This window comes from Zalophus californianus, chromosome X (genome assembly GCF_009762305.2).
Source record: "Zalophus californianus isolate mZalCal1 chromosome X, mZalCal1.pri.v2, whole genome shotgun sequence".
In the NCBI taxonomy this organism is placed as follows: Eukaryota; Metazoa; Chordata; class Mammalia; order Carnivora; family Otariidae; genus Zalophus; species Zalophus californianus.
The window spans coordinates 119,566,214-119,638,302 of NC_045612.1; the positions used below are offsets into that span (position 1 = coordinate 119,566,214).

The 72,089-nt window shown below is 41.0% G+C and overlaps 1 long non-coding RNA gene and 1 pseudogene across 1 annotated transcript; both read right to left on the reverse strand.

The window, feature by feature from the left end:
- Positions 1-7,334: 7,334 nt before the first annotated feature.
- LOC113931228 lies at positions 7,335-7,893 on the reverse strand (annotated as a pseudogene).
- An 11,626-nt stretch (positions 7,894-19,519) lies between these two features.
- On the reverse strand, positions 19,520-21,647 carry LOC113930185. The gene is made up of 3 exons (XR_003522482.1): positions 20,200-21,647; positions 19,972-20,095; positions 19,520-19,703 (listed from the first exon to the last, which is right to left on the reverse strand). It is a non-coding gene; the product is annotated as an uncharacterized LOC113930185 (long non-coding RNA).
- Between the last annotated feature and the right edge of the window lie 50,442 nt (positions 21,648-72,089).

The following is a 72,089-nucleotide window of genomic DNA, read 5'->3' on the forward strand; positions in this document are numbered from 1 at the left end:
ATAATCAATATTCTTCAGGGGCACCTGAGTGGCTCAGTTAAGCATCAGACTCTTGATTTTGGCTCGGGTCATGATCTCAGGGTCGTGAGATCGAGCCCTGCATCGGGCTCATGCTCAGTGTAGAGTCTGTTTGCCCCTCTCCCTCTGCTCCTCCCCATGCTCACATTCTCTCTCTCTCTCTCTAAAATAAATAAATAAAATCTTTAAAAAAAAATCTCCAGATGGACTCTTTCCATCATTCTTTTTTGTTTTAGCTTTATTATTTAAAAATAATCAGGGTTTTTTTATTCCAATACTTTTATAAAATATAAAATCACATGCTTCGATATCATGGAAATATCAAATTATGATAAATATTTCTAAATACTTACTCTCAAGTTCTGTTTTTATCTCACCATGGACCAGTAAGTAACAGTTCGTGAACCACACTATGAATTCATAGACAAAGGAGTGGTTGAAAGTATCTCTTAAAATTAAGCTAAATTTTAAAAATATATGCTACTTTATACTTCAACAACCTATTTCTAGAAATCTATCCTAAATATATGTTGGTTCAAGATAACAAGGAAAGGAAACAAGCTGGAAATCTATATTAATAGGGGAAAAGATGTTAATATAATGGCCATATGGTGGAGTATTATACAGCTGTTGAAAAGAACAAGCAATATGTTTATGTAGTGAGTTAGAAAGAAGTTACAAAAATGGGCTGACATTATTCAAAGATGTGCATATATCTGAAAGGGATAGCACATGATTATAAAAATATGTGTATTTATATGTATGTGCATACATAAACACATACCCACCCCCCACCCCCGCCCCAAATGGTTAATGGTGTTTACCTCTTGTGACAGGATTGGTGGGAAACTCTGATCTCAAATATTTTATTTTATAACAAGTAAATTGTTCTGTTTAGAATATTTCTCAGTCTGTCAAGTGGAACCCAACCCACAAAGCCTGCAATTCCCATTTATTCCTGAGTATGTCACCAAGGACAGACAGTAGCATGTGAGGAAAACCCAACTGTCTTCTCAGGGCTGAAGTAGAAACCCCAGGCTTCTGGGAGACCAGAATTGTGTAGACACGCGGCCAGATCCAGGGACAAGAAGCCCCAGTCTGTTTGGGCCTCCCCAGAATCCAGTACAAGACAGATTGTCTCTGGCCCTGACCAAGTTCCCTGCTCTGTGGAGACCAGACCCAGAATATCAGACATGTTTGCACAGAATGCTGTCTTCAGAAGTCGCTTACCAGCAGCCTAGAAAATCCAGACAAAACACAAATGAAGTCATTTCATCAGCACCATGCATTACTTGACAAAGAACCAAAATAAGCAGGGTGCCATTAAAATCAGAAAGAAAACAAGGATCTCTACACCATCATATTAGTGAATACAATTCTAGAACAGCTATAGGAACATTGTTTTTGAAAATGAGAAAACAAGAGGTACCTGACTGGCTCTGTCGGTGGAGTATGCAACTCTTGATCTGGGGGTTGTGAGTTCGAGCCCCACATTGGGTGTGGAGATTACTTAAAAAAAAAATGGAAAGAAAAGAAAATGAGGAAACAAAATGTATTATTTGGAGTTAATTGCCTATTGAGAAACCCGAAGATAATTAAAAAGTGGTTATCTTTATGGAAGTTCACTTAAAATGCCTGGTTAAGGATAAATGTAAAAATGTAACCCGTTTTCCTGTTCTCCCCAAAGTAACTAGTCAAAAAAATACGCTATGCTGGGGAAACAACACTCTACCCCAAAATATCCAGATAGAACCTTAATTTAAAAAGTGAATCTATGTGAGGAGAGTTACAAAATTTACCGAGAGAGTTCAAAGAAAATATGAATAAATGAATATATAGCCCATGTACCAGGATGAGAAGACTGAATAGTATAGAAGTATGTGTTTTCTAAATTAGCATACTGGTTTATTTTTTTAAGATTTTATTTATTCATGGGGGGGAGAGAGAGAGAGCAAGAAAGAGTATAAGCAGGGGGAGGGGCAGAAGGAGAGGGAGAAGCAAGGCTTACCCCTGAGCAGAGATTTTTTTTTTCCCCATGTGGTGCTTGATTCCAGGACCCTGGGATCATGACCTGAGCCAAAGGCAGACGCTTAACCCACTGAGCCACCCAGGTGCCCCAAATTAGCATACTGATTTAACACAACTCCAAGAGTAATTAAATGAGCTTCTTTGCTAGATATAAACGCATACTGTAAATTTTTTAAAAATATGTCAGTGGACCCTGGTTCAATACTTCCTTTAGAAAGAGGTGCATTATTGCATTGTTCTACTTTTGTGTGTGTACACACACATACACACACACACACAAAGACACATTTAAAAAATGACAGAAGTGGGCGCCTGGGTGGCTCAGTTGGTTAAGCGACTGCCTTCGGCTCAGGTCATGATCCTGGAGTCCCGGGATCGAGTCCCGCATCGGGCTCCCTGCTCAGCAGTGACTCTGCTTCTCCCTCGTACCCTCCCCCCCTCATGCTCTCTCTCTCTCTCTATCTCATTCACTCTCTCAAACAAATAAAATCTTTAAAAAAAATAAAAAATAAAAAATGACAGAAGTGGGAACATGGTGACACTAGCATGAAAATGCATATATTCATCAGTGGAAACAAAGTGATTATAGAGAAACAATCCTAATCTATTTGGGAAGATAATATATAATAAAGAAAGCATCACAAACTAATGGTCAAGAGACTATTCACCAAAGAGTTAACAAGAATTGACTCTCTGTGGGGCAAGTGTAAAATTTAGATTTCACACCATACAAAGAACAAAACGCAAATACTTTTAAGAATTGCAAAAAATAGTGGAGAAATGTTGACAGTTGAATATTGGAGTGGGGAAGGACCTTGTAAACATAAATCAGAGAGGGAAGCTAAAAGGGATAAGATTATTATAGAATAAGGAATGATGCTAGAATTAAAATTAAAAATGAAATAAAAAATAAGAAAAGGACTAAAATTATTACATTTACATAAAAATATAAAATTTACTTATGTCAAAAAGATCATATACACAACCATATTACTATTTCAAGTGGGGTTTCTCTTCACACTGAATAAATATTTTAACTTTTAGAATTGTATTAATGTTATATATTATATTTAAAGATTAGAGCATAAGAAGCATTTTTCCAATTAATAAAAGAATTCAACAGAAGTAATTGGGATGAAAGCTTCTAGCAGATCAGTAATGGAAGGGAATTTCTTTCCCTGACAAGGAATATCAGTTACCAACCTTTGTAGCAGATATCAGACTTCACTGGAAACTTTGGAATCATTCCCGTTTCCATCAGGATCGAAAGAATTAGCTCATGGGCCAATTTTGTATTGGAGGTTCTAGATAAGTCAAAACAATAAGAGGTTTAATAATTTTTTTAAAAAAAGATAAAACAGTCTTTATTTGTAAACAATATGATCATCTCCATAGAAAATTCAAGAGAATCTGTAAAAACTTTTATACTGATAAGAAGGTCTGGCCAATGTGTGTCAGTTCATAACTCTCTCAGGAGCTTCCCGGGCATGAACTGAAACCAGTCTCCCCGCCCCCGTAGGGCAGGGAGAAACAGACGAGGCAGGCCACTCCCTTGGTAGGTGGCCGTTTTAATAAACAGAGGGAACTTACATAGGAGGCTTGTCCTAGGCGGCAGTGAGACAAATGGATTGCCGCACCCATCCACCAACTCCTCAAAGTATATAAAGAGGCCTTAACTGGGTTTAGTCACGTGCACTGTGCAGGTGTTCTCACTATCACATCAGTCTCAAGCCCATGTCCTCAGAGCAAAGGCAAATGGAGGGGCCAAGGGAGGGGACAAGGAGCCTACGGATGCCTGGGTCCAGCTCCTGGATCAATCCATGGTCACGTCTGTTCGATGATGTTCCTCAACGCTGTGTTGAATACAGTATCAACACACTAACATTTTTAGCGTTTCTACTCACAGTAGTGACCAATGAGAAATGTCTTAGAATAAAGCTGTCGTTTATCATAGCAACCAAAAGTACAAAATACCTAAGAATAAATTAGCACAAGATGTGAAAAATCTTTTATGGAGAAAATTATAAAACAGCACTGTAGGATGTGAAAGATGATCCAGATATACGCAGAGATCGCAGGTTCCCAGAAGTAAAAATCAAGAACATGGCACTTGTGGGCGCCTGCGTGGCTCAGTCGTTAAGCGTCTGCCTTTGGCTCAGGTCATGATCCCAGGGTCCTGGGATCGAGTGCCGCGTGGGGCTCCCTGCTCAGCGAGGAGACCGCTTCTCCCTCTCCCTCTGGCCCTACCCCCTCTTGTGCTCTCTCTCTCTAATAAATAAATAAAATATTTTTTTAAAAAAAAGAACATGGCACTTGTCTCCAAATTAATCTATAAATGCAATGGAGTTAAAAGAAAAGTCTCAACACAGGTTTCCATGGAATTTGACAAGCTGACCCTAACCCTTGTATAGGAGAGAAAAGAGACCATACTAGTCAGAATTCTCCAGAGAAGCGGGATCAATGAGATACAAAAGCAGATTTATTATGAGGAATTGGGAATTGGCTCCCATGACTGTGGAGGCTGAGAAGTCCTACAATCTGCTGTCTACAAGCTGGAAACCTGGGAGAGCTGGTGGTGTCATTCCAGGGCTGAGAGCCAAGGAGCCGATGGCATCAATCCCAGAGCAAAACCTGGAGAAGGCGGATGGCTGTTCCAGCTCAAATACGCAGGCAGGAAGGGAACAAATCCTCCCTTCTCCTGCCTTTTGTCCCATTTAGGCCCTCAGTGGATTAGATGATGCCCACCCAGAAATAATGTTTAATCTGGGCACCCCCATGGCTCAGTCAAGTTGACCCACAAAACTAACCATCACCATAGCTAGAACACAGCCAGAGAGCTTGCTCTGCCATATATCAAGATTTATTAAAGAGACATAGTAATGTAGACAGTATGCTATTTAAGTCAAACAAAATAGACCCAGGCATCTATAGAGACTCGATGCAGGACAGAGAAGACCCTACAAACTAGTGTGGGAAGTATGAACTAGTTATCGAAAAAGTCTGGAAAAATTAGTTATCCTTCTGGAAAGAACATTAAGTCACTATCTTACACCTCACAAAAATAAACCCCAGACAGACCATCTAAATGTCAAAAGAAACCATGAAAACTTCTGTGAAAAAATTAAGGAAAATCTCTTTATAAGCTTAAAACTTTGGGAGATTCCATAGACAAGTCCAAGAAAACAAAACCCTTAATTAAGGAAAAGGTAGACAAATATAACTACACTAAAGTTATAAACCTAAATACAACAAAAAACACCTTAAACAAAATTTAAAAGACAAGTCTTAGAAGATATCCGCAATACATATAATCAACAAATGTTAGTACCTAAAATATGTGGAGAAATTTTTACAATGCAGCAGGAAAAAGACAAAGACCCCCAAATGGGCAAAATATATCAAGAAGCAAATTCACAAAAGAGGCAACCTGAATGTCAAATAAGTAAAAAGTGGCTCTATTTCTCTAGTTATCAGGAAAAGGCCATCTCAGGGCCAACAGATTGGGAAAATGAAGAAAAAGGAACTTTCCTACATTGCTGGGAGAGGTATGACTTGATAAATCATGATGGAATGAAATTTCTCACTCTACCCTTGTGGCTCTGTAACCTAGACAACTCTGACCTGTGCCCAGGGAATCACACACCACATTGGCCTTTACAGCATCGTTTGTGATGGTGACAAATGGGAAGAGTAAACCCTCATCGACAGAAGAACAGGTAAGTAGATTGTACTGTATTCGGAATATTACAGAGCAGTTCAAAAGAGGGAGCTAGAGCAACAAGGGTAAGACTCATCAAACAATGAATGAAAAGGCAAGCTGCTGGGTGACATGCATATGACGCCATTTTCACACTATAGTCTTAACATGGATACACGCACATATGGTGGTAGCATACAATGTGTAGAAGATGGATATGGGATAAGACATGGAGTAAAAATAAAAACATCTTTAGAAAACTTCACTATTCTTATTTACCATAATATAAATTCTGAGCTAAAAACTGTGTATTTGCTATGCAAACACCATTTCAAATATGTGTGCCTTCCCCTTTCCGGTGCCCAGCTCCAAACAAATTGTAGCTTCTAAGTCTGTCCTGGATTGATATTCTGGGGCCACCAGCGCACGCGCCTTTCCAAACACCAAGGGAACATAAGTGATTAGGAAGCTCTGAGGTTGTCCTCCATCAATGGCCAGAATTCTAACTGGAGAGCTACAAGCTCAGCAGTGCATGGAACAAAGCTACTTCTTCTATTCTGTGTATGTTATGCGCATAAAACATCTTGGACATGGTTAATGCATCGCTTCCATCTGGCCTTTTTCATATTATGTAAAATTGTTATGTCAGCAACAGATGGTGGAGCTAAGTGTTAGGAGATTTTACTTATGCCCAATTATCAGGTTTGCAAATCTGAACATGAAACAGTTCACAGGTCTGTGGAACTGCATGAACTGCTAGATTTTCTCCTGTTGAGCTGCCTTACAAAGTATTAGCTCGTCTGTTTCTCCTTTCCTTCTTTCTAACAGACCTTGATTTTGTTCTGACATCCTCATTTGAGCTCCTGAGCTGAGTCCTCCACCATGAGTCCAGCGAGTGCTTGGCACTTGTTTTCAGTAAATTGAAGAAGGACTTACAATGGTTGTGTGAGTGAAGTGTTTGTATCTCTTCTCTCTCCCTTGCGTGATCTGACCAAAAAAGATGCTAGATGTGGTTTATTCCAGCAGGCATCTAGTGACCACGAGGAAACGTCAGCTTGAGGATGAAGCTAGTGCTGAGGACAATGGAAAGGGGAAGTGGAGAGAGCCGAAGCCTAACATTATTGAGCGGTCGAGTACCTGTCCAATGCCCAATTTCAGGACATGGTGTTTTGTCCAGTGAAATATTCCCGTATGGTTCAAGTTTGTGTGAGCTTGGCTTTCTTTTACTCAGAGCCCAAAGCATCCTAATAGGAGATGGAGAAACTCTCATATTCATTAATTTAGAAGTCTCTTGCTATAAAATGCATGAAATACAATGAAAAGGAACCATAGACATGGGTCAAGAGCATTTGAGCTCCTGCTCAAATGAGGGACCACTTAGAGGTCCCTCCACTGTCATTCACTGAGGAGGCAGGAGCTCTGAAACCCAGCCTAGGACAGCACACTGATGTGTAGGTCTTACATTTGTTTAGTACTTTGCAGTTTTTAAAATACTTCCATATATGATTGTCTCATCAACTGTGTGAGGTAAGCTGTTCAGGCATTTTTAAAATCTTTTTGTTTTGTTTTGTTTTGTTTCATACTAGTTTATTTAGGGGTTCCATTTTCCCTCCTCAATAGATTTTATGTATTTCTCATACGCTTCTTCACTCATTCATTCATCCAGTTCTGAAGGATCACTGAGTGCTATCTTGATCAGCCAACCATCTTCCTAACAAGATTTGTTGACAAGTCCCGGATTTTCTGCAAGAGCTTCATTAATTTCAGTTACTTCTCCTGATAGAGGAGAATAGAGTTCACTAGCAGCTCTCACACTTTCCAAAGCACCAAACTCATCTTGTTTGTTCAGTTTTGTCCCAACTTCAGGCAGACTACAGTAAACAACATCTCCCAGAGCTTCCTGTGCAAGATTGCTGACTCGCACTGTTCCAATACCATTTTCTGTTGTTATCCCTTCACGTTTGTCTGTGAATTCACGCACGGAGAGCGGAGCGGAGCCCGTGCGCAGGGTCCGGACGGCGCCCGCCCTCAGCCCCCAGGGCCGCGGCAGGCAGGGCGCGGAGGGCGCGGAGGCGACGCGCAGACTGCAGGCCGCAGCCCGCACGCTCCGCACCGCCCGCAGCGCCATGTTCACAGACGTGCGGGGGTCGCGGGGCAAGGGACTCGGGATTTTTAAAATCTTTTAAAAAGATTTTATTTATTTATTTGAGAGAGAGAGAGAGCGAGCGAGCGAGCACGAATGGGCAGAGGGGCACAGGGAGTGGGAGAAGCAGACTCCCCACTGAGCGGGGAGCCCAGCAACACCGGGCTGGATCCCAGGACCCCGAGATCATGACCTGAGCCAGTCAAGACACTTAACTGACTGAGCCGCCCAGGTGTCCCTGTGTAGGCATTTTTTTTAAAAGTAGAATTTCAGGGGAGTTCAGTAATATTATTGAGGGCAAACTAAGAAACAGATCTCCTCAATTTAGGGCCATTGAATTTTCTGCTGACTCCTAACAACTGTTCAGATATTATGTATGAATAAGTGCAGAACTACCATACCAGCGCTCAATCATGTGATGATAAATGTTTTGGAAATTGTAATGGTCAGGATGGGATAGGTTGTGCTACAGTAATAAATTCCTCCAAATCTGAGTAGCTTATAACAGCAAAGGATTATTTCTCCTCATTGGGAACAGCTGGGTGAGCAACCCCTCTGGTTGTCCTCACTCCAGGCCCTAGACTGATGGAGCTATCTCTATCTGAATCGCGGCCGGTCATCATGGCAGAGGGAAATGTGCATAGAAAACCACATGCTGACTCTAAAACCTCTGCCTGGAAGTCACCCGAGTTGGGTATACTCGTGTTCCACTGGCCAAAGCAAATTCTATGGCCAAGCCTGCCATTAATGGGGTGGGGAAGGATGACCCCTCCCTAGAGAGTGCTAGTGACTATGAACACAGGAGACTTCCCATATTTCAAATGATCTTCTGTTCTAATTCTGCATCCGTAGACCCCGTAACACTCGGCCTTGAGAATGAACAATTCACGGGGCTGTGATGGTCACTCAGGATTTGATATGATCCATGACTGATGTAGGAAAACGTTTCTCCAAGCATGTCCACAAGAACACTAGTTGTGCAAAAGACCCCTAAAGAATGGTTTGTGTGGTCTGATGATTTGGGAAAATGTTACATACCAGGTTCTCCCTTGTAACTTGGCAGTAGGTATGTTCAAGTCTCTGAGAAGTCCTGCAAAATGCTTTCCAAATCTGTTTCATCATGGAGCTTTTCATTTTTTTCCCCATAACTTTGTTCTGCATAACACCTATTGGCATCCCACAGCACTACTGTTCCCTGACTACACCTCGGGCCAGGTTGCTGCAATGAACCTGGGCTTGGGGTCAGGTCTCCAGGGTTTTAGGTCCACTTCTTTTCCCAAAAAGCAGTGAAAACTTGGTACATCATTCATCATTCTCTTTTAATTTCCACATTTGTTACACGGAAATAATACTAGCCTGTAAGCCTCTAGTGAGATCATTAACGTGAAAACATCCTGAATGGTTATAGTGTGTTATGTATGCAAGGACCCAGTCTTGGACAAACACATCAAGATCCGTCTTTATCGGAGTCCTGAGACTCTTCTTTTTGCACTGCTCACGAGCCCATGACTTCGGGCCCATGTCAGAATAGGGATAAACCAACACAGGTGCTTGATCGGAGCTGCCATTCATCTTTACAGCTGGGCTGTGAGCATTGAGCTCTCCTCCCCCGAGTGGTTAACAGATATGAGCCAGCCATGAAATAATATATAGGAAAGTACTTTATATAAACTGTGAAGTGCCATACAGACTCATCAGTTTATGAGTGATACATTCCCCCTTATTATATATTAGTTCTTTTCAAGATTTTGTTTAAACAGTAAGATGCCTTTCAAATGTTACATTTATTTTCAGGTTGAATAAGGAGTTCTCTTTGGACATTTTGAAACTATACATGCATGTGAGTGCAGGCACATCCTCATCCATTCATTTATTCTCACAGCAAATGCATATTGAGGGACCATTTATATGTATCTATTTTATATACCTGGTTTTATCTCCCTCTAAATTTGAAATGGATTATAAATATCCACAAGGTGCCATAAAAGATAAATAATTGGATGAAAAGGGGAGAAAAACTTAATTAGGGATGGAAGAGATGAAACAGTCCAGAAGCCATTCAGCTCCATCAATAGATTCCATAATGTCCTGCCCTGCTTTTTTTTAGCCTTTGGATACAAGCTTGATTTTGAGCTCTCCAGGCCAACACAAAGACTAAAACACACTCCATTACAGCTTTCCTTCAAGAAAAGCTAGAAAGTGAGTGATGATTTGCTATATTCCAAGTTTTAAATGTTGACAACGAATTTAAATTTGTTCCAAAACTGCGGGCTAAACAAAATATTTGTGAAAGCTGGATCTAGCCTACAGATCTCAAGTTTGCAATCTCAAGTGCATTCACTGCAGGAGGGTAGCTTTCATTCAGGGAGAGGCGAGGATGCTGGGGTCACTCTGTAAAATGGATGCAGCACAGAATCTGGGGGATGGGCATGCTATATGACTGACTGTGTCCTCCTCAAATTCACACGTTGAAGCCCTGATCCCCAGTGTGCCTGGCTTTTGGATACAGGGCTTTCAGAAGGTAATTAAAGTTAAATGAGGTCATAAGGGTAGAGTCCTAATGGCATGGGATTGGTGGCTTTTTAAGGAAAGGAAGGTTGCCGTCCACCCACACGAAGGCACCAAAGAAAGGCCACGTGAGGACACAAAGGGGAGGAGGCCATTAACAAACCAGGAAGAGCGCAATTACCAGAACCTGACCATGCTGGCACCCTGATCTAGGACTTCCAGCTTCCAGAACCGTGAGAACATCTATTTTGCTTGTTCAAGCCAGCCAATCTATAGCACTTTGTTATGGCAGCCAGAGCCGACTACCGCAGGGGAGTTCAAATTTCCTGGCCCCTGTGAGGGATGGGCTGCTGAGCTCAGGACAGCCACACTAATGACATGTTCACCTCTTCAGTATTCTCCAGATAGGTTTTGGCAGGAAACGAAGAGAAGAAAAGACTTAGGAGGAGTCTTCAATTTGAGGCTGGGATCCCGGATGAAGTGACACAGGGCTGGTCAACATGAGTAGCGATGAGCTCCCGGATTCCAGAAGACACAAGGCATTGAGGCTCATGTCTCTAACATATCTGCAGCTAAAGGTGTATTTTGTGGTTGGCGTAAACTCGAAGAACCTCAGCGACCTGTGTTTTTGGGTAATAGCCTTTAAATAGCCCAATTTCCAGGCATGTCCTTCTCGTCGTTTTAGGCAAGCAGATTCTGTAAGTGGTCTGTGAGAGAAATGTTGTGATCTGAGAGAGATCTGCCAGAGAGAAAAGTGATAGTAGTTCTGTAATTGCTAATGGGGAGGCTTAGGGCTCCTGCCTCTCTCCTTCTATTTGCATCTCCCCAAGTGGATATAAAGAAAAGCCCTCGAGCCCTCTGACAGGGAACATGTCTCTTTTTGTGAGTAATGTCACCTGATTCTTAAGCTACTTGGAGAGCATAATACACTATCTGATCAGTTTGCGCATTTGGGACTAAATCCTTTCCGCGAACGGTGGAAGAGTTGCTTTCAGATGAGTTCCATTGAGGATACAATTAGAATTTGATAAAGAATGAAAATTAGTCCATGTAAGATAAAGATATCATTCGGGAGGCTTCTATCACACTTTCACATTGTATGACTGGACTTTTCATACTTAAGTGAACTTACCGCAGCCTACACTCCTAGGTCTTCTCCTTCCTCTCTCTCCCCCTCACTTTTTTGGCTACTCATGGGACTTTTCAGATATACCTGCAAGTATTACCAAATATGTTCCCAGATATGGGGAGACAGCATGTTGTCGTATTTAAAAGCATGAACTCTAGAGCTAGGCTTTTGGGTTCAAAGCCCAGCTATGAGAGTTCCTGTTACTTTGGGCAAATTACTTAATATCTTTGTGGTTTAATTTCTTGACCTGCAAAGTGGAGATGGCATTAATAGGACTTACCTCGCAAGGATGCTGTGAAGACAAAATGAGTTAAAACTTGCAAAACTTTTGGAACATTACCCAGTGGATAAGTCCTATGTACTTATTAAATAAAATGCCTCTACGTCTTTGTATGCACTTTTCTCTCTGCTTAGATGCTTATTCTCCACTTCGTCAGCCCCCACCCTACTCCTTTGGCTCTTTTTTTAAACAGATTTATTGAGACATAATTGGCATGCACATATTGAAAGTTTTGACATCTGTGTGCATTCATGAACACATCACCATAATCAAGGTAATGAACATATCCATCATCCCCTAAAGGTTTCTCATGCCCCTTATAATTCCTTTCTTCCCTCCCTGCACCTCCTTCCCCTGCAACTGCTAGCCTGCTTCCTGTCACTAAAGATTTGTTTGAATTACCTAGAGTTTTATAAAAATGCAAAAGTAACATATAGCCTTGGGTGCCTGGCTTCTTTCACTTAGGGTAACTGAGCTTCATCCATGTTGTACTATGTATCAGTAGTTAGTTCTTCTTCATTGCTAAGCAGTATTCCATTGTATGGATATACCGCAACTTATCAATTACCTGTTGTCTACTTTGTAACAATTGCCTTTCTAGTGCCTTGAACGGGGCCTGGCACAGAGTAAATACTCAATAAATAATTGAAAACAAATGACCACAAGAACGTCCTTCTGGTGTGCTTCAACCTGTCCTTGAAGCTCAAGTTATTGCCAAAATGAGTATTATGCAACCATGATACGCTATGTTTTCAAAGAATATTCGATCAAATGTAAGGACGCAGATTGCTGATAAGGTAGGAGGCAAAAAAGGGCAAAGCCTCAGAGTGCATAAAGGCAGAGTACGCATGGAGAAGGATTCTAATAGGAAGCGATGGATATGTTTTTGACTTTACATTTAATGCTTTCCTTATTTTCCAAATTTTTGACAAGAGATAAAATGTTTTTATATTCAAAAGTGTAATCATAAAGAATAACCTGCTTACATGTTCCTTCCTCCATGAAGCCTCCGTCATCTCTCCAAGGCAGGATCAATTATTTCTTCTGTAAAGGCAACAAATCTCAACGGCTTATAAGATCTTCTCACTCTTGGGTCTGCAGGTCGGCTAGGTGGGGCGCTTTGCTTCAGGTAGGGGTTCACTGGGCTGCTCTCATTCTTGGCCTATGACCTTCTCATGACAGGGCCTTCTCCTGGAAGAAGTAAGTGCAAACACACGATGCCTCTCGGAACTGAGGTTCAGAACTGGCCCAGAGGCCTTCACATTGACATTCCGTGGCCAAAATGAGACACACAGCCAAGTTCACATCAGTGGGGCTGAGAGTAATCCTTCTCATGAAGATGAGAAGGATGGGAGACTAAGAACTTGCTGAACAGCAGTTTCACCTGCCACGTAATAGGAGACAAAACACTGCTTTCAGGGTCTTTTGAACCCGGCTTTGGAAGCTCACTTGACCACTTAAGAGCCATGTGTTTTGGGGGAATTTATTTAGTTCCTCTTTTGTTAACTGGAGCTAATAAAAAAATGCCTGGAAGAGAGGGGTGGTAAGCTTTCAGTGTGCTGAGTGGGAGGTGACCACAGAGGTGCACCAGCCAGAGCTCCTTCTAGACAACCTGCTGCCAGGAACCGAAGTGTTTCATAGCACCGGCTGCTGCCCTCTGGGTCCTCCACCCGTGTGCACTGAGGCCACACTCCCCCAAGGCTGCAGGCTGCCAGCAACGAAGCACGGCCAAGAAACTCTTTCAGGCCCGTGGCTGGAGGATTAGGGACACCTGTGAGAGGACACTTGGACTCGAAGATGGCCCATCAATCCGGAAACATTCCTTTCTGTGCGCCAGACCCGCACTGCAGTGGGGAGACCCCCCTGCCTGCTTCTGATTCCTCCCCCGAGCGGGGAGGCCTCCCCCCAGGACGGCTCTGGCATGTTCACTCCTCATTTCATCTTGCCCTTTGTTTCTTGGTGGATCCAGACCAAGATGCTCTCCGGTGCCTAAGGACAAGTAGGAAGTCAGTATGTTTTGTTTCTCAATGACTGTTTCTTCTGCTTACTGTCAAGACCTTCAGCATGGATCTCATCTACAGCCACCGTCACCTACTTCAGATAGTTGTGTTTTAATTGTGGGAAAACACGTAGGATGGAAAATCTGCGATTTTAACAATTTTTAAGTGTAAAATTCAGTAACGTTAATTGCATTCACTAAGGTGAACATCTGTCACTGTCAGTGGTTTCTAAAACTTTTCCATCGCCCCAGAGACTCTATAACCATGAAGCGCTAACTCCCCATTTCCGCTCCCCTAGTCCCTGGAAACCTCTCCTCTACTTCGAGTCTCAGAGAGCTGTTTTTATTACCTATCTCCCTGCTTAACTGAACTCAGAGGAATGTTATTCTGCAACAAGTATTTGTATTGTATGTGGCATACTAAATCTTGACTGCAGTGGAATGAGAAATATAAACAGGCATGGTTCCCACAGCTTTCTTCACTTGAATGTAATTTTGGTTGAAGTTACCAGCTCTCAACATTTTCGCTTCATAGTAAAACTTGGAAATAAAAAAGGGAGGATGTGATGCTCATTACAGTCGAAGTTCTAGGTCTCATCCTTCCCTCCTTGTGCCCTCTCTCTCTCCTCAGCTGCATTTTCTAGAAACTCTGGCACCCAACTAAGCAGAATGGTCAAACGTAGTTCAACAGATAAATTCTATGACAAAGTTGTACAAGAATACAAAGCCGCCTCCTCCTCCCCATCAGCATGGAAAAGTTAACACGATGTGCCGTAGCGGTTTTGTCAGGAAGGGTCTTTCCTCGATCTGGCATTTGATTTTGTTTGTGCTCAAATGAAATAAACTGGCTGATACATTTGAGTAGAAATGTGCTTAGGTCTTCCTAGTTAAAAGGACCCTGGATCACTTCTGTTACCTTTTCTGAGAATAGCACAGTTACCTTCTGAGAAAATCAACAGTGCAGCAGCTAGGAACACGTTAAGAGTTTAGACTCGGCACAGACAGGTTCCCAGGCCCAGTGAAGGTATCCGAGAGCAAGCAGTGGGGAAGGACCACCATGGAGAGCCAGCCTGGGGTTGGGGGCGTTGAAATCAATCACTACCTCCAACTGAGTGGAGGGATTTGGAGTTACCTTTCTGACAAGGTAACGATTTAGAGCAGAGTTCCTCAACCCGAGCACTATTGGTATTTGGGGCTGGGCCTTTGCTGGTGATGGGAGCTGTCATGTGCCCTGTAGGAAGTTTCTGGTAGCAGCCCTGACCGCCATACTCTAGATGCCAGTGTCCCTCCGTTGGCCCTTCAACTGAGGACAACCACAAATGTCCCCTAGACATTGTCAAAGGTCCCAGGGGGATGGGAGATGGGACAAAACCACACCCAGCTGAGCATCATTTAGATAAAAATGGCCGCGAATGAATCTTACCATTGCATTCTGCCTGTGTTTCTGCATTATGAATGTGGAGCTACTGTTTATCCAGGTGTTTCTTTTAAAGCTTTTCTGTTTGGATTTCTGTGCCAGAATGAGGAAATGGAAGGAATGCTTTGGAGGATCTCTTACTCTCTCATATCCTTCCTTCCTTCTTACTCACACCTGCTGGGGCTTTTTTTTTTTTTTTCTTTCTTTCCTCTTCCTACCGAGAAGTAACTCTTGTCTTACTGAATTGATTCAGGTTTGCAGCTTACTCTATTTTCCTACTACACTAACTCAACAGATGTACACTTTTCCATAACAATTAACAAAAAATACTTTTTGACAGGTGGTTTATACTAGCTGGACATCATTTTTAAAAGCATTTCAAGGGGTTTCGTTTGAAGAAGCATCACAGAACACTTCATTTTCGGAGCTTCACAAAAGTTCTAAAGGTGTGTTAAGTCCTCTTTCAGGCAAAGGACTGTTAGGCGGAAGCCCCCAGGCCTTCTGTTTCCTTGAGGACTCTGGCTTGAGGGAAAAGCAGCAACTCTATCCACAAGCAGTCTCTCGGCCCCAAGCCCACCAGGGAGCTAAAGCGTAATTAATGTTTGTAAAACATTTTTTGAGATGGAAAACACCATTAACTCAAACCACTGCTATGAAAAGTGTTATTTTCAAAACCTTACCGACACACTAGCATCTGTCTTAACTAGTCCTGAGGGAGACAGAAAAGGCCAGAAGTACCAAAGTGTGGCAGAGATGGAGGTCCTAACAGGACTCCTGGCGCCAGGCAAGGTGGTGCTTGAGATAATGATACATTCCCGAGCTGCATGCTGAGTACAGTCCTGCTCTCCAGAGCGGTCTTGAGCAACTAATTATTTATGTGAGTGAATAATGGAAATGCTTCTCTTTGTTTTACGCCTCGGATGTTGCTGAAACAAGAAATCAACACCGTTCCCAATCCAGAGTGAGCATCAGGAAACAGAATTAGCCAGCTGGTGAGGGTGAATCTGCTGAGAGATTCAGACCCTGGTCAGAGGTCATAAGGGCCCCAGGGATGTCCAAAACACGGGGCTTCGAGGCTCAGCAGTCTTGGTGACATCCCCTCAGGGCATGGCCCTCTTCCCAGTCAGAGGTAGAAAGGCAGGGAGTGGATATCCATTTTACTGGCATGGCCTGTGGCAGAGAGACCATGTATTTGAGGAGCTTGGAATTCATAAAACCCAAAGGCAAAGCAAAACGGAACTGAAGATGTGTCCCTTCCTCTGAGCTGACCTGGTTTGGGTGGCAGAATGACCCAGAACCTGGCCCTTGCTTCAGCTTCTGTAGTCTGGCACCCTTGTGCTGCACACAATCTGTGCGGCCAAGTGCTGGGCCTTGGGACACCGAGCACAGCAGGACGAAGGTGTGCCTCCGGGCTGGATCACTTTAAAATGCCTCAGAAGGAACGTGGAAGCTGCTGGAACACCTATCAAGGACCTCTACCAGAGCGTGGCGTCTTGCTCCTCCCTCCCTGTCCAAACCAGTTCCAAACAGGGGAGCAAGTCCGCCCCAGTTCGCCACTCCCTGGTGTCTGGAGACTTGGCCCGACTACTTTCAAACTGCAAAATCCTTAACAAGTGGCCCTAATGATGAGAGGGAAACTTGAATAAACTTGTAAAAAATCATATTTGTTTGCAAGTCTGTTCTCATGTTCTAAAAGTAAACACTTTGATGTATTTTATCCTTTAATACTTTGGTGCGGGGGGGGAGTTGTGAACACGTTTCTTGAGAATTTCTGCTTAGTAGTAGGCTTGAAGTCCTATCATCATTGACCTTTCATTCCCATGCTGGTAATAGATAACGATTTTTCATTAAATCATGGTCCCCGTGGCATTACCACAGGAGCCACTGGATTTTAAATTTGAGAGTCCCTCACCAGATACTGATGCGCTGCACTCTGGAATTGAATACATTGGGCAAAGACACACAAATGAGGTCACTTTGTTCTCTTTCCAAGAGCACCCACTGCATTTCAAATGTAAGCCAGGCTCCTCCCCATGATATACAAGGCCTTCCACAATCTAGCCCTTGCACATCCTTGGGCCGCTCTCCCCCGTCACGCACTGCCCACACTGCCCTCCGTCCACATTGCCTCTTTCTGTCCTCTCCACACGTCCGCTTGCATTTGCTACTCCTAGACTGCTCACCCAACTGGCTCTTTCTTTTCACTGTTTTAGCTCTCCTCAGAAGACTTCCCTGACCACTCAAACTAAAGAAGGCCCTTTCGCCAGTTAGAATCACCTTATCTTGTTTTTACAGCACCTACTACTCTGATTAAGGTATGTCTTCACTTGTTACTATATCCAGGGTGTCCATTTACCGAATTGTCCAAACTGAGACACCCTTGAGAGTGAGAGCCATTAATAATTATGCTGGGACAACGAAATGCTGAAATAACAGGGCCCTGGATGTATGGACCACTGGAATTGTAACATACTAGAAAAATGGAATCTTCCTTAAGGCATGGATGTCATCTAGCTTCTTCGCTGTTGATCCCCGGGGCATGGAAGTGTACTTACCAGTGGTGCTGAATGAAGGACTTCGATGTGCACAGGTTTACATGTTTATAGTTTCCTTGTCATTTTTGCAATTTTCTAGATATTAAAATATGTGCATATATATTTACAATTTTAGGAGAAAGAAATCTTCCCCAAATTGTATCAACCGTGTATGGTAACCATGTAAGATGTATTAATTATGGATGATGACCGATAAACACTTATAATTTTCCTTGGTCCTTTATGTGTTTCAGTGGTGGTGTAATGGTTGGCTTTTTCTTTCTTTTTCAACCTCTTATCTCTGTGACAGTAGGGCCTGTAAAATGTTCAAAAACTAAAAGGAAAAAAATGGGAAGATGAAAGAATATTTCCCTAAATAGCATATTGGACCCTGAGCTACATCTCCAGCTTTTTTGGCTTACCTGTTTTATGAATTCCAAGCTCCTCAAACACATCTGTCCAGAACCATGGGGGCCCTGCCACAATTCAGGCCAGTAAAATGGCGGTCCACTCCTTGCCCTTCTACCTATGATTTAATTCCAGTAAAAGTTAGTTAAGCATACTGTTACATCGGATGACAGAACCCGAATCACACTCACATCCATGTGGCAGGAAGTCTGGGAAATGGAGTTTTTAGCATTCCTGCCTTCACCCACTAGAAGGAAGAATGGTGGATTGAATGGGCTGATCCATAATCATCCAAACTATCAAGAAGCACTCATTTACTTAAAAAAATACCGAGTGCCTACTATGTGCATGGCCTGGGGTGAAGGCATCTTGTCAAGTTTGTTCATCTTTGTTTAATTTTCTTTCTCCATCATTATCGTCATCCACTGTTGCAGATTAAACCCTTTACTTCTCTTTTTCTATGGAATTGTACCTACCGGGTCTTGCTCGGACATTACGTTCAATGGTGTTGAAATGCAGACAATGGCTGTAAAGGGATCTCAGAACTGTTGTATCAGAGGAGAACGGAAGTTCACAGGGATCCCACTTGGCTGAACCGAAATTCAGACGAGGTTGCTTCCCTTCACAGGAGACATTTGTAGCTGGGGGTTTAGGACAGACACCTGGGGCCAAGAATTTTATACTAAATATATGAACAAAAAAGCAAAGTGCATGATGAATAGTCTGGCCAACTGGAAGTGCATTTCCTGAGCTATATTGATCTGAACAAGTACTTGCCTTATTGCTTTTTAATTGGTCTCAGGTTTTCAAACCAAGAAAACAGGATAATGGAAAGAGCACATCACAACTAGATAGCTGTGTGACCTTGATTAACCTCTCTGCACTCAGGGCTCTCTCATTCCTGGGGGTGTTGGGCTGAATGATGACCAAATTCTTATTCACTCTCCTTTTCTATGTGTCAATGATATAAGCGAAATAATAATTCAATAACTGAATATTTAGATAAGAGATATTCAAGTTCCCCATTAATCTCTATCATGTTTCACATATTTTCCTAACATATCATCTAATGCCTATTCATATCAGGAGGGGGAGAGTACAGATGTTTTTTGCCCACAATATGTACACCAATATGCCCCTTCCTTGGCTCCCCCAACCCTTTAACTAAGAATTGGGTTTATAGCCTAGTTTTCTTTAGGCATAACCACATTTCATATGAAGTCTATCTGTATCCATGGCTCCACGATATTAACATATTTCATAAACATGGGCCTAAGATTCCTGGTGCAAATGTCATTATGGAAAAATTAAACACATGGATATAAGAAAATATGATCGTGAATAATATTTAATAGTCATTGAACATGAAAATTCTTTTAACAAATTATACAGCTAATCAAAAAAAGCATTCCATTTCTTTCATTTCCATAGACACCAATGTTGAAAGAGATGCTATCGTCTCTTCACTGGATATGTGCAGAATCCTATGGTCGTTAGTGTGGTTAGCAACACCATCATCTCTTCTCAGAATATCTAAAAAAGCTGAAGAGAAATAGTATGTTGTAGGTACGTGACCTCTTACCTGGATACCTGCAAAATCTCATGGTAACTAACATGGTTAAGGACACACCACTCCTTGCCTAGACTAAAATATCCCAAGGCCACTAGCATGGTTAAGGGCCAGATCAACTCTTACCTAGATACGTGTAAAATTCAAACGTCGGCACTATAGATACAGAATCACCATCTGCCTGCATACCAGTAAAAGCCCCAGGGTCACTAACATATTCAGACAAATACCATCTCTTACCTGAATACCTAGAAAGGTGCAGGATCAAGATCATGGTAGGGATATGGCATCTCTTGCTTGGATAACTGCAAAATCCCATGGTCATTATCTTGATTAGGGACACCATCATCTCTTACCTGGACATCTACAAATTTCCAAGAAAAACACCTTAGTTAGAGACACCTTCAGAGCGTGACAGGGTATCTGCAAAATTTCCCTGATCACTGCTTACAACTTACAAATACTCACAAAGAAATCATGGTCACTAGGTTGGCTTCAGAATACCAACACGGTCTACCTGGATATGTGCAAAATCTCATGAGCTCTAACTCTGGTACGAACACCATTATCTTGTACTTAGTGCAAACAAAATTTTGCCTTCAATACCACACGGAGGTTCTCAACAATCTCTTCACTGGAATCTACAAAAGCCAAAGAGAGAACAGTGTCTACCGGTAATTCCATAACCTGGACACCTGAAAACCTAATGAGCACTGCAGACTTAAAGGGAACCATAAAATCCATCCAGCTACTTGCAAAAATCCAGGGACAAGACCTTGAATAGAGACATTTTCTCCTCCTGAGTGGGTATCTGCAAAAATACAAATTAAGAGATGATGGTTCAACTAACAATAGCATTCATTTATTCATTCATTCAATCTTATTTTCTGACTAGCACAAGTTCAAGTTATTCGTTCATTCATATGGAATACATTTTTCTCATTTTATGCATTTTGAGCAAGACTTTTTTCACAGGCAGCTATTGGAAACTGAAAATATTGTTACACGACTTGAATAGGTCATTTTACCCTGGGATTGTTTTTGAATCCCCTTCTATATTTTTTAATTTTAATTCCAGTAAACATACAGTGTTATACTAGTTTCAGGTATACAATATGGCAATTCAACAATTCCATACATCACCCACTGCTCATCATGACCATAGTATTTAATTTGGGATTTCTCTGGTATATTTTCTCGAAGGCCTTCCATCATCTCTTGAGTGGACTCTATAAAAATTCATGGTAAAAACTGTGTTAGGAATACATGTATTGCCTGCAAAATCCCATCAAATTTATGAGGCCTATCAAATCTACCTGGAAACTTGCAGAAGTTCAAGGTCAACCCCCTAGTTAGAGACACAATACTGTCTTGACAAGATAACTGTAAGAAGTCATGGTCAATAAAGAGGCGACGGGCAAAATACTAACTTACCTGAATACTTATGTAATCTCTGACATTACTGATGTTATACAAACATTATATCTAAACTTTAAAATAATAAGGACTAACGCTTACTAGCATCGATTGACAATACCATTTCTTACCTGAATACCCGCAAAAAAACATAGCAACACAAGGTTAGGAATACCATCCATACTTACTCAGATACCTGAATATTAGATGGTCTATAGCATGGAAAAGGCTATCGTCATCACTTACCTAGATACAAACAAAATCCCTTTAATGATCATTATGAGGATTACCATGGTATCTTAACAGTAACCTGAAGAAAACATTTTGACAGATGTGTCATGACACACCTTTATAACCTGGACCCTGATAATAACCTTGTCACTAGCATCACTGCAGGACTCACTGAATCTTTTTTTCTTAAAGATTTTATTTATTTGTCAGAGAGAGAGAGTGAGCACAAGCAGGGGGAGTGGCAGAGGGAGAGGGAGAAGCAGGCTCCCCGCTGAGCAAGGAGCCCGATGCGGGACTCGATCCCAGGACCCCGGGATCATGACCTGAGCTGAAGACAGACGCTTAACCGACTGAGCCACCCAGGTGTCCCAGAACTCATTAAATCTACCTAGAATCTTAGGTAGGCCTACCTCACAGTTAGAGATGCCATTATCTCTTGAATGCTCACCTGCAAGCAAACGAACAAACACAAACACAAACAACAAAAAACCCAAACCACGGTACTACTGAAATTTGCACCTTCATAATAATTACATGGATATCTGCAAATTGCTCAACACTCACATGGTTAAACATAATTTTTTCTAAAATATAAAATAGTAGGATAACACGATTTCTACAACTGGTAAAACATTACCATTTCTTACCTGAAAACCTACAAAAAAAAAAAAATCCCACAGTCAAACAAGAACGAACATCACTTATGTCAATATGTGAAGACTGGATGGTCTGTGATGTGATGAAGTTGCGTTATCATCGCTTACCTGGATACCAGAAATGTCTCCTGTTAATAACCATTAGGTTCACCATGACCTTGGGACATGAGCCTGAAAAACACATTATGATATATGTATAAAAGAACACAACTTGTTCTACCAGGACATCTGCAAATAATCTTTATGACTTTCATCATTGGAAAACATCAATTGTACCAGAATCCTTGTAGTACTCCAAAGTCAAGATCACAGTCAGGTGAGACATTTGAAAACTAACAGGACACCTGCAAAATTCCCATGGTCACTACTGTGGCAGGAAACATCATCCTAATTGCCTAGATATGATATTATTCAACACTCATAGGGACAAACAAAAATTTTCTCTGAAACATAGAAAATGAAAACTCATGCTTTTTATTTGGGCAAGGGATCTATATAATTTCCTACCTGAATGCCCCTGAAGAAATCATGATAACAAGTGTTAGGGCCACCGTCATCACTTACCTAGCTATCTGGAGATCGGACGGCCTGTGCTGTGTGGTTTAGGCCCACATCCTCCCTTACCTGCATACCAGCAACGTCCTTGCCCCCGTTAATGACCCATGTTAGGTTCATTGTGATCTCTTGACAGGGGTCTGAAAAAAATGTTATGAAACACGTCTAAGAACACAACTTTTTCTACCAGGATACCTGCAAATAACCTTGGTCACTTCATCATTATGAGACATATCAACTCTGGATACTTACAGTACTACCTGCATACTTACAATACTCCCAGGTCAACACCAATGTCAAAAAATGATCATTTCGTGACTGGACACCTCTAAAAATCATATGGGTAGTACTGCGGTGGGGAAAAACATGATAAATACCTGTATACCTATGATCTCTTAACATGCATAGTGTTAAACATAAATTTTATCTAAAATGTAAAAAGTAAAAATTTATAGTCTCTAGAATTGGTAAGGATTCTTCTTACCTGAATCCCTGCAACAAAATCATCGTAACAAGAAGTGTCAGCACATGTTACCACTTACCTAAATATTTGTGGTTTCAGCCTAGTGCATCACTTACCTCAATACCAGCAACGCTGCCGCCCTCCCCCCCCCCCCCGCCCGCCCCATTCATTGCTCTGGATAGGCTCGTGTGATCTCTCCGCAAGTCCTGGAAAATATATTGTGGCTTATGTGTTTGGTACATGTCTCATTCTACCTGTGCACCTGCCAACTCCCTTGTCACTTGTATCATGTGGGGACCCATAAACATTACCTGGACACTTCCAGAACTCTGAGCTTAAACCCTAGTAAGGTTTACCTTCCTCTCTTGAAGCCATACCTGTAAATACCCCACAGTAATAACGCAGTTAGAACGATATGATAAAGGACCTGGATATTTACCATTTGTCTGCCACTATGAGTGAGAAACACACTTTATCGCCATAAAAGAAAACAATAAAAACTACTACTTGCTAGTATTATCAGGGTCCAATTAATAGAACTTATACTTGTCAAAAACAAGGGACGTAGGAGTCTGGAACAAGAACATCTATAATGAGTTAATATTACACCACGTATATACCTGCATACTATCCAAGACCTGAGAGGGATACCTGCAAAAATGTACGGTAACACAAGTGTTAGGGCCACCATCATCACTTACTTCTGTGTATGAAGATCATGCGACCTGTGCCATGGTGTAGGCCCACGCTATCACTTACCTCAGTATCTGATATGTGCACGTCACTAACTACCATTGATAGGCTCGCAGTGAGGTCTTCATGTGAACCTGAAAACTAATTGTGGAAAAAGTGTTTGGTCCACGTCTCATTCTAGTGGGACACCAGCAAATTCCTCGGTCAACTGTAACATCTGGAGATTCATCAATGTTACCTGGGTAATTGCAAAACTCGGAGGTTATACCCTAATGAGAGATACCTTCCTCTCTTGAAGGGATACCTGCAAAAATCCCATGGTCAATAATGTGGTGATGGACAATACGATGAATTACCTGGATCTCTGCCTATCCGCCACTCTGGGTGAATAAAATATACAACTTCTGAATAAGAATACAGTAAAATCTCATACTTACTAGTACTATTTGGGTCAATTTCTAAACGTCATACATGCCAAAAACATAGTTAACATAGAGTCTTGAAAGCCTCATTCACGGATGAAAAACAAGCAGCTCTCTAATAAGGTAATGCCACATAGTCTCATACCTGTATACTAGGAAAGGCCTTCACGGGACACTTGCAAAACAACTAGGTGACACTGTGTTAGGGAAACCATGCTCACTCACTCAGATATCTGAAGATCAGATGGTCTATATTGAGGTAAGACATACTTTATCACTTACTTGGTTACCAGTAAGGTCCTATTAATGACCACTGTCAGGTTCACCATGATCTCATGACTGCTGGAACCTGAGGACGTGACGGACAAGTGTGTTGAAGGACAAAACTTGTTTTATCTACAAAAATTTTTTAAAAACCCTGCAAATAATCTTGATCACTTCCATCACTGCAGGAACCACCAAGACTACTGGGATCCTGGCAGAGTTTAAAGGTAAACACCATTGTTACAGAAACCATCATCTCTGTCCTGACCACCTAGAGAAATCTCATTGTAAATACCGTGGTGTGGAACAGATGAGTAAGTTACCAGGACACCTACCTATCCCTCAATCACTACTAAGGTTAAATATACAGTATATCTAAACTCTAAAATAATAAAGACTAATGCTTACTAGCATCTGTTGGGACAGTATCATAACTGAGTAACAGCAAAAGAAAAAAAAACATGGTAACACAAATGTTAAGAACCCCATTGACTCTAAGATCGAAAGATCAGATGGTCTGTAGGGTGCTTAAGGTACACAGCATCACTCACCTGATACAAGCAATGTCCCTTTAACGATCATTAGGAGGTTCACCGTGATCTCTTGACAGGAACCTGGAAAACACATTGTGGCAAATATGTCTATAGTCACACCTTCTACACCTGGACCCTGAAAAAAACCTTGTTCACTGCCAGCACTGCAGAACCCATCAACTCTCCCCAGAACCTTGCAATACTCTAAGATCTGTGCCATTGTTAGAGACATCGTCATCTCTTGATTGCTCTCCTGAAAAATACCAAGGTTATCACTGTTACTCACAGCTCAGTCATAATTATGTGGATATCTGTAAATTGCTCAACAATTACATGGTCAAACATAATTTTCTCTAACATGTAAAACTGTAGGATAATATCGTTGCTAGAATTTATAACGTTTCTATAGTTTCTTACCTGACTACCTGCAAAAAAGTCATGATAACAAGAAATGTGAGGAACATTATCACCTACATAAATATCTGAATGTTAGTCGGGCTGTGCTGTAGGCCCACAGCATCACCTACCTCCATACAACAATGTCTGATGTTAACTACCATTGATAGGTTTACTGTAATGTATTGACATGAATCTGAAAAACATACTGTAGTAAATGTCTCATTTTACCTCCACACCTTCAAATTCCCTTGGTCACTTGTATCATTTTGGGATCCATCCATAGTACCTGGATACTTGCTTGCAGAACGCCAAGGTCAAACCCTAAGAAGAGACACCTTCCTCTCTTGAAGGGTACCTGCAATAACCCCTTTGTCAATAACACTGTGAAGGACAATATAGGAAGTTACAGGACTACCTACATACCCATTTTTCATTAGTATCAAATACGTATTATCTAAAGAAAAATAGACAAATCTCAATCTCACTAGTATTACTAGGGACAAATTAATTTCTTAACTATATAATGACAAAAGCTAGGTAAACGTAAGAGTCTCAAAAACATTCCACAAACACGCACTCTTACTAGTATTACTAGGGACAAATTAATTTCTTAACTATATAATGACAAAAGCTAGGTAAACGTAAGAGTCTCAAAAACATTCATCAACTCAAAACAACTGAGATTGAGAATGTCTCTACTGAGTGACTGTCACATCAACTCCTACCTGTACACTAGCATCCTGTTAAGGATGCCTGCAAAAACACATGGTAACCCCGTGTTGAGAGAGCCCATCCTCACTTACCTACGTATGTGAAGATCAAATGATCTGTACCAGGGTAAGACCCACTTTATCACATACCTGCTTACCCTCGAGGTCCAGCTCACAACTGTGGTTAGATTCACTATGACATCATGGTTTCCGTACACTTCCAAAAACAAGTGTTTCGGGGCCGAATGACACAGTTTGTTTTACCTGTAAGAATCAAAAGCGAAACAAAAAAAGATACTAGCAAATCATTTTATAGTCTCATCATTAAGGGAACCACCAACACTACCTGAATCTTTCAAAGCTTCAACGTCAACATCAGTGTTAGAGACATACCATCTCCAAGCACCTGTAGAAATCTCCTGGTCAGTACTGTGGTGCGGAACAGGAGGGTGACTTAGTGGCATGCCTTCATACCCTTCTCTCATCACTCAGGTTAAGCACACATGATACACAAACTCTAAAAAACATTAGGGCTACACTTGGGACAATATCATTTCTTCACTGAATACCTGCATAAAAACAAACAGAAAAGCTAGGAACACTGTCCATCCTTCCCTACCTATCTGAGGATCAGATTGTGTTTAGGGTGCTAAAGGCCCACGTCATTACTTACCTAGACACAAGCAAAGTCTTGTTACTGATTATTAGGATATTTACCATGGATTTTGATAAGAACTTGACAAACACATTGTAAAAAAAAGGTCTCTATAGATACACCTTTGCTGCTAGGAGATGGCAAGTAGCCTTGTTCACTACCATCACTACAGGACACACCCAGCATCTAACTCTACCTGGATTCCTGCAGTACTCCAATGTCTAGGCCATTGCCAGAAACACCATCATCTCTTCCTTGCTCACCTGCAAAGAGACCCTGGTTACTACTGTGCTGCACAGTTCCATCACCATTATGTGGATACCCACAAGTTGCTCAGTATTCACATGGTTAAAAATAAATTTTCTCAAAGATACAAAACAGTAAGACAACATGACTGCTAGAATTGATAAAAACACTGTCATTACCTACCTGAAAACCTGAAATAAATCACATAGTAAAACAGGTTTAGCCCATCATCATCACTTAACTAGGTATGTGAACGTCGGTCTCATGCGGTGAAGGTATACAAATCACTTATCTGGACACCAGAAAAGTCCCCCGTTAACCATTAATTTCATCTTGATCTCTTGATAGAATCTGAACAACACATGATATATGTGTAAAAAAATAGAACTTGTAGCATGACACCTCAAATTAATTACCTTGGACACTTCCTTCATTATGAGAACATCAACTCCATCTGAATATATGCAGTACTCCAAGGTCAAGACCATTAGCAAATATGACATTTCGTTATGAAACACCTGCAAAATTGCCATGGTTACTGCTAGGGTTAGGAACATTATGACAATTACGTGAATATGGCAATCTCTCATTACTCACCAGGATAAAATAACATTTTCTCTAAAATATAAAAAGAAAAAAACACATGGTTTCTAGAATTGGTAAGGACTATCATTTCCTACCTGAATACCTGCAAAGAAAAATGGTTACAACTGTTAGGGAAACCATCACCTAGCCAGCTATATGGAGAGCAGAAGGCCTGGGCTAGGCCCATATCATCACTTACCTGCACGCTAGGAACATCCCCACTGATGAGCAGCATTAGGTTCATCACGATTTCTTAACTGGAAAGACATTGTGAATGTGTGTGAAGGGACATAACTTTTTCCTATCAGGAAACCTACAAATAACATTGTTTAGTTCATCATTATGAGACACATCAACTTTACTGGATACTTACACTAATCTAAAGTTAATACAGATAAAACTGTCATGCGATGATTGGTCACCTGTAAATATCCGATGGATACTACTCTCACAGGGAGTGTCATGATAAATGCCTGCATACATGCAGTCCCTCAACACTCATAGGGTTAAAAATGAACATTTCCAGAAATATAGAAAGTGGAGAAACATGGTCTCTGGAATTGGTGAGGACTCTAGCATTTCTTACCTCATACCTTCAAAAACAATTCATGGTAACAAGCAGTGAAAGGACACTCCTCACTTACCTAGGTATATGAAAGCCAGATGGTATGTGCTGTGGTTTTGACCCACAGGATCACTCACCTCCATACCAGCAATGTCCCACATTAACTATCACTGATGAACTCACTGTGAGGCCTTGACATTAACCTGAAAAAACACATTGTGGAAAATGTTTTTAGTACAGGAATGACTCCACCTCCACACTTGCAAATTCCCTTGGTCATTTGTATCATTTCGGGACCCACGGACACTCCCTGGATACCTAACTTGCAGAACTCCAAGGTCAAACCCTGGGAAGAGATATCTACTTCTCTTGAAGGGATACCTGAAAAAATTCCCAAGGTCAAGAACATGATGATGGTATAGGATAAATTATTTGGATTATATATTACCATCTCTAAGTAAGAATATGAAAAATTTAATTTTATTAGTATTGTTAGGGTCAAATTAATGTCTTCACTGCATATATGCCAAAACAAGATAAATATAAGTCTTTTTTTAAAAAATGTTATTATGTTATGTTAATCACCATACATTACATCATTAGTTTTTGCTGTAGTGTTCCATGATTCATTGTTTTCATATAACACCCAGTGCAAATGTCTCTAGTAAGTTAATGTCACATTACCTCATACGTGTATACTAGCAAAGAGCTGAACAAGATACGTGCAAATAGGGTAACACAAGTATTAGAGACATCATCCTCACCTACCTTCATACTGAAGATCTGGTGGTTTGCAATGTGACAAGATTCACTTTATCATGTCCCTGGTCAAGAGCAAGGTTCTGTTAACATTGTTAGGTTGACTGTGTTTTCTTGAAACTGAAGAAACACACAGGATAAATATGTTTAAGGACACGACTTGTTCCATCAGAACACCTGCTAATGATCCTTTTCACTTCCAATATTATGGAGCATATCGACTCTACCCTGATACTCGCATTAATTCAGGTCAACACCTTGGTCAGAAGAAAGCCATCACGTCTTAACTGGACTCCTGCAAAACACTGTGGTTACTACTGGGGTGGGAACTTGACAATTATGGATACAGTCAACTCTCAACACTCACAGGGTTAAACATGTTACCTCTAAAATGTAAAAAGGGTCAGGGCACAGTTGGTTAAGCATCGGACTCTTGGTGTCAGCTCAGGTCGTGATCTCTGGATCGTGGGATCGAGGCCCTGCCTGAGACGCTCCCTCTGCCCCTCCTGCATCCACACGTGCACGCTCTCTCCCTCTCTCTCAAATAAATAAATCTGAAAAAAAAAGTAAAAAGTGTAAAGTCATGGTCACTAGATCTGGTAAGGACTATCATTTCGTACCTGAATACCTGCAACAAAATCACAGTAACAAGAGGTGTTAGGGACACAATCCCTTACCTACATACAGGATCAGATGATCTGTGCTGTGGTTCAGACCCACATCATCACTTACCTCAATACATCCGCTACATGCCTCATTTACCGTGACTGATATGCTCCCCGTGATGTCTTAACATGAACCTGAAAACACAGCGTAGGAAACTTGTTCCATACGCGTTTTATTCTACCTGGATAACTGCAAGTTCTCTTGGTCAGTGTATTATTTTGGGACCCCCTTCAACATTACAGGGCAATATGTAGAACTCAAAAGGTTAAATTCCAGTTAGGTTTACCTTCATCTCCTGAGGGGATACCTGCAAAGATCCCACAGTCATTATCACAAGTATGGAATATATGATAAATTACCTGGATATCTGACCATAGGTCCATTGGTATGAGTGTAAAAACACACGTTATCTCTGAACAAGGAGACAGTAAAATCTCAGGCTAGTGTTGTTAGGGACAAATTGATTTCTGAAGTGTCTATATGCTAAAAAGATTAACATAAAGGTCCAGGAAACATTAGTTACCTATATATTTGAAGATAAGAAATCTCTAATGATTTATTGTCATATCATTTCATATTTTTATACTAGCAAAGAACTTAATGGGATACCAGCAAAAAGCACAGTAACGCTGTGTTAGGGACACCATCCTCACTCGCCTAAATATCCAAAGATCAGACGGATCTATATCTTGGTAGAACCAATCTATCACATACCTGGTTACTAGCGAGGTCCTGTCAAGGACCATTGTTTTCTTCACTGCGATGTCATAATGGTTGGAACCTTAAAAAACACAACAACAAGGGTGTTGAAGGACACAACTTACTTTACCTGGAAAAAAAAGGTACCTACAAATAATCTTGGTTACTGCCATTATTAGGGAAACCATCCTCATACCTGGATATTGGCAGAACTTCAAGATTAACCCCATTATCAGAGACATCAACCTTCTTGAGTATCTGTAGGAATCTCACAGACAACATTGTGGTGTGGAACAGTAGGGTAACTTACCTAGACACCTGTATCTGCCTCCATCACTACGAAGTTTAAATACCCATTGAATAGAAACTCTACAGTACTATGGGCTAATGCTTACTACTAATACTGGTTGGGACAATATCATTTCTTAATTGAACACGTGCAGAAAAACATGCTATCACAAATGTTAGGACCATCCACACTAATCTAAATATCTGAAGATCAAATTGTTTGTATGGTGCTTTAGGCTCATATCATCGCTTACCTGGATGCAAGCAAAATTCTGTTAATGGTCATTATGAGGTTTACCATGATTTCTTGACAGGAACCTGAAAATCACATTATGACAAAGGTGATTACGGACACGCTTTTCCTATCAGGACCCTGCAAATAACCTTGTTCAGTTTCATAATTGCAGGACTCATCAACTCTACCTGGATTCTTGCAGTACTCCACTGTCTACACCACTGTTAGAAACACCACCATCTCTTGAATGGTTATCAGCAAAAATATCATGGTTACTAGTGTGATGCACAACTCCATGATCATCACATGGATACCCACAGACTGATCAACACTCACATGGTTAAACATAAGTTTTCTCTAAAATAGGTAACAGTAGGACAACATGATTGTTAGAATTGGTAAAACATTATCATTTCTTACCGACACCTGAAAAGAATCACATGGTAAAAAAAAGCTAAGGCAATCAACACCTTACCCATTACTTATACACACACACACACACACACACACACACACACACACACACACACACAGATCAGAGGGTCTGATGTGATAAAGATACACATCACCACTTACCTGGATACAAAAAATGTCCCTGATTAATGACCACTGTTCAGTGCTTCATGATCCTGAAGGAACCTGAAAAAAATAACACGATGATATATGTGTAAAGGTTACTTGCTGTAACCAGAACACCTGCAAATAACTTTTGTCACTTTCACTATTATGAGAACATCAACTCTACCTGAATGCTTGCAGTACTCCAAGATCAAGACCACTGTTGTTAGGTAAGACAATATTTCTTTAGAGGACACCGGCAAAATTTCCATGGTCACTACTATGGTTGGGAACATCATGATAAATATCTGGGTATGGCACTCCCTCAACACTCACAGGGTTAAACAAATACCTTTTCTAAAACACAAAAAAAGTAAAAACTCAACGTTTTTAGATTAGTAAGGACTATCAATTCCTACCTGAATGCTTGCCAAGAAATCATGGTAACAACTCTGGTTGGAGACAGCATCATCGCTCACCTAGCTATCTAGAGATTAGATGGCCTATGCTGTGGTTTAGGCCCACATCCACCCTTCCGGGCATACCAGCAACATCCCTGCCCCCATTAATGACTGATGCTAAGTTTATCATGAGGTCTTGAAAGGAATCTGGAAAACACATCATGAAATTTGTGTTAATGGAAACAACTTTTTCTACCATGACACCCACAAATAACATTGTTCACGTCATCATTATGGAACAAAGCAACTCTAGCTGGGTATCTGTCATTCAAAGTTAGAACCAATGTCAGAAAACCATCAGTGTTTGGACACTTCTAAATATCACACAGACAGTACTATGAAGAGGAATATAAGATAAATACTTAACATATACATAATCCTTCAACACTCATAATGTTCAAAATAAACTTTCCTGAAATATAAAAGTGAAAACTCATGTTTTCTAGAGTTGGGAAAACCATCATTTCTTTCCTGAATACTTGCAAAAAATCATGGTAACAAGAAGTGTGAGGACACATAATCACCTACCCACGCATGTGAAAATCTGATGGTCTCTGCCAGGGCTCGGACCCACATCGTCACTTACCTCATACCACCAGCGTCTCCCATGAACTACCATTGAGAGACTTGCCACGACGTCCTGAAATGAATCTAAAAAACACATTGTGGAAAATTTTTTCTGTTTGTCTCATTTAACCCATACACCTGCAAATTCCTTGGGTCACTTGTATTGTTTTGGAATCCATCAACACTACCTGGGTACTTGCAGAATTCCAAGCTTAAAGCCGGGAAGAGACTGGTTCCTCTTTGAAGGGATACCTATGAAAAAGCCATGGTCAATAATGCTGTGACGTTCAAAAGGATACATTACCTGAATACCTGCATATCCTTCCAGCACCACGAGTTTGAAAAACACAGTAGCTCCAAACAAGGATACAACTCTCGTTCTTACTAGTATTAGAGGAACACATTAATTTCTAACAGAATACATGCCCATTACAAAGTGAATATTATAATTTAAACATATTAATGCATAGATATCTAAAAATAAGAATGTCTCTAGTAAGTTAATGTCACATAATTATATACCTGTGTACTAGGAGAGATCTTAAGAGGATACCTGCAAATAAACACGGTAACACAAGTGTTAGGGACACCATCCTCACTTACCTAGATGTTGAAGATTAGATCAGTCTTCATTGTAGTAAGACCCACATTAGCTCTTACCTGGTTACCCGTAGGGGTCCGTTAACAACCACTGTGAGGTTCACTATGTTCCCCTGACGAGAACCTGAAAAAGCACCAGCAATAATGTGTTTGAAATGTAAATTATTCTACGCGGACACCTAAACACAACATTTTCACTCCCGTTACCACGGAACACATCAACTCTATCTAGGAACTTCCATTACTCAGGTCAACGCCATTGTCAGGAAAGACCATCATTACTTGACCGGACATCTGCCAAATTCTGTGGGTACTACTGGGGTGTGAACTCCATGACAATCACCTGTCTGAGTGCAATCCCTTAATGCTAACAAGGTTATACATTTTCTCTAAACATAAAAGTGAAAATTCATTGTTTTTATTACTGGTAGGGGCTATATCATCTCTTACCTCAACACCCGCAAAAATATAATGGCAACAAGAAATTGTATCATCACTTACCTCGCTATGCGGAGATGATCCTCTCTGCATATTGCCATAATGCTCCTTGCTAATGCCCACTGCTGGGTTCATCATGATGTCTTCACAGGAAGCTAAAAAACACACTGTGGCAAATGTGTCTGGTACAATTTCATTCTAACAGACAGCTGCAAATTCCCTTGGTCCTTTGTATTACCTCAGGACCCATCAACAATGCCTGAATACTTGCAAAACTCTGAGGTCAGCCCCGAGTAAGAGCAATCTTCCTCTCTTAAAGGAATGCCTGCAGAAATCCCATGGTTAGTAACACAGTGATGGGCGATACGATAAAGACCTGGATATCTGGAAGTCCCTCCATCAGTCCAAAACCCTCTATCTCTCAACAGTCATAAATTCTCAGGCACACTAACTAATTGTTATGGACAACTTAATTTCTTAACTGCATACATGCCTAACACCAGCTTACTTATTAGAGCCTGAACAATATCCCCTTCATCACACAGATTTCTGAATATAATGTCTCCCGGAGTTAATGTCACATCATCTCATACCTGATTACTAGCAAAACCTTAACAGTTTATCTGAAAAAAGATGGTAACACAAATGTTAGAGACATCATTCTCACTTGCCTTGATAATCTGAAGATTAGATGCTCTTAACCGTAGTAAAACTCTCTTTAGCACTTACCTGGTTCCTAAGAGGATCTTGTTAATGACCACTGTTCTGTTTGGAGTGATTGCTAGACAGGAATCTAAAATAAAGAGGTGCAGCAAATGTGTATAAGGCAACAACTCGTCCTGCCAGGGCACCTGTAGGTACTTTTGGTCCATTCCCTCACTGTGGGAACCATTAACATCACCTGGATCCTGGCACAACTTCAAGGTCAACACAGATAACGAGAGACATCAGCACCTCTTGACTGACCTCCTGGAAAAATCTTACGGTCGATACTGTGGTGTGGAACCTGCATAGATGACTTACCTGCATAGATCTCAGTCTATGTTAGACACACATTATATATAAACCCTGGGCTTTTTTTTTTTTTTTAATTAATCTTTTTTTTAAGGAAGCTCTAGGCCCAACGTGGGGCTTGAACTCACAACCCGAGATCAAGAGTCGTGTGCTCCACCGACTGAGCCTTAATCCTGTAAGAGCTAATGCTGACTAGCATTGTTTGAGATACTATTTTTACCTGGACACCTGCTGAGAAAAACCCAAAACAAAACCATGGTTACAAAATGGTAGTGATGCTATCAACACTTACCTAGAAATCTCCAGATCAGAAGGTCTGTGGGGATGCTTGAGGCATATCATCACTTACGGCAATCAGCAATGTTGCTGATAAAAATCATTACGAAGTTCACCACAATCTCTTGACAGGAACCTGAAAGCCACACCGTGACAAGTGTGTCTATGGACACTTACTTCCCACCAGGACACCTCCAAATAACCTCATCTCTGCCTGGATACCTGCGGGACTCCAAGGTCTGCACCACTGTTGAAAACACCGTCACCTCCTAACTGCTGTTAAGTAACACACAGTTGCTACTGTGACACGGAAGTCCGTAATCATGATGTGGATACCCATAAATCACTCAAAACTCCCAGGGTTAAACAAATTTTCTCTGAAATAAAGAAAGGTACATGGTTACTGGTATTGATAAGGATACTATCGTTTCTAAACCTAAATACCTAAACAAACAGACAGCAAGCGAGAAAAATATGGCGACCAGAAGTTTAGGCAAGCTAATATTACTTACTTATATGTGTAAGAGAGTTAAGATGGCCTGTGCTGTGGGTTTAGGCCCACTTCGTCACTGACCTTGACACCAGCTATGTCCCATGTTATCTACCAATAATGGGCTTATCATAATGTTCTGACATGAACCTGAAAACCACATTGTGGAGAATAAATCCTTCTACTACAACCTGCAATTTCTCTTGGTTGCTTGTGGAACTCGCAGGTGAAAGCTGAGGACACACCTTCCTCTCTTGATGGATACCCGCAAAAATTCCGTGGTCAATAATGCCGTGATAGACTGTGCAACACAATACCCGGATCTCTCTGTCACTCCAAGTGTTAAGTACACAGTATCTCTAAACAAGAGTACAGAAAATCACATTCTTACTAGTGTTATTAGGGACACATTAATTTCTTAACAGAACACATGGCAAAAATAACATAAATATAAGAGTCTCAAACATTAATTACACAGATACCTGGAAATAAGAAATGTCTCTAATAAGATAATGTCGTATCATCTCATACCTGTATACTAACGAACACCTTCACAGGATACCTGCAGATGAACATGGTAACACCAGTGTTGGTGACACCACCGTCACCTACCTTCATACTGAAGATCAGATTGTCTGGATTGTGGCAGAACCCACTTTATCACTTACCAGGTTAAGAGCAAGGTTCCATTAACGAATATTTTTAGGTTCACTGGGTTTTCTTGACAAGCACCTGCAGGAATAGATAGGACAAATGTGTTTAAATACACAACTTGTTCTGCCAGAGCACCTGCTAATAGTCCTTTTCACTTCCATTATTACGGAACACATCAACTCTACTTTGATACTTGCATTAATTCAGATCAACGCCTTTGTCAGAAGAGACCATCATGTTTTAACTGGACTCCCGCAAAACTACCGTGGTTACTACTGGCGTGGGAACTCCTTGACAATTATAGATACAATCAAGGGTTAAACATAAGTTATCTCTAAATTATAGATACAATCACAGAGTTAAGCATAAGTTATCTCTAAGATGTAAAAAGTGTAAAGTCCTGGTCACAAGATTTGGTAAGGACTCTATCATTTCTTACCTGAATACCAGCAACAAAATCATAGTAACAAGAAATGTCAGGAACACAATCACTTACCTACATAGTAGAATCAGAAAGAGTGTGCTGTGGTTTAGGCCCATATCAGCACTTACCTTGATACCTCTACATGCCTCATTAAATATGATAGGAGAGCCTATTAATCAGGAGGTCTTCACGTAAACCTGAAAAACACAATGTGGAAAATGTGTTCCGTACATGTCTTGTTCTACCAGGTCTACTGCGGTTTCCGTTGGTCAAGGGCATCCTTTTGAGACTCATCACCACCATCTGGATACTTGCAGCAGTCCAAGACTAAACGCTGGTAGGAGATATCTTCTTCTCTTAAAGAGATACCTGTAAAAATTCCATGTTTCATATTGTGAAGATGGACAATATGATAGAATGTCTGGATACCTGCTTATCCTTTTATCAGTAGGAGTGTATGAAACACAATCTCTAAACAAGAATACTGTAAAATGTTGTGCTTACTTGTATTGTGAGGGACAAATTAATCTTACTGCCTACAAGCCAGAAATACGGGTAATATAAGACTATTCAAAACATCATTAATTACATACATACGTGAAAATATGAAGGTCTAGTGTGTTAATGTGACATCATCTCATACCTGTACAACAACAAAGACTTCAGCAGGAAAAAATTCTCCTGCAGAAGAAACATGCTAACACTGTGTTCGGGACACCATCCTCACTTACTGAGACACCTGAAGAACAGGTGATCTCAACTATGGTGTAACATCCCCAATATCACATACCAGGTTATGAGCAGGGTCCCATTAATGAGCATTTCTTGGTTCACTGTAACAGGACTAACCACCATAATCTGAAAAAACACAATTAACAAGTATGTTTAAGACAAAAGTTGTCTTGCTCTTCCACAGGGGGCCTACACGCTGCTGCTGGGGCCGCCGTCACGTCTCTAGGGATCCCTGAGAAGTTCCGGCACATTTTCCGAGTAGTCAACACCAATATCGATGGGCAGCAGAAAAGAGCCTTTGCCATCACTGCAGTTCAGGGTGTGGGGGGAAGATATGCTCACGTGGTGTTACAGACACCGATTTCACCAAGAGGGCATGAGAGCTCCCTGAGGGTGAGGTGGAATGTGTGATCACCATTACACATGCAGAATCCATGCCAGTGTAAGATCCCAAACTGGTTTTTGAACAGACAAAAGGACATGAAGAATGGAAAATATAGCCAGGTCCTGGCCAATGGTCTGGACAGTGAACTTCGTGAAGACCTGGAGTGACTGAAGAAGATTTGGGCCCACAGAGGGCTGTGCCACTTCTGGGGAATTCGCGTCCAAGGCCACCACACCGAGACCACAGGCCGCCACAGCCATAACTGTGGGGGTGTCCGAGAAGAAATAAATCTGTAGGCTTTGTCTATTAATAGTTTATACGCCCATAAAAAAGACAAAAGTTGTTTTACCTGGGGAAAAGAAAAGAATATAATTAACACTGGCTATTTCCATCATTAGAAAACCCATCAACACTACTTGGATCTTGGCAGAACTAAAACTTCAAGGTCAACACCACTGTTAGAGAAACCATCATCTCCTGAGTACCTGTAAAAAAAATTCCTGCTCAGTACTGCGGGGTGGAACAGTAGGATAACTTACCTGGACACCTGCATATCCCTCTGTCACCAGTGGGGTTAAACACACATTATATCTAAACTTTAAATAATTATTAGCACGGTTACTAGCATTTGTTGGGACTGGATCAATTCTTACCTGAATACCTGTGAAAACAAAAATATAGTCACAAAAAGGTTGGGAAATCCATCCACACTTACCCACATATCAGAGGGTTAGATTGTTTCTAGGGTGTTTGAGGCCTACATCATCACTTACCTGGATAAAAGCAAAGTCCTATTAATGATCATTATGAAGTTCACCATGATTTCTTGACAGGTAAAAACACACTGTGAGAAATGGGTCTACAGAATACCCTTTCTACCAGGTCATGGAAATAATCTTGTGCACTTACACATCATTGTAGGACCCATCAACTCTACCTGGGATCTTGCAGTACTCCAGGTCTATGCCATTGCCATCATGTTTTGATTGCTCACCTACAAAAATACCATGGTAACTTGTGTGACCCACAACTGTTTATTCCATGAACACCCATGAATTGCTAAATACTCACATGGTTATGTGTAAATTTCCTCTAAAATATAAAAAAGTAGGATAACAGGTTTGCTAGAATTGGTAAAAAACACTATCATTTCTGCCTGAATGCCTTAAAAAAAACCTACATGGTAAAACAAGTTCAAGCAGTCAACAAATTTTAATGGAAGTAGACTCATGAAGGTCAGAGGGTCTGATGTAGTGAAAGTACACCTCATCAGATACCTGAATACCAGAAATGTCTCCCCCTTAACGACCATCAGCCGATTCATTGAAGTCTTTTGACAGGACCCTGAAAAACACATGATATATGTGTAAAGGGACACAACTTGTTCTACCAGGACACCTGTAAATAACCTTGGTCACTTTATCATTATGAGACATATCAACTCTACCTGAACACTTGTAGTACTCCAAGGTCAAAATCATCACCAGATAGGACAAAATTGTTGGTTACTGCTGTGGTTGAGGACATAATATTAATTACCTCGGTATGGCAATCCCTCATCACTCACAAGGTTAAGCAAAAATCTTTTCTAAAATATAAAAAGTAAAAATTCATGGTTTCTAGAATTAGTAAGGACTATCAATTCCTACCTGAATACCTGCAAAGAAATCATGGTAACAACTCTTAGAGACACCATCAACACTTACCTAGATATCTGGAGATCAAATGGCCTATGCTGTGGTTCAGGCCCACAACCTTGCTTACCTGGAAACATACCAGCAATGTCTGCCATTAACATCAATGCTAGGTGCACAGCGATGTCTTTTTCAGGTTGCTGTCCAGACATGATGAGATCTGTGTTAAAGAAAACAACTTTTTTTCTAGCAAGATATCTGCAGATAACCTGGTCGCTCCATCATTATGGGACACACCAACTCTACCTGGGTATTTTCAGTAATCAAAGATCATCAACACTGATGTCAGATAAAATCAGCCTTACTTCACTGGACACCTACAGAAAACCCATGGGTAGTACTGTGGGGGAAGACACCATGATAAATAGCTGGATAGGTATTATCCTTCAACACTCACAAGGCCCAATAAACTTTTTCTAACATAAAAAGTGAATGTATCTAATGAGTTAATATCACATCATCTCATATCCGTAAACTAGCAATGAACTTAACAGGAAACTTACAAAAAAGTGTGGTACACTGTTAGAGACACCATCCTCACTCACCTAGATAGCTGAAGATCAGATTTTGAGCTGAGATAAGACCCACTTTATCACGTGCCTGGTTACCAGCAAGCTCCCCCTGACAGCCACTGTCTGCTTCACTGCGATGTCATGACTGCACAGAACCTTGAGAAACACGCTCAACAAGTGTGTTGTTGCAGGATACAACTTGTCTACCCGCAGAAAGAAATAGTACATTTGCAAATAATCTTGGTCACTTCCATCATCACGGGCAGCATAACACCACATAGATTTTGGCAGAACTTTAAGGTCAACACCACTGTTAGACATACTACCTTGTCTTCTATGAGTACTTGTAGAAATCTCATGGTCAATAATAAATGTGCAACAACAGTTGAAGTTACCTGGACTTGCATATCCCTTTATCAGTACTAACGTTAAATACACATTGTATCTAAATTTAAAAAATATATAAAAAGGGCATATACTTACTAGCATTAGTGGGGACCGTATCATTTCCTAACTGGATACCTGCATGGAAACATGATAACAGAACAGTAAGGAACACCACCTACATTTACCTAAATATTTGAAAATCAATTTGTAGAGCGCTGAAAGCCCATATCATCACTTACCTGAATACAAGCAAAGTCCCATCAATGATCATTTTGAAATTTACCATGACCTCTTGATGGTAATTTAAACAACGCTCTGTGAAAAATGTGTCGATGGACCCTCCTTTGCTACTAGAGGGACACTGCAAATAATCCTGTTCATTGCCATCACTGCAGGACCCATCAGATATTTCTGGATTGTTGCAATACTTCAAGGTCCATGCCAAAGATAGATACACCATCATCTCTTTCCTGCTCACCTGCGAAAACACCAACTTACTACCATAACACACCACTCCACGATTATGGGTATTCACGGCATAATTCACCTAATACTCACATGATTAAACATATATTTTCTCTGAAATAGAAACAATAGCATGCTTACTACAACTGATAAAATGCTATCATTGCTTACCTAATTATTTGGTGCATATCTTATTCTACCTCTATACCCGCAAATTCCCTTGGTCACTGTATCATTTCAGGAACCATCAGCATTACCTAGGTACTTACAGAACTTCAAGGTCAATCCTTGAAGAGACACCTTCCTCTCTTCAAGGTATACCTGCAGTAATTCCATAGTCAATGAAGTAGTGAAGGACAATATGATAAATTACCTGGATATCTGCAAATCCATCTATCACTACTATGTCAACTACACATTACCTTCAAACAAGAATACAAAAAAAAAAAAAAAATCTTATTCCTATCAGTATTATAAAGGACAAATTAAACTCTTAACTAACTACATGCCCAAAACAAAGTAAACTTAAGAGACTTGAAATCATCAATTTGTAGATATCTGAATATAGAAAGGTCTTTAGGGGCACCTAGCTGGCTCAGTCGGTGGAGCATGTGATTCTTGATCTTGGGGTTGTAAGTTCGCGCCCCACGTTGGGTGCAGAGATTACTTAAAAATAAAATCTTAAAATAAATAAATAAATAAAGGTCCAGGGCACCTGGGTGGCTCGGTCGGTTAAGCGTCTGACTCTTGATTTCAGCTCAGGTCATGATCTTGGGGTTGTGGGATTGAGCCCTACGTTGGGCTCCTCACCCAGCGGGCCCTGTGCTTGAGATTCTCCCTCTCCCTCTGCCCCCCCCAACTCACACATACTTTCTCTCTGTCTAAAATAAATAAATAAATCTAAAAAAATAAGAGGTCTTTAATCAGTTAATATCACATCTCATACCTGCATACTAGTGAAGATCTTAACCTGATACCTACAAAAATTAAGAAAAAATACACATTAACACAAATGTTAAGGACATCATCCTCACTTCCCTAGATACTCAAGTTCCGATGGTCTTTATTGTAGTAGGATTCACTTTAATACTCACCTGGTTCCTAGCAAGGTTGTGTTAAAAACCATTTTAAGTTCACCCTGTTTTCTTAACAGGAACCTGAAGAAACACATACAAATGAGTTTAAGATACAATTTGTTCTAAGACACCTGCACCTATCCTTGTTCACTTCCATTATTATGGAACACATCAACTCCACCCGTATATTTGCACCTGTTCGAGGTCCACAGTGCTGTCAGCAGACACCAACATTACTTGACTGGATACCTGGAAAAACCCTACGGTTACCACTGTGGTGACACTCCACCACAACTGCCGAGATAGGATCGACTCCTCAATACTTACAGGATTAAACATAGATTTTCTCTAAAATGTGGAAAGGATAAACTCATGGTTATTAGAATTGGTAAGGACGCTATCATTTCTTACCTGAATACCTGCCAAAAAATCATGGTAACAAGAAGTGTTAAGACACCATCATCACTTACCTAAGCGTGTGAAGATCAATGTTCTGTGTTTGTGGGTTAGTCCCACTATTACTTACCTCATTTCCTGCTATGTGCCTCCTTCACTACCACGGACAGGCTCACAGACACAGTCTTAACAGGAACCTGAAAAACATGCTGTGGAAAGTGTTCAGTACACATCCTTTTCTACCTGGAGACCCACAGAATTCCCTTGGTCAGCTCTATCATTTTGTAACTCATCAAGGTCACCTGAATAACTGTAGAACTCTGAGGTTAAACCCTCATATGAGATACCTTCCTTTCTTGATGGGATATCCACAAAAATTCTATGTTGCTTGCCTATCTGTCACCATTAGGAGTATAAAAAAACACATTATCTCTAAACAAGAAGCTAGTTAATAGTCATGCTTACTAGTATTGTTCAGGACAAACCAAGTTCTTAAATGTAAACATGCCCCCAAACAAGGTTATTAGAAGACTCTTGGGAACATTATTAATTACCTAGATGTCTGAAAATAACAAAAAGTCTCTAATGACTGTATGTCCTATCACATCATACCTCTATTAGCAAAGACCTTAATAGGATACCTGCAAAAAACAACACATGTGTTGAGGACACCATCCTTATCTAGATACTGAAGATCAGACAGTGTGCACTGTAGTAAGACCCACTTTGTCACTTACCTGGTTACTAGCAATCTCAAATAATGACCATTGCTAGATTCACCGTGATTTCTTGACTGGAACCTGAAAATCATGTGTAATGATTATGTTTAAGAACACAACTTGTGGGGCGCCTGGGGTGGCTCAGTCGGTTGGGCATCTGACTCTCCATTTCACTCAGGTCATGATCTCAGCGTCATGGGATCGGGCCCCGCATCAGGCTCCACGCTGAGTGTGGAGGCTGCTTGAGATTCTCTCTTTCCCTGTGCCCCTCCACCCCTTCTCTTTCTCTCAAAATAAATAAATAAATCTTAAAAAAAAGAAAAAAAAAGAACACAACTTGTTCAGGGCACCTGGGTGGCTCAGCCAGTTAAGCATCCAACTCTTGATCTCAGCTCAGGACTTGTTCTCAGGGTCTTGAGTTCAAGCCCCATGCTTTGCTCCGCGCTGCCCCCCTTCCCCCCAAAAAGAACACAACTTTTTCTACCATGCCTCCTACAAATAATCTTGGTCACATTTATTATCAGGAAGTTTCAACACTACCTGGATCTTGGCAGAACTTCAAAGTTGACACTGTTAGAGACGCCATCATTTCTTTACCAAGTACCTGTGGAAGTCTCCTGATCAGTAGTGTTTGGTATTGATAGTAGGATAACCTGAACAACTGTTTATCCCTCAGTCCCTTCTATATATAAACATACATTATATCTAAACTCTAAAATACTAGAGGCTAATGCTTACTAGCATCAGTTGGGACAATATCATTTCTTACCTGAATGCCCGCCAAAAAAAAAAGGTAACACAGATATTAGGGACATCATCCTCATTGACCTCAATAACTGAAGATCACCTGATTTTTAAGGGGCTTAAGGCCCATATCAGTACTTACTGAGATACATGCAAAGTCTCTGTTAATGATGATGATCAGGTTCACTATGATCTCTTGACTGGAACCTGAAAAACACATTGTGACAAATGTTTATCTAAGGACACACATCTTCCATATGGATACCTGCAAATAACCACCTCCATTCACTTCCATCATGGCAGGATCCATCAACCTAACTGGATTTTTGCAATAATCAAGGTCTAGCTATATTGAGAGACACCATCATCTCCTGACTACATATCTATAAAATACCATGGTTACAATTGTGAGGCAGAATTTCAGAGTAATTACCTGGATAAATGCAAATTACTCAATACTCACATGCTTACACATACATTTTCTGTACAATATGACAGCAGGATAACACGGTTGTTAGCACGGGCAAAACACTATCATTGTTTGCTTACCTGAATACCTGCTAAGAACTCACATGCTAAAACAGGTCTGGGCAATCCAACATAATTCAGCCAGATATATAAAGATCAGATGGTCTGTGATGTGTATATCATCACTTACCTGCATACCAGAGATGTCCCCCTGTTACTGACTTAGGATTCATCATGGTTATCTTGATAAGAACCTGAAAAACACTTTGTGAAGTATATTAAGGGATACAACTTTTTTTTTTTTTTTTAACCAGATCATCTGAAAATAACCATGGACACTGTACAGAGCACATCAAGTCTCCCTGGATAATTGGATTAATTCCAGGTCAACACCACTGTCAGATAACAACATCATTTCATACCATAAAAACTGTAAAAATCCCACGATTACTAATTGGGGGCAGGACACCATGACATTTACCTGGATACACACAATCCCTCAATGCTCACAGAGTTAAATAAAATTTTTCTCTTAAAGATAAAATGTGAAAAACAATGGTTACAAGAATTGGTTTGGAACACATCCTTTATTAACTGAATACTTGTAAGAATTATATTAACAAGAAGTGTTAGAGATACCCATCACTTCTTACCTTTATATATGAAGATGAGATGATCTATGCTGTGGTTTAGGCCCACATCATCACTTACCTTGATAACGGCAATATCCTCTGTGAACTTATCATTGATAAGCTCACCGTGGGGTCTTGACATGAATCTGAAAAACACATTGTGAAAAATGTGTTTGGTACATGGATCATTCTACCTCTACACCTAAAAATTCCCCTGGTCATTTGTATCCTTTTGGGACCCATCAAGGTTACCTGGGTACTTGCAGAAGTCCAAAGTCCAAGGTTAAACCTTAGAAAGAGACAGCTTCCACTTTTGGAGAGATGCCTGCAAAAGTCCCATGGTCATTAAGGTGTGATGGAGAATATGAGAAATTACCTGGATGCCTGCATATCTCCTTACAAACGTTAACTACACATTAGTTCCAAAGAGAATACCGTAAAATCTCATGAACAAATTTCTTAAGAGCGTACATGCTAAAAGAGAAATTAATATAAGTGTTTCTACAACATCATTAATTATCTAGACGCCTGAAATAAAGAAGGTCTCAATGTCACATAGTACAATACTTGTGCACTAGCAAAGACCTTAATGAAATACTTGAAAAAACATGGTAATACAAGGGTTATGAGCATCATGCCCACTTACCTCGATATTCAAAGGTCAGATGATCTGTATTGTGCTCAGACTCACATTACCACTTACCTGGTTAAGAGCAAAGTCCTGTTAGTGTCCACTGAGAGCTTAACTGTGATCTCTTGACTGAAACCTGAAAAAAAAAAAAAAAAGTAACAAATGTGTTTAAGGACACAACTACTTCTACCAAGATACCTGCAAATAACCTCGATCACGTCTATCATTATGGGACACATCAACTACCTCTAGACACTTACAGTACTCCCAGATTAATAACCATTGTCAGATTAAGACCATCATCTGTGACTTTATACCTGCAGAATTCCCATGGTTACCTGTGTTGTGGAACACCATGATTGTTACCTCACTCTCAGGGTTAAATATAAATTTTCTCTCAAATGTCAAAAGTGAAAACTTGGGACGCTTGGGTGGCTCAGATGGTTAAGCGTCTGCCTTTGGCTCAGGTCACGATCTCCAGGTTCTGGGACTGAGCCCCATGTTGGGCTCCCAGCTCAACAGGGAGTTGGCCTGTCTCCCTCTGCCTCTCCCCCTGCTTGTGCTTTGTCTCCCACTCTCTCAAAATGAATAAGTAAAATCTTTAAAAAAAAAAAAGTGAAAACTTGTAGTTTCTAGAATGTAAGGACTCTACATTTTCATACCTGAATTGCATGCAATCAAAATATGATAAATATTATTAAAACCATCATCACTTACCTACATTTGTTTTTTTTTAATTTTATTTATTTATTTGTGAGAGAGAGAGCACAAGCAGGGAGAGCGGCAGGCAGAGGGAGAAGCAGGCTCCCCGCCGAGCAGGGAGCACGATGCGAGGCTCGATCCCAGGACCCTGAGATCATGACCCGAGCCGTAGGCAGAGGCTTTACCGATGGAGCCACCCAGGTGTCCCAACTTACCTACATTTCTGAAGGTCAGCTGGTCTGTGCTGTGGGTTATGCCCACATCAGCACTTACCTGGACATCAGCAATGTCCCCATTAATGAGCATTGTCAGGGTCATTGTGAGGTCTTGAAAGACACCTGGAAAACATGAAGTATGTGTCAAGGGATACCATTTATTCTCTCAGGATACCTGTAAATAACCTTGTTGACTTCCATCAGTATGGGACATAGTAACTCTACCTGGATACCAACAGTATCCCAAGGTCAACATTTTTAGGTAAGACTATTATTTCCTAATTGTACACTTGCAAAAATCCCATGGCTCCTGCAGTGGTGAGGAACACCATAATTATCTGTATACCTGCAATCTCTTGACACTTGGTCCATTATTTAGGGACCCATCAATGACACCTGGATTTTGCAGAATTCCTAGGTCAAATCCTAGTAAAAGACATCTTCCTCTCATGGAGGCATACCTGCAGAAATCCCATGGTTAATAACATAATGGTGAAGAATATGATAAATTAAATGGATGCTTGCATATCTATCTATCACTAGGTGAGTTAAATACATGTTACCCTTAAACAAGAATTCAGTAAAATTTCATGCTTACTAGTACTGTTAGGGACAAATTCTTTTTTTTTTTTTTTAAGATTTTATTTATTTGAGAGGAAGAATGAGCGAGAGAGCGAGCACGAGCAGGGGGAGGGGCAGAGGGAGAAGAAGAAGCAGACTCCCCTGCTGAGTAGTGAGCCCGACACGGAGCTCCATCCTAGGACCCGGGGACCACAGCCCAAGCCGAAGGCAGATGCTTAACTGACCGAGCCACCCAGGTACCAGGACAAATTCATTTTTAACTGCATATGTGCCCATAACAATTTTAACGTAAGAGTCTTAACAACATCATTAATTAGATTCTGGAAATAAGAATGTCTTCAATGAGGGGCACCTGGATGGCTCAGTTGGTTGAGCAGCTGACTTGATTTCAGCTCAGGTCATGATCTCAGGGTGGTGAGACTGAGTCCCGTGCTGGGCTCCATGCTCAGTGGGGAGTCTGCTTAAGATTCTCTCTCCCTCTGCCCCTCTCCTCTAAAATAAATAAGTAAATCTTAAAAAAAAAAAAAAGAACATCTTCAATGAGTAATTATTATATCATCCCATACCTGTATACTAGGCAAGACCTTAATGGGAAACCTGCAAAGAAACAAAAACCAAAAAACATGGGGACACAAGTGTTAGGGTTACAATCCTAATTTCCTGATTTCTGATTATTCGTTGGTCTGTAGCATTGCACAACATATGCTATCACTTACCTGGATACCTGGAAAGTTCCATTAATGAACACTTTTACATGCCCCATGATCTCTACCCTGGAACCTAAAAAAAAAAAAAAAAAAAAAACCAAAAACATGTGGCAAGTGTGTTTAAGGACACAACTTGTTCTATAGGCTCATGACAAAGAAATAGTCTTGGTCACTTCCATCATTAGGGAACTATCAGCACTACTTGGTTCTTGGCCTAACTCCAAGGTCAACAACATTCTTAAAAGATACCATCACCTCTTGACGGAGCACCTCTAAAAATCTCCTGGTCATTACTGTCGTGAGAAACAGTGGAGTATCTTACTTGGATTTATGTGATATACCTGTTTTAACTAAGGTTAAACACACATTATATTGAAATTTTTAAACAATGAGGAGTAATGCTTACCAGCATTGGTTGGGACATTGTATTTCCTACCTGAATACGTGCAAAAAAAGCATAACACAAATTTTAGGGACTCTACCCTTACTGACCTGGATAACTAAAGATCTGGTCTGTAGTGTGCTTACTGACCTAGATAACTAAAGATCTGGTCTGTAGTGTGCTTGAGGCTTGTATGGTCGCTGGACACCAGCAAGATCCCTGTAAACAACCGTGGTGAAGTTCACCATGTTGTCTTGATTGAAACCTGAAAAACACATTGTTACAAATATTTCTGCCTACACATCTTTTCCCTCTTGGATACTTGTAAATAAAGCTGGTGGCTTCCTTCATTGCAGGATGCATCAATTCTACCTGGATACTTGTTCTATATTCCATTGTCTATACCTTTGTTAGCAATAGTGTCTTTGTCCACTGCACACTTGCAAAAATCCCATGGTTACTACTATGGTGGGGAACAAATCATAAGTACTTGGATACAGCAATCCCTCAACACGCTGACACACATCTCCAAATAAGAATACAGCAAAATCTCATGCTTACTATTAGAGACAAGTTGGTTTCTGATCTACATACCTGTCAAAAAATGCCAGTATAAGAATTCTTGACGCCATTATTAATTACCTAGATATCTGAAAACAAGAAGGTCTCTAATGTGTACATGTCATGTCATCTCTTACTCGTATACTAGAAAAGTTCTTACCTGATACCTGAAAAAAACAAAACAAAACATGGTAACACAAGTGTTAGGGACACCATCATTGACCTAGATTTGTGAAGATCAGATGGTTTGTAGTGTGGAGGACCCACATCATTACTTACCTGAATATCAGCCAAGCCCCAGGTTAAAGACCATAATTAGTCACACCATGATCTCTTGCCAGGAATTTGAAAAACACATTATGAAACGTGTTAAAGGAGACTTTTTCTTCAGGAGATCTGCAAATAACCTTGGTCACTTCTATCATTATAGGACATAAAAACTCTACCTGCTACTGGTAGTACTCCAAGGTCAACACCGTTGTCAGATAAAACCATTATTTCTTGACCAGACACCTACAAAAATCCCACGGTTTGTACTGTGGTGAGGAACACCATGAATAATTACTTAGATACGGTAATTAAACAACACTTAACACCCACAGTATTAAACATACACTTTCTCAAAAATGTAGAAAGAATTCATGATTTCTAACATTGGTAAGGGTTCCATTATTTCTTACCTCAATACCTGCAAAACAAACAAACATAGTAACAACAATGGTTAGGTTAAGTCATCACTGACCTTTTTCCCCTACCCTTCAATTGTTGCCAATTTTGTTCTGTACATTTGCATCAGATGTTTAGTTTACAAGTTTGGGGGGGGCCCCCTAGTTATATAATTTGCTTTGAGAAGTGCACTTAAAACACAATTTTTTATTGTTTAAAGCTGCGTTCACATCAAAATTACCTTGGGCAACTTTTGATGTTGTATCTGCGGACAAAGCGAAGGGTGGTTCTTTTTTAAACAGCACCTTGCCTGAACAGGACTTTAAAGAAATGAGTATTATGAAAAGAAATATATTTGAACCCCTTATTACTTTAATTGCAACATTAAAACATTTGACTTAAATTATTTGATCATTCCAGTCAGCGTACTATTCTAATTTCTCATTGTATAGGCTGATTTGTCAGTCAGTCCACTGGTCTTGTTCACTGGGCCTTATAATTTTTGTGCAACTAAAGGCGAGGGACTAAATGCACTGTTGTGTAAAGAGAGCACACATGACTACCCTATTACACTTCATCAAATAGTATGTGGGGATTTATAATTGCTTGCATTAGTTCACAAAATAAATACCTCATGTCAAATAGCTGATAGGCATCTAGGTTATTTCTAGTGAATCCTGTTGAGATAGGGACAGAATACACAGCGGGTACAGGGCACTCAGCGCCAAGAGCAGCTTCCATTTCCCGGGTGATCACCGGGCAGGTCCTCTTCTAAGATTGCAAGGCGTCCCCACCACCCCCTGCCAAGAGAGGAGATAAGCGCTATTATCCTCAACCTGCGTTTAAAAACCTGAGGGAAACAGTCTTGCTTCTGAGCTGGAACTTTACACCCTTGAGTGCCCTAGTAATCCTGTTAACTTGGGGCCCCTCGGGGTATGAAGTGTCAGAGCCTATTAGTCTCGGCACTTGTGCATCCTTGGAGTCAGAACATTTTGCCCCAAACCCAGGTGAGAGATCGTTCATCACCCAATCCAGATCAGGGAGTGTGCGTTTATTTATGTGCCCATGTTGGGCCAGCAACACATAAAATCAAGGTTCATTTTCACAACTCCCCTGTTTTTGTGATCTGTTTGGGCGAACTGGGACACATTAAATTGCCCAAGGCTTTTAGCGCATGCTTCACTCACAGTATCCAAATAAGCGGTTGACCCTACATGGAAGTTTTGCTAAGTAGGTCGCAGCTACCCCTTAGCCAGATGAGTTAAATTCATGCAGTTCAAGACTGAAGCCAGTTCCACGGGGCACCTGGGTGGCTCAGTCGTTAAGCGTCTGCCTTCGGCTCAGGTCATGGTCCCAGGGTCCTGGGATCGAGCCCCGCATCAGACTCCCTGCTCAGTGGGGAGTCTGCTTCTCCCTCTCCCACTCCCCCTGCTTGTGTTCCCTCTCTCGCTGTGTCTCTCTCTGTGTCAAATAAATAAATAAAATATTTAAAAAAAAAAAAGACTGAAGCCAGTTCCTGTCAAGTATACCTCAGCTGCTCAAGGCTACTCTCATCGCCTCGCCCTTTAGACACCCATCCATGGCTCGGTTACCTGAAGTTGCACATGTCACTGATCACCACTGAGAGGGCAGTTGAGACTTCAAGGAAAGGCACAGGAATACGCCGGGTACTAAGTAGCTGGTGTCTCCCTAGGGTACTTCAACCTTGGTTTTAAGGGCTGAAGCAGGAGTCTCGCAATTCCTGGAACACTTCCCATCCTGAACGTGGTGCAGCCACGTCCCTGGCATTTAAATGTAAAATGGCGGGGGTGGGGAGGGGGAGTTCAGTAACGCGCGAGCGCGGCTATGGTGGCACGTCCAGAACGCCGGCCCCAGGCGCAGGCGTGGCTGGTACTCCAAGGCAGCGGGGTCACTTGCTTTCTTCAGGGAAGATCAAATGGTTTTCTGCTCCGGTTTAACCCTACATCATCACTTACCTGGATACCAGCACTGTCCCACATTAAGGACGACTATCGTTAGGCTCATCATGGTCTCTTGAAAGGAACGGAAAAAGCACACTGTGAAAATTTTCTTTAGTACTAGTCTTATACTAACTGGACACCTGCCTATTTCCTTGATTTCGTCTATGTTTGTGTTTGTGGTTCATCAGTGCTACCTGGTTACTTGCAGAGCTGTGAAGCTAAGCCCTAATAAAAGATACCTTTCTCTCTTGAAAGGTTACCTGCAAAAATCCCATGGTCAATAACACAGTGATGGGCGATATGATAAATTACCTGGATTTCTGCTTATTGATACATCACTATGAGTATTAAAACAAAACAAAACAACACATCACATCATCTCTGAACAAGAATATATAGCATTTCATGCTTATTAATATGGTGGGGCGAATTAATTTCTTCCCTGCGTCCCTGCCAAAAAGCAGGTTACCAGAGTTATGATCACCATCATTAATTACCTAGATACCTGAAATTTGGAAGGTCTCCACTGTGAAAATGTCATATCATTTATTAGCAAAGTCCTCACCTGAAAACCCGTCAAAACCAAAACAAAGCACACCCTTGTTTATAGGGTTATAATATTATAGGAACCATCATCTCTTACCGAGATGCTGGGAAATCTGAAGATCTCTAACATGTAAATACTCACACTATCTCTTTCCTGCCTACCAGCAAAGTCCCATATTTGCTGTCATTGTCAATTTCATGGTCGTCTGAACCTTTAAAACCCAGGGTGGCAACCATGGTTAGGGACCCATCTTTTTTCGACCTACACGATGCCACATCTCATGGGAACTACCAGCATTAGAGGAACCATCAACTTTATCTGCATACTTGCAGAATATCAAGGTCAGAGCCATTGAGATACCATCATCTCCCGACTGGGTACCTATAAAGATCCCATCGTCGATAGTGAGATGAAAAACACCATCATAACTTACCTGGGAACTTGCAAATCCTTGAGTCTTGACCAGGGTTCAAAACATACTATCTCTAAACTAGTAAACAGTAAGGGCAAATTCTTAGTAGTGTTTGTGGGAACACTGTCATTTCTTACTGGAGTATCTGCAAAAAAACAAAACAAAACAAAAAAACATGGTAACACAAATGTTAGGGATACCATCATCCTTTACCTAGATGTCTGAAGATTAGAAGGTCTATAGTCTAAGACTCACATAATCACTTACTAGATACAGGAAAGTCCCATTAACCACCATTGTTAAGGGTTCTGTGATCTCTTGATTGAAACCTGAAAAAAACACTGTGACAGATTTATTTAAGGACCTAACTTTTCCTACCAGGAAAACGGCAAATAACTTTTGTCACTTTCATGTTTATGGACCCATTAATGCTACCTGGACACTGGTAGAACTTTAGGGTTAACAACATTGTTACAGACACCGTTATCCTTTGACCATTGTACCTGTAAACATCTCCTGGTCAATACTGTGATGAAGAAAACTGTGCTCGTTTACCCAGATGCCTGTCAATCCCTCACTCATTCCTCAGCTTAAACACAATCTATCTCTAAACTAGAAAACCGGTTAAACTAGATCTCATGGTTGTTAGTATTTATAGGCCCAGTATCATTTTTTTTTTTACCTGAATACCTTCCAAAAATCATGGTAGTGACACATCTTAGGGACACCATCATCACATACTAGACTTCTGAAGACCGGATGGTCTGTACTATGTTTAGCCCACATCATCACTTACCTGATTCCATGATCTTTACCGGTATCTCTCGATTAGAACCTGTAAAAACACATGGTGGTGACTATAATTAGGCATACAGCTTCTACATAGGCTTCAAAACATTCCATGATCACTACTGTTGTCAGGGGAACCATGCACTCTACCTGGATTCTTTAGTTCTAAGGTCCACATTGTAGTTAAAGAGATCATCATCTCTTGAATGGGAACTGAAAAAACGCATGGTGGAAAACCCCGGTTAGGGATACATGTTCATGCATCTGGACCCCTGCTGATTCCATCTCTCCATTCTATTAGGGCAACCACTAACTCTACCTAGATATTTGGACAACTCTAAGGTCAACACTGTAGTTTCAGACACCACCATGTATTCACTACACACCTGCGAAAATCACATGATTACTAATGTACTGAGGACTTCGACACATTGCCGGGGGGTACCTGCAAATATCTTTGTCACTACTAAGTTTTAAGATAAATCATCTCTGAGTTAAAAAAACAAAAAAGAGTAAAATCTGATGGTTACCACTTCTGTTAGGGACACTGTTTTCTTACCTGAATACCTGCAAAAACACATGGTAATCGTAAGAGTTTGGGACAGCATCATGAATTTTCTAGATATTTGGAAATCATATCGTCTCTACTATGTTTAAGGCCCACATCATCTCCTTTGTGGATATTAGCAAAGTCCCACATTTACTCCCATTATTAGGTTCACCATCATTTATTGATTGGAACCTGCAAAATCCCATGGTCTGTAGTGGTGAGTGACACGAAGATAACTTATCCGAACAATTCCAAAATACCATGATGTCTACCTGGTTAAAGCCTGCATGATTTCTTGCCTTGCTATCTAGCAAATCCCATGGTTACTACCACGGTTAATTTCACCTTCATTTCTTTACTGGACCCCGCAAAAAAACATGATGACAACTGTAATTAGAGGCACATCATCTCTTACCAGGACACCTGAGAATCCCACGGTCGTTACCACAGTTTAGGTCACCATCGTTATTTAACGGATACCAAAAGGTAGCAGAATATGCCTCTCTGACCTGAGAATTATTTTGAACTGATTATTTTGAGCAACTGCAGACACAGGAAAAGCTCTGGAAGCTCAGTAGAAGTTAAACTTTTGTAAGGGAGATTTGTATCAGAAAGGGGCCTGTACCAAAAGAGAGCTATTACCAGAGAAGTCTCTCAGGTGAAAAAGTCATCTGCCTGGCAGAGCAAACTGTTTACCGTACATTTCCTCTACTCACCTTCTGGTGAATTGCCTGCCTCCCCTTGGAAGCCCCAGGCCCCTGTCCCTTTCCTTAGCTCAGGATAGAATATAAGCCTCAACTGCCTGGCTGCCTTTTTGAGTTTCACATCTTTGTGGGATTCCCATATGTACGTATATGCATAAGTATCTAAAATTGTTTTTCTCTTGTTATTTGGTCTTTTGTTACTGGAGGGTCTCAACCAAGCGCCTAGAAGGGTAAAGGGAAAATTATTTTTTCTCCCCTTACAATACCTTCAAAGTCCCATATTTACTTGAGGTTTACCGTCAGTTCTTAACTAAATACTTGTAAAATTCCTTGGTCACCACAGTGATTTGTGATGCATCATTTTTACTTGGTTATCTACAGAAGCCTATGGTCTCTGCTAGGTTTAGAAAAACATATCTTACATGGAGATCTATAAATTATCCAGATAAATGTCATTGTTAGGGACACTTCATCTTTAACCCGGGTAACTATAAAATACCTCAGTACTACCATTATTACACATTTCTTACCTGGACACCTTCAAATGTTACAGTCACCACATTTTTAGGGACATCAACATCTCTTACCCAGATACTTGGAAAATTTCTTGTCCACTATTGTGGTTAGGAGCACCATCATTTCCTGACTGTATACCTGCAAAATCCCATCATCTTTTTCATGGTTAAGAACCCATCATCACTTTACTAGACCTCTGAAAAATCCCATGGTTGCTTCTGTGGTTAGATTTCCCATCATACCTGGAATACCACAAAATGTCATGTTCACCAAGGTAATAAGGGGTACCACCAGCTTCTACCTGCATACTTGAGAAACCTCAATTTCAGTACTGTAGTTAAGGCCACCATCTCTGAACTGAGTTTCTACAAAATACCATGGTCACTCCCCTTGCTAAACTGATCATTTCTTACCTATAGAACTTCAGTATTCTATGTTTACCACCTCATTTCCTGCCTGGATATTTACAAACTCCCAGACATTATAATGGTCAGGTCTCAGGCATCTGTTCACTCTAGATCTATAAAATCCCATGGGTACTATCATGGTTAGGGACACCATTATCTCTTCCCTGGATTCCTTTAAAAACTATGGTTACTACAATGGTGAGAGTCGCTATCATCTCTTACCTGAGTATCTGTCAAACCTCATGGTCACTGGATCTCTTGAGTAGACGTTCAGGGTGCTTCATGCTCTGACTTCTGCCCATCTCATCAGCTTCAGCCTCTGCCGCCCCTTCTCATCCTTTATAATGTGAACATTCTAAGTAGTTGAACTTCCCTGAAAATTCCTTTTTCTCCTGGTTACAGGTAACAGAATGCTCAAGCCGGCCCTTATCATCTACTGGGAGCTGATTATTGGCATCTCTTTGCAACTCACTGTTCAGCGGCCTAGAAATTGGCCATGGTGGAGGTATTTATGCCACAGAGATCAGCAAATGCTACACATTAGGGCTTTTCTTTTAGGCATTTACCAGGATGTGCTGATGAATAAAATAATAAATGAACAGGGAGAGGCACTCCTGAATAATGACAACTCAATCTTGCTTTCTCATGAATTTGATGGGACTTTTGTGAATGAAGAAATGGGTCAGTTTGTTCTACAGACGCCTTAAAATAATGTTTTCCCAAATGTTTGTAGTTAATGAAAAAAATGGATAAAAGCTTTTATTATAAATTAATACAATATTAATGCTGACCAGGGCTTACATAATTTCAGTGTGTCCAAAGTTCATAAATTCACGAAAAAAAAGAACCCAATAATTAAACATTAACTAGACCTAGCCACAAAAAATTTTATATATATATATATGTCTCACCCATTTACCAGAGCAAATCTTTTCTTTTCCCCACCATATAAATTTCTTATTGTGCTTTTGGTGACAATCTAAATTTCTATCAGTAACCATATTTAGATTTCATGAGGTTCTTAGTCACTATTCATTTGAAAAACAAGTAAAATGTCAAGTGAGAGAAGCACCACCCTACATCCCTGCTTTTTGAGTCTACAGTGTGGGAGCCAATTTTATGGTGATTCTGTTGGAAAAACAAGGAAAAGAAAAGGAAGTTCCACAGAGGCAGGTCTGATGGCTGTGTCCTTCAGGATGCCCAGAGACTAGCAGAAGTGGAATGCAATAAATAAAGGCTATTTTTTTTTCATGTTGGGATTGTTTTCGGTTTCTAACTTCATTTCTCCTTGCACCTTCACTTTCTGTAACCCCTCCCGATCATAGAATGCCCCTCAGTTAAGTGAACCGTGGAGATTATAAATCTAAAACTGATAATACCACTGGGCCATTTTCGTTTTTTTGTTTGTTTGTTTTTTAAAGATAATTACTTCTATTTCCTAATGCTTCTTGTTAGCTACTACCCACTTCTACTCACCAAGGTCAGCCCTCAGCCGTGAGAAACAATGCTGGTGCCCGAATGAGTGCACCACCAGGGACGTGACCCGTCCCTGAGGTCACTGCTGTCTCCTGAACCCACTTCTCACCCACCAGGCCCCTGACATTTTCTAGGCGAAAAAGACGATCTTCTTTGCTAGTCCTGATCTTGTTATAGGCACTGGTTGAATTCGCGGGGAACAGGGAATTAAATGTGCATTACAACTATAACGGGCTACCCACTAGGTCTTTAGGTTCAAAAGCCCCCCCCCAGGTCAGATTCATGGGGGGCTTTCCCCTTTATATTTTGACTTCAGTGGAGAAAGCGTTTTGACAGTCTTCTCTATTAGCCATTTGGTTAGAGTAACTGAAGAGCTTGCCTCTGCGTTTATCAACAGCTATCCCTGCTTTCAGCTGAGCAGAGGGCGAAGTCAGACATTCGGGCTTCCGGCTAAGGCATGCCCTACATGACTGAGTGATGCCTTCTAAAATTAATTCTGAGATCATAGCTACACGTGTGGTGAGCACAGCATCACGTAGAGATGTTGAATCACTATGTTGTACACCTGAAACTAACGTAACATCATGTGTCAACTATACTGGTTTTTTTAATTCTGTAATTTACATATCTCAGGTCTTGACTATTATGTCTGAATACAGTCACAGTACTATATAGCTGTTATGTATATGATCTATGAGGTACACATGTTAGTATAGATACTACTACTAATTTTATTTTATGTAATAAGCTTGGGAATCCTGGGATTGGTACTAAAATTACGACTTAGGCACTTAAGAGTTCTAATACCCATTACGATGTGTGGAGGGGAGGTTTTCCCCACACCACCAGTTCTCAGACACCAGCTGGGCGTTCCCCAAATTTAACTCAAGTCTGACACTGTCTACCTAAAGATAGTGTCAGATCCTACAGGTTAAGGGCTCAGTCCCACAAGACTGCCCCCCCCCCCCGCTTCAGATGTCAGTTGCAAGCCCTGGTCGTTAGTTGTGCTTTGTGTGGGGCAACCCGATCAGATGGGGGTGCCCGGCAGCATGGGCAGTGAAAGATTCACCCAAGGCAGAACAAAAGTTATAGGGCAGAGTGAGGGAGTAGGGGAACATATGGAATTTTCCCTTTTTTGGTACCTGTGCCTGGTTGTAAGTAGTCCATTGGTCAGGGAGGGCCTATGGTTATTTCGAGGTGGGCAGTTTAATGAGCCTGTTTGCATTCAGCCCAGTGGTGGCTACGGGCCCTTTTCCCTTACTCTCCACCGCTCAAGCCTGTTGCTCGGCCTCTACACTTTTGACAAACGCGCTTAGAAATCAGATGTCCCGGGCGCCTGGGTGGCTCAGTTGGTTAAGCGACTGCCTTCGGCTCAGGTCATGATCCTGGAGTCCCGGGATCGAGTCCCACGTCGGGCTCCCTGCTCGGCGGGGAGTCTGCTTCTCCCTCGACCCTCTTCCCTCTTGTGCTCTCTATCTCTCATTCTCTCTTTCTCAAATAAATAAATAAAAAATCTTAAAAAAAACAAAAAAAGAAAGAAATCAGATGTCCCCACGACTCCCTCCTTGGGTTTGGTTAATTTGCTGGAGTGGCTCATAGAACTGAGAAACGTTTTACTTACTAGATTACCAGTTCATTATAAAAGGATATACCTCGGCCACAGCCAGATTCATTATAAAAGGATATACCTTGGCCACAGCCAGATGGAAGAGAGGCAGAGGGCAGGGTATGGGGAAAGGGTGAGGGACTTCCGGGCCCCCTCCATGTGCCATTCTCCCCAAATCTCCACAAGCTCACCAACCTGGAAGCTCTCCAGCAGCCCTCCTCTGGGTTTTTATGGAGGCTTCACCATGCAGGCATAATTAATTGAGTCAATGACCATTGGTGACTGATTCAACCTCCAGCTCCCTCCCCCTCCCAGAGATCAGGGGGTGGGACTGAAAGTTTCAACAAGGTTGAAAGGTTTCAACAAGGTTTAAGCCTGGTTGGTTTCCCTGGCAACCAGCTCCCACCCTTAGACACTTTGCAAAAGTCACCTCATTAATATAAAACCCCATTGTGGTGGAAAGGACTTTGTTATGAATAAACACATACACATCACACCTTTATGGCTCTGTGGGGATTTCAGAACCCAGGACAAGAAACCAAATATTACAACAAAAGATGTTCCCTTTGCTCTTATCACTCAGGAAATGCCAAGGGTTTTAGGAGCTGTGATCCACTAATCATGGATGAAAACCAAAACTATATGAGAAATAAATTTTGATCATCTGAGTCACCAAATATATAATTCCTATAAATCACAATATTACAGTACTTCAAAAAAAAATCAAGAAAAACCACACACACACACACAACAGGCTGCCATTCCTAAGCATACTATTTATATTAGAAATGAAGCCCTACTTATGAATTCTGATTATTTAACTTCACTCTTTTCTCCCTTTTCTATAAGGAGACACTAAAAACAATCAGATTTTCTGGGCACAGTGAAAAATATCAACATCCATGTACACGGATTCGTATATCATTAAACAGGTATTTATAAAACCTAGCATTGTTAGTTCAGCTCAGTAGTCACTGTCGGCCCTTTGGCCTTGCTCAGGTTTCCACTGCTCAAACCTGCTGCCTAAAAGTGGCCTTTATGGGGCACCTGGGTGGCTCAATCGGTTAAGCTTCCAATTCAATTTCAGCTCAGGTTATCATCTCCGGGTCATGAGATCGAGCCCGGCATCGGACTCCACGTTGAGCAGGGAGTCTGCTTGGGATTCTCTCTCTGTGTGTGCACTCTCTCTCGCAAATAAATAAATAAATCTTAAAATAAATAAATAAATAGATAAAAGTGGTCTCTACACTTTAGAAAGTATCAACTAACCTACAAAAATACCCATGAATAATACTGTAGGGAGAGGAAAAGATATGTGATATATATATATACATAAGATAAATTCAATTATACTTAAGATACATTATTCATGCAAAAATAAGTTGCAGAGTCATACACTGAACAGTTATCTCTGAGAATGGAATAATGGGTGAGTTCTATGTTCCCCTGTAGACAGTGTGTAGCTTGTAAACTTCCATAAGGCACATATTTGAGTTAACAGGAACGGGACAAACCATCTTCAAGGTATCTGTTTTCTTCTTGACTGCTTTATTTGACAGAGCAAGCTTGTCTGATGGGACTTCCATGAGGATTAACTAGAACATCTGTAAACCACATCTGCAGCTCAGTAGCTCTAAAGATGCTGGTTCTTGTCTCTCCACCAAGGCTATTTCTGCAATTTTATTTGTACTTCTGAAACCACTTAAAAGTTTAAAGTTGACCAAAAATCAAAATGGCTGCACTAATGCTTCAGTGAAGCTCAATTTTAAAGTAACCTTTCCCCCTCAACTTCTGCAAACTTCCCCTCCTACCTTCATAGCCTTCTGTTTTAGAAACCCGGTACCACCCTAAAGACATGACCAGCAAGGCTGGCAGCACGGTTCCTGTCAAAACCGGCTAGATCCTGTATTTCCCTATAATAGCACCCACCCCCAGCACCCCCAACACCCCCAACACCAGTCCCAGTCCAGCTGCCCCGCAGAGCTTGAGTTTTTGAAGGCCATAGCCTGCCCTAGCTTCCTTTGCCTGGCAAAGCAATAAAGCTATTGTTCCTCTTTATCCCAAACTCTTGTCTTCCGGATATATTTTGGTTCCAAAGCACGGAGGTAGGTTTTCGACACCTCTGATCTGGAGTTACCTGGTGTTATTGCTAATTTTTACTTGTATAATCTGCATGCTAAACAGACTGTAATTTTTCCAGTGTTTACCTCTTAGGACCCCGGTACCTAGTAGGCCTCCAGTAAGTGGACGAGACTATAAATCATTGACCTGTAGGGTTTGTGGGGCAGCATTATCAAGACTAACTTCCTGGGCCTCATGGAAAAATAGTCCAAAGAGCAGCATTATCTTTATACTACAAAAGTCAATAAAGAGATAAGAATAATGAGATCATTAGGATTCTGGTATAGCTGAAGAGCTAGGCCATGGTGGCCAATTTCTCAGATTAGAGCAGGGTTCTACCTCGGCGCTATTAATACCTTGGACCAGATCATTTTTGGCGGATAATTCTTTGCTGCGGGAAACCTTCCTGTGTGTTGTAAATGTTTAGCAGGGTCTTTGGCCTCTACCCACAAGAGATCGGTAGCACCCACCCACCACCCCAACCCAGTTATGTCAACTAGAAATGTATCCAGACATTACCAAATGGCCCCTTGGGGATGAAATTGCCCCTAGTCGAGAACCAATGGGTTAGAGGAAGAAGGAAAATCAAAAGCATGGTATTTTTTTTTTTTTTACTTTCTCTAAATCATCTGATCAATAAGACTGTGAATGGAAATCTAGAGACAGGTCATATCAGAACAGACTTATTTTAGAAAGATATAGTTACGGATTTAGCAATTTGAACAAAAATTATAATTCTTATCTTTAGTCCACTGCCTAGTCATCCTTGGAAGAGTGTCTTTATCAAGCAGGTCTCTTGGGCTGGAACCTATCACTGTGTTTCAGATTTAAGGGAAAAGAGCTGGAAACTCATAAGGTGGAGTAGAGGTCTGTTTATAAGCCAGAGAAAGCATATTCTAGAGCAACTTAAGAATTAACTGCAATGCACAGAATTTGTAAGAAATCCCTTCTGTCACTGAAAAGGCCACTGGTATTTGATACAGTGGAAATGAAGTCTGGTTCAAACCATAAAACCAAATAGCACTGAAAGATCTTTCTCTTGAAAATTACATTTAGTTTGATTTTAACACTGTCTTTATAGAACACAGTTTTAGCTGAAGATGTGGTTTTGTGAAGGGGTTGGTTGCTGCTGGTAGCAATCAGTATCCCTGGGGGGCCAGAGGCTAATCGCATCTGCATTTCAACAGGCCAGCCTCTGGTTGTATACTGACCATGCCTCCCTGTTAGCTCTGACATGAAAAGAGCTGGGAAGTCATCACTCCTGTCGTCACAAGAAAAAAGCTGAACTGAAAATCGATGAATTTTCTTGGATCTAGCAGAGAATTGAGATCACAGGGAAAACGACCATCCTGAAAACTAGAGAGATATGTAAATATAGAGAATCACAGCTCACCAAGAGCAGAGACCTCAGGAGCCAGACTAGTTGGAACATTAAAATGGTGGTAGTTGGTGGGGCGCCTGGGTGACTCAGTCGGTTAAGTGCCTGCCTTCGGCTCAGGTCATGATCTCAGGGTCCTGGGATCGAGCCCCACATCGGGCTCCCTGCTCAGCGGGGAGTCTGCTTCTTCCTCTCCCTCTGTCCCTCCCCCGCGCCACCCCCCCCGCCCCGCACTTGTGCTCTCTCTTTCAAATAAGTAAATAATCTTTAAAAAAAAATGGTAGTTGGTGAATTGCTAAAGGCTGAGTGTAGACTAATTTGATAGCTAAAAGCTGCTGCTGCCCCAGTTGTAGGGGCCCTCCCACACTTTTGTGGGTTTTATCTCCAGGAGTACTACCAGGAATGAATATCATGGAGGAGAAAAGTCCCCTTTCCTTTGGGCACCAAGAATCAACTGGGTCTAAGTGACGTTTATAGAATACTTCTTCCAACAAAGCAGAATACAAATTCTTCTCAAGCTCACCAAGTTAGATCACAATATGGGCCATAAACACACCTTAATTTAAAAGAATAGAAGCCATACAGTGTGTGTTCTCAGATCACGGTGGACTTTAACTAGAAATCAACAACAGACAGCTGGAAAATCCCCAAATGTTTGGAGATTAAACAACACACTTCTAAATACATGTGTTAAAGAATTATCAAGAGAAATTTTTTTAAAATTTTAAAGATTTATTTATTTTAGAGAGAGAGTGCGCATGAGTCGGGGGAAGGGGCAGAAAGAGAGGGAGAGGGACAAGCAGACTCTGCACTGAGCAGGGAGCCCGACACAGAGCTTGATCCCAGGACCCCGAGATCATGACCTGAGCCAAAACCAAGAGTCTGACGCTCAATCGACTGAGCCACCCAGGTACCCCAAAATTTTAAAATATTTTGAACTAAATGAAAATGAAAATACAACTTACCAAAATATGGAAGATGCAACAAGAGCAGTGCTTAGAGAGAAATGTATAACATTGAATGAATATATTAGGAAAAAAAAGATCTAAAATCCGTATTCTAAGTTTCCATTTGCGGAAACTTGAGAAAGAAGAGCAATATAAACCTAAAGCAAGCACAAGAAAAGAAACAGTAAAAATTGCGGCAGAAATTAATGAACTTGAAAACAGGAAAACAATTCAAAAATACCCACAAAACCAGAAGTTGTTTCTTGGAAAAAAAAAATCAATAAAATTGATAACCCTTAGCCAGGCTAATCAAGGCAAAAAGAGAAGATACAAATTAGTAATAAAAGAAATGAAAGAGGGGCCATCCCTACTGATCCCGTGGACTAATATTTAAAAAAGATAATGAAGGAATATTATGAACGCTATGCCTATGAATTTGATAATGTAGATGAAATGGACCGATTCCTTGGGAGACACAATCTCCCAAAATTTGCCCAAGAAGAAATAGGTCACTGAGTTGCCAAAAACTGGAAGCAACCAAGATATTTTTCAAGAGGTGAGTGGATAAATAAAATTTAGCACATCCTGACAATGGAATATTACTCACTGATTACAAAGTGAGCTGTCAAGCCATGAAAAGACATGGAGGAGCCTAAATGCATATTGCTAAGTGAAAAGATCCAATCTGAAAACGCTACATACTGTAGGATTCCAACCGTGACATTCCGGAAAAGGCAACCCTATAGTCAGTCGAAAGATCGGTGATTGTCAGGGGCTCCACGTGGGAGGCATGTGGGTGACAGGGAAGTGTAAGCAGGTGAAATGTGGAAATTGCAGGGCAATGAAACTATTTTATATGACACTGTAACAGTGGATACGTGATTGTATGCATTCGTCAAAACCCATAGAATGTACAACACGAAGAGTGAACCCTGATGCAAATGAGGGACTTTAGTTAATAATAATGTGTCAATATTGGTTCACTAATTGTTAACAAATGTACCACACCAACACAAGGTGTTAATAAGAGGGGAACTGTGTGTGGGTGAGGGAGAAAGGGGTGGGGGATATGTAGGAACTCTCTGTACTATTGGCTCAATTTTCGTGTAAACCTAAAACTAAATTCTAAAAAATAAAGTCTATAAATGAAACAAAGAAAACAAAAGAAAAAGCCTGCCAATTTCAGACTCCGTCCAAGACTACCCCTAGTCATAGGAGTCAAAGCCACCAGCTCTATTTTTCCCGCTTGGTGGATTTCATCAGCCTTCCTTATCTCCCCAGAATCACAGGAAGGGGAGTGGGCTGTGGCTATCTATTCTAGAGTCCCCTTTCCTCTTGTTATTTCCTCCCCCCATCCCATGACAGGTGGCAGTGCTTTTTCTTTTGCATTCAATATTGGCCACCACTGTCCCTCCCTCTGTCCACTGCAGACATTACTCAACAATTATGGCCCTCTCTTTCGCTAAGCTTGAACACAGTTTTGCATCATCATCAACACCACTTTCAATGAGTTGGGGTTTGGCACAAGAGATGATTACAATTTTCTCTGTCTGAACTAGGTGTTTGCAATTTATTCCATAGATGAGACGAAGCTGCCTCAAGGTTCTCCTTGGACCTTGATATATTTGGGGGGACAAATGACCAATAGTTGCTTTTATGAAACAGGTTTTTAAAAATACCTTTTTGGGGCGCCTGGGTGGCTCAGTTGGTTGGGCGACTGCCTTCGGCTCAGGTCATGATCCTGGAGTCCCGGGATCGAGTCCCACATCGGGCTCCCTGCTCAGCGGAGAGTCTGCTTCTCCCTCTGACCCTCCCCCCTCTCATGCTCTCTCTCTATCTCATTCTAGCTCTCAAATAAATAAAACCTTTAAAAAAATAATTACAAAATAAAAAATAAATAAAAATACTATTTTGCTCCTAACCCACTTCATAAAAATGGGATTTTAATGATTGATAATTAATATTTCCTTCTTACAAACTTGCTCATACTGAAAGTTCTCAGAACTCTGGAAAATATGAATTTTTCTCCTAGTTTTATGGCATAGAACAGGGGTTGACAAACTTTTCTTGTAAAGAGTCAGATCCTAAATACATCTGGCTTGGCAGACCTCTGTTGCAACCATGCGATCCTGCCATTCCAGTAGCAGGACCCGTGGACAAGGTGCAAACAAATGGGTGTGTTGGTGTTCAAATAAAACTTTATTGAAAAAACAGGTGACAGGAGACCATAGTTTGCTAATCCCTGGTATCGGGAGACTCCAGCCATGCAATTTAAAAAGTACTGGAGGGCGCCTGGGTAGCTCAGTAGGTTAAGCGTCTGCCTTCAGCTCAGGTCATGATCCCAGGGTCCTGGGATGGAGTCCCATTTCAGGCTCCCTGCTCAGCAGGGACTCTGCTTCTCCCTCTGACCCTCACCCCCACTCATGCTGTCTCTCTTGCAAAAATAAATCTTAAATCTTAAAAAAATAAAAATAAAGAGTATTGGATTTGGAGTCAAAAGACGTACTTTCAAGCCTCTGGCAAGCAAGTCGATTCAGCTGAGCTTTCTAGTTACAAATCAGAATATGCCCTTCCTCACAAGATTTAATTTGTGAAAATGCCATATAAGCTGTAACGCAAGACATCCATGGAACTACAGGACACGTAGTAAGGTGTTGTAGCCGAGGTGTTGAGGGCTCTGCTCCTATCTTCCCAGCACTCAGAGTTCTAGTACATTCCAGTGGTACCCATTGGCCAGTGTCTGTGCTTCTACAAATCTGAGGACTTCCGCTTGAGCGCAGAGCCAGTCTGGTGGGAAGTGAGGGAAAGCTAGCATCTCTGGGAGCAGCCCTCAGTCAATAACAGATGGGAGCTGGAGGAAAAGTCACCCGTATAACTTGCTTCTCAGTAGGGAGCACTCCGAGACATGTTCTACAGTGTTTCCCAAAGCTCACCTACCGATCTAGCCTCAATTGTCCTCAACCATGACCTGCTCTCTTGGTGTGCCATTCATCAGCGTCCTTCCCCGCCCTGCCTCACTCGCCTTAGGTGTGCTTGCCGGGCTCACCTCTGGAACAGGATCCCTGGCTCAGAGCTGGCTCTCCTAGGCTAAGCCAAACTAAAGTAGTCGCTGAAGAGAAAGCTTTCATCGAAGCCACATGTCCATGGTGAATAGAGTCCAGACTAAGATGGATGGTGATAGAAGGTGTGAATATAAAATGAGAAGATGGATGGAAGCAGCCTGGGAAAAGATAAAGCACTCCACAAATATAAGAGGAGAGCATTAGTATTATGGGTGTCGTGAGCATCGGAGCTGGGAGATCGCTCTCTAAACCCTGCCAGCTCACAGCTATCTATAATGATGGAGGCAAGCAGAGGTATGAATAATGGAGAGCAGTAGATGATTGAAAACCTAATAGCACACAGCTTCGAAGAACATTATGTGAAATTTAAACTGTATTTTTTAATATTTTCTTATACATTTATAAAAATACAGTAGTTTGGAGAGTAACATAATATCTGCATATGCACTAGCTGGAATGGAAAAGTGGTAACATTCTGCAGTTGTTTAGGTCTCTTTTTAAAAATAAGCAAAGCATTGCAGATAGGGTTGACTTTTCTTTTGTACTCCTCGCCTGTCCTAATTCCCTCCCTCTTTTCCCAGTGGTGACCATACTTGTTAAACGGGTGTGTATTCCTCGTATTCATGGTTTTGTACTTTTACTCCATATACATGTTTCTAAAAGCAATACACATTATAAGGCTTTGTGATTTTAAGATTTACATAAATAGTATTACACCAGGCAAGCATTCTGCAACTTTCTGTGTTCCCTCGGCACCATTACTAAGACCAATACATGTTGCTACATATCAGTTGGGTTCACTCACTTGTCTTTGAGGAGACCCTCCCTTTATTCTGATAGGAACCATTTGAGAAACTTTTAATAAAATAAACTGGTGGTTCTCAACTGGGCGCGACTGTACACCCCCAAGTGAAATTTGGCCATGTCTGGAGATACTTTGGGTTGTCACAATTGGAGGTGGGGTGCTGCTAGTGAGTAGTAGCCAGGGGTGTGGCTAAACTTCCTTCAATATACAGGAGAGCCCCACGACAAAGAATTATCCAGTCCAAAACGTCAACAGTGCTGAGGCTGACAAACCTTGATATAGATGAAAGCTAAGTACTCAACATTCTTGAAGAATTTCTGGATATGGGGAAATAACCCAAAAGAAGGACCCTTCAAGCTGAGACAGCACATGTTCTGCCTGGTGGATCACATTAGAAAGTGTATTACATTAGAAAGTATTTTCTTCTGGAATGTGGATTTTAGACTGTTTTATGGCTAAAAATTAATGCTTATTTTTGGGGAATTGTGTGTATGTGCATGTGTACTGTGTATGTGTGAATATTATGCCAAGGGTCGGGGAGGGGGATCCACAGACTCGATCTCTGTTCCTCATTTTTTTTTAAAGATTTCATTTATTTATTTGAGAGAGACTGAGAGAGATCACAGAGGGAGAGGGAGAAGCTGACTGGCTGCTGAGCAGAGAGCCTGACACGGGATCCCAGGACCCTGGGATCATGACCTGAGCCAAAGGCAGACGCCTAACCAACTGAGCCACCCAGGCGCCCTCTATTCCTCATTTTGATAGAGAAATATAACAAGGAACTCAACTAGATACAAGTTAGCAAAAACTAACCACGCTTTAAGGTCCTACTCATGGTGTTAAAAAATTTTTTTAAATCATGACTCTCATACAGATATAAAAATGAACGTGTGCTAAAGATCTTGTTCAACTCATTAATGAGGAAAATGCTAAGGTATTACAGCCAGTTCAAAGGAGAATCCAAAGGACACAGCCATTGCGATACTGTGATTTATAATAAATATATATTTGGTCTTTGTCTGACAGAGCTCCAAAAACCCTGGGAATGTTCTAAGTGATCAGAGCTATAAAGGTGTCTTGATATTCATTAACAACCCCTTTCAAGCACACCTAAGTTTATGTTAATGAGATGACTCTTGGACAGCATCTACAAGGGGAGAGGGGTGGTTGCCAGAGGAACCAACCAAGTGATTGGAGTGTTGGAACTTTTGGTGCCATCTGCCTGACCTCCTGGCCGGCAGAGGGGCTAGAGGTTGACTCAATCACCAACGTTCAATGATCTAATCAATCAAGCCTATGTAATGAAGCTCCAGAGAAGAACAAAAAAGGCTGGGATTCAGAGAGATTCTGAATTGGTGAACACATGGAGATTGGGTAGAGCAGCACCTGGAGAGGGCATGGAGGCTCTGTGCCCTTTCTCCAGGCCTTGCCCTCTGCATCTCTTCACCTGGCTATGCCTTTTATAATCGACCAGTGATCTATTAAGTAAAATATTTCTGTGAGCTGATTTTTGTAACCTGCTCTAGCAAATTCATTGAATCCGAGGACAAGGTCTTTCAAACCACCAATCTGTGCTTGGTCAGAAGCATAGGCGACAACCCGGACTTGCCATTGGTGTCTGAGGTTGGGAAGGGGGGGAGTCTTGTACGACAAAGCCCTTGACCTGTGGGATCTGACGCTATCTCTCCATAGATAGGGTCAAAATTAGATTGAACTGTAGGACACCAGTTGGTGTTAGAGAATTGTTTAGGGCTGTAAAGAAACACCGCCCCCCACCACGTTACACACATCGGAATTGGAATCAAAATCATTAGCTGGTGATCATAAGTGGAATCAGTGCAGAATATTAGTTATAGATGAGGAATAGTGAAATGAATATGCCCATTGAGACGCAACTGGTTTCTTCCACAGTAGAGGAGAGAAGTCAATTGAACCTCTAGCCCTCTACCAGACAGGACAAAATTTGATGTCTATAAACAAGTATTTTGCATTGCTGTCAGTTATCAACAATTTGCAGCATTGTAAAATAGCTCCCATAAATTGGATAACCCAGAGAGGTACCCTATACTCTAGAAAATCCAGTTTCCCACTGAAGAACAAATTTTCCCCCCAAATGTGGTAATTTTAAGACTGCATAAGGCAGTCTTCGGAAAATACACTGCGTACTATTATAATTATCTTGCTTAAGCTATGAAGCCCAGATCCAACCCTGGAGTGGGTATAGGCTTTCCACCCCCTCCCTGCCCCCTCACCCCTGCCAAAGGGAATGGGTATTCTCTTTGTCAGTCATTTTGAGACAGACAACTCCAGGGCAGGAAAATAGAGCTAGGCTAGGGCTTGAGAAAGGCTGGAGGATTTCTTCTTTCTCTAAGTTGGCGGGCAATGGGACCTGAACTCCAAGCTAGAGCAACACCCGGAGCTGCTGATTTTTCTTTGAGCCGTCCCCCTGCCACGTGAGGGACCGCTGAGAATTAGGCAAGTCTTCAGTGTTTGAGTTTGGACTTGTCATCTCTACAGATAGCTACTTCTCCTGGATGTTGTAAGCTATTCTCTGTTTTAAGTTTCTTTTTTCTGGAGACTTTGAGACATGGCTTTTTATTTTTTAATTTTTAAAATTTATTTTTAAAGGTTTATTCATTTATTTTGAGAGAGAGAACGAGGGGAGGGTCACAGGAGGGGGAGAGAGGCATACTTGACTCCGGCCTCAATCTCACCACCCTGAGATCATGCCATGAACTGAAATCAGGAGTAGGATGCTTAACCAACCAAGCCATCCAGGTGTCCCTGACGTGGCGTTTTAAAAGTACAGTTTCATCACAGTTTAGATATGAGGGATTTGGAGAAGGGCTAACCTTGCTTTGAGACCACAGTAGGGGTAGATCGATTATGGTCACCAAGGTAGGACAGCAGTGCCCAGCAGCAGTACTGTCCAGAAGAAAGACCAAGAGGCAGGGATAAAAGATGGTGACTGCTCTGGGGTACTTATGAGGCATCACGCTGGGGACCTCAGAAATAGCTGAAAAAACAGTTTGAGGAGGGTCAGTTTCCAGCAGTTTTGCTGACTTGAGCTCATGACATACTTTGGCTGTGAGACAGAAGTGTGACTTAATATTGTTGTTGCAGACTGATGAAGCCTGAGACTTGGGTTAACAATCGTTGGCACATTTTATAAAATCGTGAAAGATCGAAAATAACAATGATAAAGTCGATGGGCTAAAAATACGCCATTCTTCAGCTGTAAAGTTGGAGCTCTGATTTGGTTTGGAAAAGTAAGCACAGCATCAATATTTAATAGCAATGAGACTGAATTTACAGTGAGAAGAATTCAAGAGCATGATGATTCAGGTCCTCAGGGGGCTTAACCACCAACAAATGTGAATTACTGGACTTAAGACATCTATCTCAGACTTTATTACATAAGCCAACTCCAGGGAGTGCATGATAGGTGCCTTGTAGTTTGGTGCAATGTATTCAGATATAGTCAACTTTCTTTCATGAGAATTCACTTTGTTGACTTATTTATTAAGAATTAGTAATATTTTAAGCCTAAGTTTTATACTGCCCAGCCTAAACGTCAAGGACTGAGAGATATGTCATTAGCATTCAAACAGAATTTGCACAAGAGAGGCAGTGTGCCCGGTGGAAAGGTCCAGAATTTTGGTCTTAAATTTTAGCCCTGCCACTTCCTAGCTGCAAAATCTTGAGCAATTTGAATCTCACTGGGTTTTTATCTAATCATATGGTAAATTGAGGGGTCTGACCAGATGATCCCTAAAGGATTCTAGCCTAAGGACTATGATTCTATAAAGAGATCACTGCCTTCTTCCAATTTTGCATATGGCAGCAAAACTGATATAATAACATGGAAAGGGGGAAGCCAAAAAAGCAAGATGGTACCTCTTACTACTAAAATAGCTAAATGTATTAAAATTAAAATAATAATGAGGAAACAATTTGCATCTATTTAGACTACAAAAAGTCAACAGAAAAGTCTAATCTCATATGCTGGCAAAGCTGTAGGAAAATAGTAACACATATATATTCCAGATGTTATTGGTAAAATCTTTTTAGAGGACATTTTGATATACATATCAAGTATCATGATCTGTTTTGATGCAGTAAACCCTCTACTCTGATTTCTATATTATAGAATTATTGTATTTCTCCACTTCTAAAACAGTATCAATTTTTAAGATGCAACATCAGTTTAATTGAGGAAATATGAAAATTCAAAAGGAGAAAAATCCATATGTATGAAGATATTTACAGCAGAGTTATTCATAATTTTAAAAAACCAGCACTTGCAGCCAATAACAAGGAAATGGTTAAATAAAGTATATATATTATGTATAAATAAAATGAGATGGTATATGGTTAAAAATTTTATGATAAAAATGTAAAACCTAGAGAAAGTGTTTCTAAAATAATGTTATGTAATGTATAAAATTTATAAGTGTATAAAATATATACAGCTTGATGGATGTTAGAAACAATATGACCATATGGATAAAATTTTGAAAGAACTCCAAACAAATGAAGATCATTATGCTGTGGGCATACTGGAATTACGTATGTACTTCAAATGCCCCCCCATATATTTTAAAAGCACTTTAATCCCAAATAAAAGACTCTGCAAACATTCTTATTGTGATAGCCAATTCTCTTTCTTGGGTCCAGTTTTCTACCCCCCTTGGTGGAGTGGGTAATTTAGATATTGAGCTGGGCAGCCGGGAAGTAGGCACGTTGCGATTTTCGGTAATGACATATAATGTGTTTACATAATCACTTCCTTCATGAGTAAAGGGTGTAATTATGCAGCCATCGAGGGGCAGAGCCAATAAAGCAATCACTCTCATCTCTACCCAAGAACGCTGCCTAGGCTTGCAGGAACTAAATATTTTTGAGGGAGGGAATGGTAAGAATTCAACTCCTCATCATGGGGAATAAACCTCAGCATCTCAGGGATGCTGGTACTTCTCTTTCCTCACAGGGGCTAAGGCCCTGCCAGAATCCCAATTTCAGTATAGCTTAACCAGACTTTCCTGTTCAAAGCAGCAACAGCCCCAGGGTGCCCAGCTGGCTCAGTTGGTAGAGCTCCTGGCTCTTGATCTTGGGGTCGTAAGTTGGAGCCGCGTTGGATATAGAGATCACTTAAAAATAAACCTTAAAAAGAAAACAAACAAACAGTGACAGCCCTGAAGAATTTATGTTTTGCTATGTTATGGCATGGGAGAGAAGTGGGCACATTAATCCCTGAGTTTACACGTGTGATCTGCCTATGAAAACTCAAACTATGAAAACCCCATACTCAAACGGGTAAGATACTTGTCTTTCAGGATCAGAAGTTACCTACCAGGGCGCCTGGGTGGCTCAGTCGTTAAGCGTCTGCCTTCGGCTCAGGTCATGATCCCAGGGTCCTGGGATCGAGCCCCGCATCGGGCTCCCTGCTCAGCCGGGAACCTGCTTCTCCCTCTCCCACTCCCCCTGCTTGTGTTCCCTCTCTCGCTGTATCTCTCTCTGTCAAATAAATAAATAAAATCTTAAAAAAAATAAAATATTTTTAGAGAAACAAAATGGGTAAAAAGTTGAATTTTGAAAAACATTTTTGTGCTTTTAAACCGTATTTACAATAATTATTGAGACTTTCTTATTTCATTGATTTTCCCACTCACCATCAGTACTAATACCATGCACGTCTACTTTACAAGTTTTTATCTTGATTAAACACTCAGTCATTTATAGAGTACATCTGTGAGTGAATTTTCTTAGGGTAGAATCTTTTTTTTTGTTAAGATTAAAAAATTTTTTTAAGATTTATTTATTTATTTGAGAGAGAGAGAAAGAGACAGAGAAGTCACAGAGGGGAGGGGCAGAAGGAGAGAGAAACTCAAGCAGACTC